Consider the following 72,089-nt stretch of genomic DNA (forward strand, 5'->3'; position numbering starts at 1 on the left):
AGATCAAGACAGCCCAGGTGTGCAATTCTCTGATGGCCTGTCTTAATCCAAAAAGAACATCTGGAGATTCTGGAGGAATCATTTAACAGCACACTCTTCATACGCTGGGCTCCGTGAATTTTAATTTTCACCCAAAAACTTCTAATAAGTACTACCTAACAGTGAAATTGAAAGTGACAAGCATCTGGAACACGGTCAATGTTGTGTAACAATGAAGATTTCCATCTGATTTATCAGTCAGATGACCTGGGGAAGGGTATATTAGCTAAGGTGTAGGTTAAGCTGTTCTAACAAAGAGACCCCAAAATACAGTGAACTAGATAAAACCACACTAACATTTTGGGCAAAAGCACTGGGAACTTCTGGTCCTGTTGCCTGTGTTAACTAGGCCAAGAGGCCCATGGTGGGTAAGGAGGTCCTGTGGACCCACTGAGTGGGGCCTCAGAGAAGGGGCTTAGGGGGTCACTTACCGGGCTTCTGCATTTCCTGTCTATAGTGTAGGAATTAGCTGTCTGCTGTGATGTTTCCTCCTTTTAATACTATGGCTGGGGCTGTTCTTCTATGAGGCATGACCAAAGTGTAGACTCCTCAGCCGGGAGTTCTCCACTGTGAGGGTTCCAGCAGCCCGACCAGATGGAGGGGATGGAGGAAAGGTGGCTTTGAAAATGCAAGTTCCACCTACCCGGGTCCCAGTATTTCCATTTTAGCCACTGAGATTTTATCAGCCAGGGAGATTTTGCTGGGTTTCAAGCTGCCTCAGGAGCCCTCAGGAGCCGGCCTCAGGCGCCATTAATTAAACCCGCTTTAGCCCGGCAGCATGGCTGCAGGGTCAGAGTGTGGAGGACGCCGGGAGGAAGGGGAGGGTCATGAAGGAGGAAGGGGAGGGCCGTGAAGGAGCGCAGAGCGTGGTGGGCGTGGGGAGGGGCGTGGGGAGGGGCGGGGGAGGGGCGTGAGGGGAGGGGCTTGAAGGAGCGCAGAGCGTGATGTGATATGCGTGGCGACTGGCATGATGGAGGAAACGGTGGATACACCGGTGCTTTCCTAAGCGCTATAAGCAGCAGTGACTGTGACTCCTTTCAGCCCTCAGGCCATGGAGCATCCGGTCTGCTGCTGCAATTTGCGCTTGCCCTGAATCTTTGGGGTGGGGCTTTCAGCCTGGGTGAGGCGTGAAGGGGGCGTTCCTGACGCCACAGGCGTCCAAGTCTTATGGCAGGCACCACTGTCACGCTCAGACTTCTCAGGCTTCGTCTCAGGTTCGCCTGCTGTCTCTATGGGGCGGCTGTGGACTCTTCAGGTGGGTCGGACTCACTTTGGGGGGGTCAGAACTGGGGTGGGGTGAGCACAGCTCAGCAGGCAGGGGATGAGGGGCAGGGTGGGGGATGGGGTAGAGGGTTCTGTGGCCATTTGGGGTCTCCTGGAGTGACCATATACAATTGAGAGGCTTCTGTTACCTGTTATCAGATGCATAGGACTAAACTAAATGATAACAGATGCTTGGAGGTCCCAGAGAAAATTGACAATGGAAGCCTCACTGTAGGTGGGGCAGGCTAGGGCCATCCTTCTGTATAAAAGTATCAGGGAACGTTGGGTTGTGTTTCTGGACCATCTGTCCTTCTACCTTGTAGTGAACACAGGGAATGTGTACAGATAAGAGACAGAGGCTGCACCTGCCGATCCGTGTTCTCTAAATCTGTTCCATTCTGCAGAATGGTCAGCATGGCTTCATTCAACTAACATACTTCTTACTTATGTGTATTGAGTGTTTGATGCAAAAGAAGTGCTTTGCAAATTAGCTCGTTGGATCCGTCAACATTTGTAAGAGGTTGTTAAACCATTTCACAAAGGAGAAAGGTAAGGTTCCTATAGGGGAAATGTTTACACATAATCACAGTTATATGTCACAGGCAATTGATATTGCCTGCTATGTGATGAGTCTGTGATTCACTTTAAATTGGTGAGGAGAATCTAGTTATGTGTTCTTAAGTTGACAACCAATAAACTGTAGTAAACGCGCCAGTCTGTAAATGAGATTTACCATATTTTGGGGAAATGTCCAGTTTATTTCACATTGCACATCATGTGATATTCCTTTATAATGAAGCTAGTATGTATTAAGGCTGTGTACAGACTGTATATACGTTTGCGGTTATGCAAGAATAACACATGCCAGATCAACACAGGGAAGCATTTGGCTAGAACCCCAAAGGACTTGAGCTTTCTATACCTACAGCCTCATTTCCCCAACTCTATCATGTCAACTTTCTGCCCCTGGACTCTGGTAGAGATGTCCCTGTCTGAACCAGAATGTCCACAATGTTTTAGGAATCAGCGACCTTCATGGATATGGTTCTGGGTTTCACCCAGGAAGAATAGGCCTTGGTGGGCGCATCCTGGCAAAAGCTACACAGAGATGTGATGCTGGAGAACATCATTCATCTTCTCTCTGTTGTTGAGTCTGTCAATAAGGATTTATTTACTCAACAAGTATCCAGAGAAGTTTCCACATATCATGCTCCCCTCAGCTCTCATTTTTATTCTTTCATAACACAACTACGAGTGGGTAATTCTGTTTATTGATTTAATGACATGTAGTTTGCCCCTTCACTAGAATATAGTCTTCTTGACCACAATTTTATGTCTTTGTTGCTGCTCTATTGCCAGCACCCAGAACAGTGCTGAAAACTCAATGGGGTTTTTTTTAATAACTAAAAAATAAGATTAAACAATTCCTAAGTAATTTTTCTGTTCTAAGCAGTAAGCCCAAAGTTTGAGGCCACAGTAGAAAAAAACACCAGGCAACATAAATTTAGGTTATTCTGGATTAACTAGAAACATTTAATTCCTCGTTTGTTGAAAACACTGGGAATCTTTACTCTGTGAGCTTGCTCGTGCACATCCACGAGTTCCTCAATGCTTTTGGCTTGGTGTCACGGTGTTCCTCCTGCTCTGCTCAAGGACTTCCAAGGTTTTCTTCAATGCTCACTTAGTTGTTCATGCGATCCTGTCCTTGACTTGAGGAATATGTATGGTTCTTAAAACACAGTTCAAAATTCAAGTGGCTTTTTCCCATGAACAGGGTGGCAGCTCTGCAAATAAGACACAATTTCCCATTGGAGCAAGGAGAGGAGTTGTGGAGGGAAGAAAGGGGATTCCCACAAGGCCTGAGGCTGGCTAAGCTCTAGGCATGTGTGTTCACTATGAGGAGAAGCCTAGTCAGTGAGGGATAAGGGCCTTGGTAATGCCGACTACAGATTTCCTTAAGTCCATGGTCTTTTCAGGAAAGTATGGGAATCCAGTGGGGGAAAAATCCTCAATGTTGTCAATATTCCTAGCATTTATCAATGTCTTTTATTCATAGTTTATGTCCTCTTTGGATTGAAAGTTTCATATTGTGAACTTTGCCCTCATCCCTTCCCCTTGATGATTTCTTCTCTCATAACCTTACCAAAATCTGTCTTAGTTTTCTTTTCAATCTTGAAAACATTTTGTAATTGACAGTGCCCTAAAACATGTTTCTAGACATTAGTGCATTGCTCCATTTCACATTCTTGCCCTGTGTAAGGGTCAATATTTGCCTTGCATGCCGTACAACACTTTGGTTCCCTAATGCCTCTTGAGAAATTTATTTTTTAATTGACTTTAGGCAGGAGAAGTAACCTTTAAAACCAAGAAATGGTACCTATACCAAATATCTGCAGGAAGGAGCCATCTAACTGCACAGTGATGGTAAGTTTCTTGGGTTGAACCCTGGTCCCCTACATTAGAGGCCTGGGAATTGGATGATTACTAGTAAAGCACAATAACGGGACTATAATTTGAGATGGGAGTAAGTGCCATCCCAGCGGAAAGTTTTGCATAATTTTAATTTAGGAAGGATATTGACCTGAGCTCAGAGCTATAACCTGAGTTCTTATAAAAGGACAATTGTATAAACATGGCTCAAATATCTAGTCTATGAAACACAATGAAGTTACAAAATTAACCAACTGTACAGTTGAGGTGTTATAAAGAAGAAATCTCTGGGCTGGTCCAGTGGCACAACAGTTAAGTTCACACGTTCCACTTCAGTGGCCCAGGCTTCACGAGTTTGGATCCCCAGTGCAGACATGGGACCACTTGGCAGGCCATTCTATGGCAGACGTCCCACATACAAAATAGAGGAAGATGGACACAGATATTAGCTCAAGGCCAGTCTTCCTTAGCAAAAAGAGGATTGGCAGCAGATGTTAGCTCAGGGCTAATCTTCCTTAAAAAAAAAAAAAAAGAAGAAGAAATCTCAATGCATGCAAGAGAGTAACACACCGTGCATATGTAACTTACATGAGGAAGGTTTTTAACCAGGAACTATGACTGACTGATTAGCCTAGAATTCATACATAGAGAAAAGAACAAATGAACGTCTGTGGGCAGTCTTTTAAGTGCCTCTTAGCTCCTCCAATAAGCAGAAATCTCACATTGGGGAAGAACCCATTGAACAGAACTAGTGTGAGATGTTTTCACTCACAGGTTCACAGTGACTTAACATATGTGAAGTCACGTGGGCCCAGGAGGCCCACCTCTGTAAGCTGTTGGACCAACTGAGGCAGCAAAGCCATGAGGAAGCACTGAAGTTTCACCTGGAAAATACCCAAGATATTCTCCAGAACATGAAATACTGGTAGGCAGGCCAGATTCAAAAAGACAGAAGGGGATGGCCTGAAATCCATAATTAAGATCAGATGAAGCCTGCTTAGGAGCCCAGGGGTGTGCCCAGGAAGTTCAAGATGAAAATCTTGCCTCTAACTTTGGAGAATGTTGTGGACTTTGCTGCTCTGTTCTCAGCCAACTCAGAAGGTTCCAGGGAGGATTTTGATCAGAATAGCTTATGGAGGGAGGTTTCAAGGTCATGTAATTTAAACAAGTGCAGTCAAAGAGATGGCTGTAAGTGAGGAAAGCAGGGCTCCTGGAGTGGTGAGAGTCACTAGGACAGATGGGAGAGATGGGGGGCTGGGGAGGGTGTGGGTGCACCAATGATGCACTCCTCGGGTCCCCAAGATGCCAGATGTCTGGGAAGCAGCTGCCACCATGGCCTTTACCACTGCAGCCACCGCCAGTGCCGTTTCCCCAACCACCATGAACACCACCACAGTAGGCTGGACAGGGAAGTAAGAAGTAGGTTCCAAATTCACCACTGTGGTCTCAAATCTGGACCTGGGAATGTTGTGATTGGGTCTGATAGGAGTCGTTGGGCAAGAGGAATTACCCTGAGGCAGGGGCATGAAGATCCCTGAACTCCTCTCCAAGTGTCATTTGTTGTATTTGAATCTGTTGAGCTGAGGTGGATTCCTGCCCCAGAGGTGACCAGAGTCAGCCCAATCCACATGCCACAGCACAGGGGGCGCCAACCGACCCAATGCATTCCAGGAGGCTGTGGGACACCACCCCCGCTGCTGGTGCCCTTGCACTGGCTGCTGCCACGTTCATCATCCTCCCTCGGGAGCCCGGCCTGGGCTGGGGGGGGGCCCAAATGTGGAAGGGCTGAGACACAGTTTGGGCACACTAGCTTCCTGGAAGCCTCCTGCTCCAACCAGGCTGATGACAACTGCCAGGGTACTTTCAGGTCTCAGGGCCCTTTTCCCCATGCTAGACCCCAGACAGAGACTCATCCCAGGAAGCTGGAATGGCTGGCCTCCTTCAGACAAAGCAGGCTCCTCCAGAGGATACACCTCTCCCTGTGCCCTGCCACAGTGCACCCAGAGAGATGGCCAGGGCAAGGCCTGTCTTGGACCTTAGTCATGGATTTCTCTCAAGAGTAGAGCTCTGGGCAGCAGGAGGGCATGGCTTTAGTGACTCCAGAGTGAAGGGAGGTGCCTGCCCATGGAAGGGCAGGCCTGCCAATTTCCCCACTATTTCCGCAGGGGGCGTGGCATGCCTAGTGTGGCCAAACTCCTTTGGCTAGCATTCCTGAGCCCTGTTGACTTGTCAAACATTTACTGCTCCCTGTGTTGAAAAGCTCCTTCCTGATGGGAGGCCTTGTTCTGTCAAACAATAAAGGAGGCACCGGATGACCAGCATGCAGGAGGGATAGCCTTGCCCTGCCCCCTGGCTCCTGATGGGCAAAGAGGGGCAGAAAGCTATTTTCAAAGGATGGGAGTGGGACCTGAGCAGAAGGGGAGACGGGGATGTGAGACACAGTTGTAGAAGTTGGGAATCCCAGTTCACCAGCAGCTGCACCCGGCCACCACCAGTGGGCTCCCCCACACTTTCAGTGCCACAAGGACCTGTCCCTCAGCAAGCCCAAGGGCCTTTCTGAGGCCAGTCACCTTTGCTGTGCATGCGTAGATAGAAAGAAAGGTTTTCCCTCCATGGAGTGGGGCTTCCAGAGTGCTAACAGTCAATAAGACCCATGGGATTTGTCAGTCAGTTGGGGAGGGGCGGGTGCACCCACCATCCTCTCTTCATTTCCCTGAGATCCTAGATCTGGTGAGAGTCACTTGAGATTTCCATGAAATTAGTGGAGTTCTCACTGTGTTGTAGGCGATCTTGTTGAGGTAATGGCTGGCCTCTGTGATATCAGGTCTCGGTGAGGTCAGAGGGGGGTCTCTATAATGTCACTAGAGGTCTCTTGGAGGTCATGGGAGTTCTTTGTGTGTTCAGGGAGTTCTCTGTGAAATCAGGAGACCTCAGTTTGAGGGAAGAGGGGTTCACTATGAGGTCAGTGGAGGTCTCTGGGTGGTCAGACAAGTCTCTGTGTGGGCATGGGATGTCTCTGTGTGGTCAAGGGGAGTGTCTAAAGTGTCAGGGGATGTCTCTGTTAGGTCAGCTGAGATCTCTGTCTGTCAGTGAGGACAGAAGGGGCCTCTATGACGTCAGAGGTGGTCTCTGTGAGGTCACGGTGTTACCAAAATCAAAGTGGTTTGAATGCTTGCGAGTTAAGTTGGCATGAGCACACTAAAGCTATTTGGGAACATAAACCTTCCCTCATTTGTTTGTCTTCCACCCCTTGACTATTGGGGACCACTGAGAACGCTGTGTAGTAGCTTCCCTCACTTCATCTGTAGTAAGTTCACAGAAGGTGTCAGTTCACACGAGGGCAGTGTGGAAATTAATGGTAACTAGAGAAGCTCTCCTGATGGAGTGGCCATTTTTGCAGCTGCAGCTGCCACGTTATGTCCTTTGAAGGGCTTTACCATGGATCCCAGCTACTTTCTTGGAGACCTGTACCACTTCTAACAGTTTAAGCATCTCTGGCCCATGTTTAACGTCCATGATTCACTCTGGAGACCTCTGTGGCTGGAGGTCACTTCTGGGCAAGCATGGCTTAAAGACCCATTGGAATCAAGGAGAAGGGCAGCAGAGTTTAAGATATGACAGGATATTAAAGAAATCTGAAGGGAATCTGGCATCATATCTTGATAATGAAGTATTCTATTTTGGGATAGCCAGAGGCCTCATCAGTCACTGGTAGACTAGAGAATTGATGTAGGAGTCCAAACCCTCATAGGTAGGTCCATAGCCAATTTTTTTGCTTTCTTGAATAACAAGCAGATGGCAGCTACTGCTCTGAAGCTTGGGGGCTAAACTTTAACCAGTGTGTCCATCTTGCCCCATTCAAAAGCGTCCGTTTATGATCGCGAGTTTATCAGAGAGGCTGATAGCCATGCATCCAATGTAAAGAATCCAAAGAAGAAAGAACAGAGCCATTCCTTTAGACACATCGTATTCCTTCCTGGTCAAGAAGCTGAACATACTTAACTCACGTCTGACTCTATCCTCCTGGGGATAGAATCACACCCCGCAGGATTACCCTTCTCCCCGCCCCCATTTTCCATGCCAATTGCAAGTTCGGGTCGTGACCTGTGCTCCTGACAAAGTGGCCGCGAGACAGCAGGTTCCCACCACCCCCTCCTTGGGTTTGAGGGCTCTGATAGAGCGGCTCACACAACTCGGGAGAACCTCTCCCTTCTGAACAGCCACAGGGAAGAGGGGCATAGAGCAAAACATGTGTGGCAGGGAGGAGGAGCTCCCGGGGCCTCTCTGGGTGTGCCACTCTCCCCGAACCTCCACGTGTTCGCCAACGCAGCAGCTGTCTGAGCACCGTTCTTTCGCAGTCTGACGGAGACTCCATCGCCTGGGCATAGTCGATTGCGGTCATTGGCCGTTGGCTACTCAGCGCAACCTTCAACCCCTCTTGCCCCCCCCCCCGTCCCCAGGGGTGGGGACGGGGACGGGGACGGGCCTGAAACTTCCAAGGCAAGAATCGAATCACACAGTTGGTTTCCCTGGCACCCAGCCCCCACGCTTAGGGCTTCTCCAACACTCACCTCGTTAACACCAGTTCAGGTGGCGTTGAAAGGGGCTTGTTAGGCATAACACCAGACAAACCACTTCGCCTTTCTGGCTCTGGACTCGTTTCAGGAACTGAGCCCTAAAGTAATTCTCCTAACCAAAGATGCGCCATGTGGCTCTCGTATGGGCAATCCCAGGACTTTTAGGCGCTCGCTGCCAGAAACCAAGGGAAGACATTTACTGTTATAGCCCCAGGAGCGCACAGCATTGAGAGCACTAAGGTCTCGAACAAAGCTAGATTCCCCTGTTCTGAAAACTTCCTGATTCCGGGAAAGCTTCCTCTTTCTGGCTTCTGGCTTCAAGGGGCATATGTTTCACCCGGGGCCAGCCACCTACCTGCTTCCGTTTTACCTTTCCTGGCGTGGCACCGGCTGCTCACTCCACCTGTCCTTGGGCCCATAGTTCCGAGTTAGCCCTGCTTGAATCATGTAGGGGAATCTCTCGCTTCTCAGGGGCTGCTGTATCCTGCAAGAGGGCCATCAGCTCACCTCCCCCACTTTTTGGTGCTTGGAGCTTGGTTTTCTCCTGTTCCCAGCCTGTGGAGGCCCCTAACTCACAGAGCTCGTCCCTCCCTAGAAGGGGGTGGGGAACGGGGCATTCTGGTACACACAGTGAGGAATCCTTCAGCAGTTTGGACCCTGTTTCACAGGTCCAGGGCTCCAGAAATCTTCTGGTCTCTCCCTTTCCTGAGACCTCCTTCAGTTCACACTTTCCTTCAGAAAGCTTTCCCTTGTGGGCATTCCACACCAAGAACACGGCTCCACTAGGGAGCAAAGATTCAGCCTGCTCTCCTCCTTCCTGCCGAGGTCACCGGGCCCTCCCGGAGCCAACAGGGGGAGGGGGCTGTCCTTCAGCCCCATCACGTCTCATCTGTGGTCAAGGGAAACTGCCACGGCTCGGTCTTCTTCGATCCCTTCCCTCCCTGGTGACGGTTCGGACAATCCTGCCACCAACGCCCTTCCTCTTGGCAGTCCGCACACCGATTAGCCCCCGACATTGCGGGTGGCCTCCTGGCCCCTCGGTGGGGGCTGGGGTTACTCACCCATGGCATATGTCCCCTCTCCCTCAGGTTACCTTGAGGAGACTGGCGGGCCACAGCGAGCAAGGCGGCCTGCCTTTTCATCTTCTTGTCTTCCTTTGCATCCTCAGCTTCAAGCCGGTTATGGAGCACCCTCCGTGCAGCCACTCGTAGCTGTGCAGGACTGGTAGCAGGATGGATCGCCAACTTTTGGAGTTTCCCACGGGTGTCTGGAGCACTTCTGAGATCTGAAATACGGATTCGGGATCACTGTACTGCCCCGGGCCTCCAGGTCCCAGTTTGTGTATCACCTGAGGCAGTCCTGCGGCCTCTGGAACAAAATGTGTGTGTGTGTGGCGGGGAGGGGAGGCGGGGAGGGGCGGTGTGGCTTTCCCCAGGGCCCCATTGGACCTGTCTGAATTTAGGCCATTTAATGGGTGGCCGGCTTACTCTTTTCATGGCTTTCAGAAGCAGACCCCGAAAATATCCTCCCTTTCCTCCATCCCCAGGATCATTGGGATTCCACCCTGCCTCGCTCTCTGGCACAGCCTGTCCACCATGCCTGTGGATGTCCCATCCTGGGTCATCTGCCTTACCCGCTTGTTCCCTGGCTTTGAACGGAACGGACGACTTTGCCTCAGGCATGCTAACCTTCTCCTCCAGAAGCCCACAATTCGTATGGGGCAAGAATTCATATGGAGTGAGTATAATAATATTGCTAATAAAGTTATTTTTATTATTAATAGCTAACAATTATATAGTGCTTCCTATATTCCAGGCAATCTTCTAAGTGCACTCTAAATATTAACTCTTTGAATCCTTGCAAATCCCCCATGAGGTAGGTATTATTTCTTTCAAATGAGGAAACTGAGGCACCAGAGAGAGGCTAAAACCAATATGTAACTGATAAATGAATTCATCGATAAGGCTGAGTAAAATGCAGGTTCTCTGTCTTCGGAGTCTTGGCTCTTGATACTCTATACCTGTGCTCCTGCAAGTCCTATGAAACTCAGAAGCTTGTACGATGGTGGTGAGGCACAGAGGCTTTAAGCAAACTGCTGAGTTCCACAGCTGACTCCACCCTTGGCTTGGTGCTGAAAACAGTCCTGGATTTGAGAAGCTCAGTATCTACTGCCCTCTCCTCTAGGACCCAGTAGAGGTGGGGGATACAGATGCAAATATGGGGAGGCTTTTAAGTTCTAGGGGCAGGTTGTATCCAAAGAAGCTCAGGGCCTGCAGGTAACTTCTCCTCTCCAGTTTAGCACCTCCCCTACCCCTTCAGCCCCCGTCCATGCAGAAAGGCAGCATGAGCCTGGAATCACACAGGCCTCGATGGAAATCCTGGCTCTGAAATGCACTGGCTTTGGGTAACAACTTAGGCTTCATGATCAAGAAGGTAAAATCAGAGGAAGATGGTGCTGTTGAATGAGCATCCCAGCAGCTGAGTTAAACGGTAACCAAAATGACTGCCTGACTCAGGGGCATAAGGCTTTAATGCACACACACTTCACATGTCCCAGGCACAGGCTAGACATTCTACACGGCTCATCCCTTTTCATACTCCCAATAGCCCCAGGAGTTGTGTTGTTCTATACCCACGTCACAGGTGAATAAACTGAGGTTCAGAGACCTTAAGTAAGTTGTCCCAAAAGTTGGGCTGCTTTGAATCCTTGTTACCATTACGGGCTTAATTGTATCCTCCCAAAATTTATATGTTGAAGCCCTAACACTTAGCACCTCGGAAGGTGATTGTATTTGGAGACAAGGACTTTAATGTGGTGATTAAGTTACATGAGGCCATTAAGGTGGAGCCCTAATCCTGTCTGACTGGGGTTCTTGTAAGAGGAGGAAATTTGGAATCACAGGGAGACATCAGGAATGCGCTCACACAGAGGGAAGAACATGTTAGCACAGTGAGAAAGTGGCCATCCACAGGTCCCCTACTACCAGCACATAATCAGGAAGGGCAAAGAGGTTTTCTGGTGCCATTTTGTCCAGAGGCTTTATCTCATATTTGGTAACTCCTAGCAGCTCTGAAAAATAAATGTTATGAATGTGGAAATATCAATGGATCTGGGAATTTGTTGTTGCATTATTGTCATTTCTTGGAGGATCAGAAGATGTCATAAGCATAAGCCTGTCTCTCCTAAGAAGGCCTGGAAAGAAATTACAGAAAGTGTAGAAGGCAGGAGCTACTTCTACTATAGCTCATTTCCAGATTCGGGCTAATATCAGATCTTCATTGGATTATTAATGTTTCTTGAGAGTGCTGCTTCATCAAATTTCTCTTCCCTGCCTGGGCCTTCAGCAGCTGATACGGTCATCACCTGTCTAGCTTGTGGCCCTGCATATCTATGCCTTACCTATTCATATGTCCAAAGTGACATGAAGCTCAGGAGGCCGTATTTTCTGATTTATGGTATGATTTTTGGAAAAGTTTTATGAGGTATAAACAAAGCAAACTAGTTAAAAATCTAACACTCATTTTTATTTGAAGAGAATAAAATCATATGCCATTAGAACTCCTCTGGAAAACCCAGGGCATATATCTCACAACTTGCTTGACTTTTTTTTTTAAAGATTTTATTTTTTCCTTGTCTCCCCAAAGCCCCCCGGTACATATTCTTAGTTGTGGGTCCTTCCAGTTGTGGCATGTGGGATGCCGCCTCAATGTGGCTGGATGAGCGGCGCCATGTCCACGCCCAGGATCCAAACTGATGAACCACTGGGCCACTTGCAGCGGAGCATGCTAACTTAACCACTCAGCCATGGGGCTGGCCCCCTTGCTTGACTTTTGATAGGCAAGAAGGAGATAGAAATTCTTACCAGTGGCTATCTGGTTGCTAGAAACAGAAACTTCCTTTTGTTAACATAAGCAAAACAAATATCTTTAAAGGCTATGGAATGACATATAAAATTGAGGGAAAATAGAACTTCAGGAAGCACCAGAACCAAAGAATAATGAGAGATACAGAGACGGAGACAGAGAGTGGGGGGGAAGGGAAGAAGGGAGGGAAGGATGGGTGGAGAAAGTGATAGAGTTAATTAAACAAGGTGGCCACAGCATAGGCTAAGGGAGGGGATGGGAGATTGACAGTAGTCCGTGATCCCAGAGAAGAATGTATTTATATACAAATGGAGGAAGGATACTGGACAAGCAAGTATAAGTGATTTTCACTAACAAAGCATTCCTAAAGTACTCATAAGCATTACATGACTCCCTGATTGTCTCATGCACAAGTATTGCTCAGTGAAATTCCTGCTTGGGGACTTCACCAAATGTCATCTATTTACACTCAACACCCATTTCCATCCCCTTGTACATTCTTTCTTGTGTTTCAGTACTTCCCATATTTGAGAGGGCTAAAAAGAACGTTTCCAAAACTCCCTTGATGCCACGGTTCTACAATTGATTTAAGTTCCATCAATGTAATGCAGTTGCATGAGATTTGAAAGGCAGAAGGGGTAGTGAAGGGCAGCAGGGACATTTCGTGTATTTATTTTCCTGCATTAGTAGCAACTCCAGGCCCTGGCAGGCATCAGTTTTTCCCGTGGCCAAAAGGCACTTTGCACTGCCTACTCACCAACCTCATGGTCAGGGGCATGGAGACATCAGCCAGAATTTCCTGCAGTTCCCCCATCCCTGGTCTACATCTGCTGAGGCCTGACCCTGAGCCTGAGTCTAGCAGCAGACACCAAACTCCATTCTACTAGCCCTTGAAATAATTCTGTGGACGTCTAATTTCCTATAGTAAAGCCCTTTCTAGTGGAGATACTTAAAGTAGTTTCTGTTTCCTGCATTCACCCTGAATGATACAAGTATCAAAAAGCTCCTTCAGTATCAATTTAATTTCCAGCTTTATTGCACATTCTTTCAGTGCAATGATATGGTTCACCCATCTTATGGCTCCTTTCCTTGCACAGATGACAGAGTTTTCTTGAGTAATTGAGCAGAGCTTCCTCTGACTTGCCTACAGGTGAGTTCAGTTATTTTGTTCCTTGAGACCACTCCCATTTCCCAGAACTATTGTGGACTATGCTGCTTAGCTTCAGTGGTTTCCTTGTTGTGTTTCATCTCATTACTCCCAGAAATGTACACTAGGAGTGATGATTGCCTTGATGGCTGTTCTTTTAGGCAAGTTGGATCATAAAAGGCATACTTCTCCAAATATTATTATATCATGAAGCATTCTCTGGTGATAGCCCTTTGATAGGTACACTTATAGAAGAAGTTAGAGTTGGTATTATGCATTAGAATTTCAGTCACATAGTCCCTTGGATCTAGGAATCCCAAAGCTAGGGACTTATGTTACTGATATCTCACAAAAAATCCTCTCAGATTTACATATAAGTTTAGTGCAGGAATTGTTTTTGGTAAGTGTTTTTAAAAACGAAAACAGCAAAACGATCCTTCAGGGACCATTTAATTGAATTACAGTATATTCAATTGATAAAAGTATTCAGCTGTAAAATAACATGGTTGGCCCAATACAGGAAGATTTCCAAGATGTAATATTGAGTGAAATGGTAAGGATGAATTGCACAAAATATTTAGCATTTAGCAAGTTTTAAGTATGACAGGTGAGAAAATATGCATTGGTGTCAACTACACATGAACTGTTCACTAATTCCCCTTGGGATCAAAATACAAGGTTCTGAGAGTTTAGAGTGGCGGGGTGGTATATCATTTTGTGTTTCAGTGGAGAAAGAGAAACATTACCAGGTATTTCAAACAGAGGGAATTTACAACAGGGGATTGTTGGTTGGCTTTGCCAGGATTGGACGACTGAGAATGAGGGTATTCATTTCCTAAGGCTGCTGTAGCAAATTACCACAAACTTGGAGACTTAAAATAATAAGCATGAATGAAAAAAGAGAATGAAATATACAAAAAGAAGTGTATATGAGACATATAGGAAATGCTGACAATACCCAGTACACATGTAATCAACGTTTCAGAAGGACAGGAGGAAGAGAATGGAGCTAAAGCAATATCTGAAACAATTATGGCTGAGAAATTTCCAAAAGTCATAGAAGACTTCAAGCCACAGATCCAAGAAATGCTATGAATTCTCATGAAGACAAATACAAAACATTTAGATCCCACCAAACATGGTATGGTCTAAGGTCTAAAGGGGTATTTCACAATAAGGAAGTGTGGGCCCAACTTTGCATCTCTTCATTGTGGGGCCTGTGAGTGAGGGAGAGGAAGAAGCAGCAATCATGGAGCAGGGCTATAGCGTGGCTGCTGATGGGGGATAATTAGGAGGGAATGAAGGTAGCCTCAGAGGCTCATTGATCCCCTCAAACATTGCTTGAAGACCTGTAACTCAAGATTTGGCAGAAAAATGGCTAAGAGTTTGCCTTCCCTTTTATCAAGGAAAAAAATACCTATAGTAAGTCTTACTTACAACTACTTATACAAAAGGACAGAAAACCCAACTCAGTGGGTATAGACAATGAAGATATTTTGTTTTATGTAAGTGCAAAGTCTGGCAGCAGCAAGCCTTACAGGTGTGGGTTTATCTAACCATTCAGGTGTCAAAATCAAGGATCTGCTTTCATTCTGGCTCTCTGTTCTGCTTTACTTGGTGTTGGCATAATCTCTAGGCTCTACGTGGTAGTCCTCCAACTTCTCCAGGTGGGCACTCCTCTGCAATAGCAAAATAGCCATGGCAGCTATGTCATCATATCTGTACAGCTCCCTCTTTTGGTAGGTCCTTCTAGGAAGGAGAGAACCTTACTAGCTAAGAAATTATAGCAGATGTCTCCTCTCACCTCTGAGGCTCAGATTGAGTCTTATGCCCATCTTTGAACCAAGATCGTGATTGAGATACCACGTTAGTCTTCAACTAAGCAGAGACCAGGTTTAGAGTTGGAATTGGGGGTTAATACTACCAAACCACAGCACTGGCATGGGGGAAGAGTGGTCTCCACAAAGAAAAATATAGTTTCTAAGAGTAGAAGTGGGTAATCACCAGAGGAGGAACAAATGCTGGAAGCCAAAACAAACAAACAAACAAACAAAAAATCAACTCAAATCACATGGCATGACACTTGACCCACTTCTCTTCCCTTTCCCTCCTGGGTTAGCTCGGCTCTCTTCTCAGCTGTTGCTTGAATGCACCAAACACCCCGCCCTTGAGGCCTTTGCTCTCCCCAGAGCTTTATCCTGGTATGCTCTTTCCTCAGACATTTGCTTGGCTTTCTCCCTTGTTTTTCTATTCACGGCTCTATTTAAATGTCGCCTCAGAGAGGCCTTTGGTGAATTCCCTATCAAAAATAGCAACTGCATTTCTATCTACCCCCATAATTGGCTTTGGTTGTGTTTATAGCATTTATCACTATTTGACATTATTTTATGTCTCTCTTTGCCCTCACCACTGGAACACACTCTCCCTGAGAATATTCCCTCGTGCTCATTGTTGTATCATGGTGCCTAAAACAGTGCCCAGCATGTAGTAAGCATTAAACAAATGTTTGTTGAATGAATGAATGAGTTAGAATCCAAGACCTAACCCCACTTCTGTAATCTTAAGCAGGGAACTGAAGCCTTTACTGCCTCTGTTACCTTATCTGTCAAATGGAGATGCTTTCTACCACAGAGCATTATTCTTCAAGTAAGAAAATGTGTGGGAAATGTCTGGCATGTACAGATCTTTGATATATATTATTCTCACACACACACACACACACATATATATATATTCTCACAAAGCTTCATTCAGTGGACCCAATGAGGCCAGAATCCTTTATTTAAATCAGTTGTTATCGACCCTGGTGTCACTTTAGGATTACCGAGGGAATTCTTCACAAGTGCTGAGCTTGGTTCTCACCCTGAGTCTCTTATTTAATTGGCCTGGTGTGATGCCCAATCATTGGCAATTTTTAAAGCTCCCCAGCGGGGTCTAATATGCAGCCAGTGCTCAAGACCACTAGTTTCTAGTCATTGGTGGGCTGATGGCAGGGCTGGATGTGTAACCATCAGACTCATGGAAGCATTGTAAAACCTGGCCCTTCCAACACCTGGAAATCTCTAGAAGCCAGCTTGGCTTATTTTCTCCAGTACAAACCTTCAACTGGCAGACTACACAGATGATCCTTCCCACTGTGTTAGAAAGAAAAAACACCAGCTCTGCCTCAGATTTCTCAAATGATTTTTACATGTGCAAACCATGACCCGTTTCCACGCTTGTAGATGTTAGGGGGGAGAAAGGGAAGCTTAAAGGAGACCAGGGAGACTAGTGTGTATTTTCTCCTAAAGAAACTTTTAAAAGTGCAGAGGAACTGGCCTGGGACAGGGTCTAGGATCTAGATCTTATACTAACAGGGATGATGCATGTGAACAGTGCCCAGGACAATTCCTGGCCCATCGTAATTAGTGTTCAATTAAGCAAACTAGACTTGCCTAAGGTGTTATGATAATAACGACACAACGACAAACAATGAATCCTTTTTCTGAGCATCTTCCCTGTGTTAAGTATTTTAGGTAGGTAATTTTTTATCTCTACAACATTACGGTAAATCACTGGTTTTCTCCCCTTTCACAACTGGCAAAATTAGGATCTGAAAGCTTGCAGCTGGGAGAGGGAAGACTCAAGATTAGCATTCAGGGCTGACACCAAAGTTCATCTTCCTGCCTGTATACTCTATACTGTTTCTAGAATCCCCTTAACTCTCAAACTCTATGACTCGGAGCAAGTTGGACCTTTTTCACCTGCAGTAAACAGAAGGCTTTTCCTTCACTTAAAATAACGTAAGTAGTGATAAATGCTAGGAATACAACCGAAGCCAATTGTGGGGGTACTGGGTTAGAGATACTGTTCAAACCTCATCCCATTCAGACCCTCTGACTATTGATAGGAGAGGGAAAGTGGAAGAGAGAGGTTTTTCCTGATCTTTGAGGCATACACCTGTGTGGAGAGAGGGGGCAGAAATGCCTGGTTTTCTGTTAAGAGGTAGGGCCATGGGAGGAAGCTGCTGCCCACTCCTCAAACTGTGCAAGTCCTCCTGATTCAGGGCAGTTCTACAGGCTCTTGTCTCTGCTTATCTGGAACTCTCTGCTCCTTGTGAACACCCACCATCACCTTTGCCTGGAAATTCCTATTCACCCTTTGGATCCACAGTTTAAGCGTCACTTCCTCCAAGAAGCCTCCTCTGGTTCTCCACCACTCCCACCCCTACAGTAAAACAAAATATTTTCACATCTTCTTTTGTTGTGTTTATGGTAGTTTGTAATTACATAATAATTTTGAGTAATTGTTTAGCGCCTACCTCCCCTTTGTCAGCTCCATCAGGGCAGGAACCAGATCTTTCTGATCTACCTCCATATCCCCATCGCCTAACACAGTGCCAAACACATAGAAGGGCCTCAACATTTCATTTGCCTGGCTGTAAGTGTTACAATGAAGAGACCAAACTTAACCCTTCCATTTTTTCTTTCTTTCTCAGGAAACAGAGGAAAGGGAACCTCTGCCACTCCACTTCAGCCTGACACTCCTGAGATGCCTCAAGGCACAACTAAACAAATGGTATGCACCTGGGTATGTGGAGCTTGAGGAAGAGCTTCACTTATCTTTCACCTTCTATTCTCTGATGCTGGGTAGGGTCCTCCTTTCTGGTTTTTTTTTTTCTGGTGTTGTTCATTTATTTTTTTAATGATTGGCCCTGAGCTAATATCTGTTGCCAATTTTTTGTTCTTCTTCTCCCAAAATTCCCCTAGCACATGGTTTTATATTCTAGTTGTAGGTCCTTCTGCTTCTGCTATGTGGATGCTGCTTCAGCATGGCTTGATGACATCCATTCCCAGGATCTGAACTGGTGAAGCCCTGGGCTGCTGAAGCAGAGCATGTGAACTTAACAATTCGGCCACGGGGCTAACCCCCCCTTCTTGGTTTGTGGTTTCCACCCACCACCGTGATGTCAGACTCTCTTTGACTTTGAGAGTCTCCTCTGGCAGAGAAGGGAGGTAGAAACCTCTTCAAGTGTGGGGTGGTTCCTGCCTTAGCTGATATCGCTGCAGAAACCTCTCTCCACAACCTGGTCATGGGCTTGGCACCTGCCGCAAGAAATTGGACCTGTAGCATGTGCAACGGTTCTGAAGCCTGTGACCAATCCTCCCACTGCCATCAAAATAAAGGGTGGTTCTGAGACCTATTTCAACATTTTTTTTTAAAGATTTTATTTTTTTCCTTTTTCTCCCCAAAGCCCCCCGGTACATAGTTGTATATTTTACTCGTGAGTCCTTCTAGATGTGGCATGTGGGATGCTGCCTCAGCAAGGTTTGTTGAGCAGTGCCATGTCTGCACCCAGGATTCAAACCAACGAAACACTGGGCCACCTGCAGCGGAGCGCACGAACTTAACCACTTGGCCACAGGGCCAGCCCCCTATTTCAACATCTTAAATTCAGCTTCCAGAGACTGAGGGCGACCTTTTCCCCAGACACCACATTTTAAAATGTAGTGGGCTCTTTGATTTTGCAAACAAAATCTGGTAAGCAGTTAAATTACATTTTAATATTCCCAGCACTTAGCCAGGAAAAGATGCACACAGAATTGAAAAGCATCCTGAGTTTTTCTGTCGTTTTTATTTAAATGCCCAGATTAGACCATAATTCATCTCAAAATGGCAGGAGGCCTCTTCATGCACTTCACACTTCAAAATGTCTTACAAAATCATGTCAATTTTGGCAAGCCTCTTGCCATGCCAGAAACAACAGCAAATGCTTTTCTCCTTGAGTACCATCTATTGTGAATCAGATTATAAAAAAAATACACCTTGCTCTTTTATTTTGACTCTGTTTTGAGGATTTTATGGCATCTCTGCAGTAATTGATTTGTGTCACATTCCTGCATAAGTAGCATTCATTGTCCCACTTTTTAGAAGGGGGAATTGAAGCAGAGGTGTGGTAAAGCAACTTTCTTATGATCCTGGAGAAACTCACTCATTCATTCACTTGTTCTTTCAGTAACCATGTCTTGAGAACCAGCTATGCCCTGGTCACTAACCAGACCTTGAGGATACATAAGTGACTATCTCACAGGCCAGTCTCCAGATCTCTGGTAGAAGAGAGAGTCATTCTAATAAATGATTACAACATTCCACAATAAGTGCTGAGGTGGGTAAAGGGGCCACAAAGAATCGCCCCTCAGCCAGCTTGTCTGTAAGAGAAGGCTTCCCACAAGAAGTGAAATATGAGTCAAATCTTGAAGGATGAGTAGGACCCCAACCATCCAAGGCCTGAGTGGCAAGAAGGGCTTTTACAGCAGAGGGAGCAGCATGCACAAGGCACAAAACAGCTTCGTGTTTTCTGGTTTTAGGTGGTTGGAGAAAAAGATGTATATGTGGGATTGAAAGAAGATAGACAAGAACGAGAACGAGAACAGTCTTACATGCCAATCACGGGACGTGGACTTCCTCCTGACACAGTGGGACGAAAACAGTATAGAGTGTGTTAGTTAGTACTCACTCACTTACTTAGTTCAGCCTAATTCAGGTTCATACAAATTCCCCCTTTCCCTGTCTTTAGTGGTCAAAGAGAGTGTTGATCTATCTGAAGAAATATAAAATTATTAAAATCACTTTTTCAGATCCAAGGACCTCTTTGAACTGTCTAAAGTCATCCTGCATGCAAATGTGCATTTGCCTGGGTAGATTATCTAAAGCCTTCGTTGGATTTCTCAAGTGATCTAAAGCTCTAAAAAGTATAAGAATCACTACTCTGTTTATTTTATGAAAACTTTCAGCCCTTCCCAAAGTTGATTTTATCCAAGTAGAATTCTTTTATATTAATCTCTTAAAATTTACTGGTTGCTTGTTATCCATGTGGGTACCATATCATGTACCATTCTATTATTTCAAACAAAACAATTCTTCACATTTCCCAGCAGCAGGTTAATCCATGTTTGTTAACCAACTAAAACTGGACTTCTAATCTCAATTACTATTCTTTAGACCTATGGGATTTTCATACTTTCTATGTGAGAAGTTTGAGACAGAGGTACTATATTGGAGAAATACAGGTATTTGAATGTTGGGGGAAGCACAGATGATTTTCAAAAGTTAGAGTCATAATTCTATGGTGAGTTAGTTAAGATTATTTGGATTGAAATTAAGAGAAGAAACTCTACTAAATTTATTGGAAGGAGCGAGAAGCGTATTATGCTACCTAAGGTTAGAAAGGTAACAAGTAACAGTGAAGTAAAATCCGGGAACTTGAGCTTCATCATGACTTCCTGTATCTTTTCCCTTCTCTCTGCTGTTAGCTTCATACTCTCTCTCTCTGTCCGTCTCTATCTTTCTGGACAGATCAGCCTTTTCTCATTTCCAGTACACAGTGTGTAAAACCTGTGAGAGTTCCCACCTCTCACACAGAATGATCTCTGTTTGTATATCCCTCTGTCTTCATCTCTCACAAATCGTTCCAAAATCACTGAACAATGAGTGCATTGGTCCCTTTGCATTAGATACCCAGTCCTGCACTGTACACTTAGATATGGCTGTTCTCTCCCTAACCATATGGCTCGGCAGGAGGGAAAATTCCTGGAAAAGTGAAGTTGTGAAGATCAAACAATGGATGCCACTCTGTACATGGTAGGTGACAGAATGCCTGTCATGGCTGCCGGGACTAGGTTGTCCATTATTCTAAAAACATCTCTATTTTGCAGTAGACATGAGATTAGGATACCAAACTGAGCTAGACATAACCTCTACATCTCCTTATAGTTCTGTGTCTACCATTCACTGCCTGATCTCAGTAAGTCACTTCCACTCTCTGGGCCTCGTCTCCCTTAGTTAAATCAACAGGACAGACAGAACTAGAAGTTCTTTATGGTCCATTACAAGGAGCCCATGAGCCTAAGACAATGTCACTATTCTTCCAGTCATTCTTTGTGAAGAACCTCAGGCTCATTGTCCAGAGTTTTTTCCGTGGAGAAGTTATAAGCAATTCCTGAAGACCCTCCTCCATGAATCCCACTAGTATAGAACATCAAGAAAAGTCTCAACCAGTTAAAAAAAACCTTTTCTTTGTGCAAATCAGAAATGCAAACTGATTAAAGTCATGATTTCACCCTTCTCTTAAAAAAATAGAAAGCGTTCAACACAGTAATTTACATCCTGGAAGGCTTCACAGATGTAGTCCTATAGCACTCAGGACTTGAAACCCATCCTCCAAGCTTTACAAAGCCAGACATTACAGTAAATCTCGCTAGCTGTATGGCCTCATCTTTGGCCAAGAGACTGGAGAAGATCTAGGTGGTGAATGTGTTGCCAGTGAGATAGTTGTGTTGTTTTGGTAGAAAACTCTAGAAGAGGATCTGCAGCCAGAAAACCCTACTGCTGAGACTTCAGCCCCCAAAGATCCCCCAAGCTCTTTGAAAATCAGGCCAGTCTCACAGCCTTTCCTGAACCCAGTGATGAAGAACGAGTCTGAAGAATCGGAGACATGGATCAAAAGGTTCAGGAAGCTAGAAGATGCCCTATACTTCTGTGATCTGAATAATGCAGGTGAAGTGCGAAGCTTAAAGCTAATATACTTCTGTTTGTGTTTTAGTCTGAAAGTGGAGATCTCATTTTCTTTCACTTGTTAACAAATACAATTTGTATATAACCCACGTGCCTGGCACTGTGCTGGGCGCAGTCAGGGAATACAAAGATGGATCAGATGTGTAACCTCCACCAGGTTGCTTAAAGTTTCTCTGTGTCTCTGGAGGAATCTACTTCCCCACCCGGGTCTAACCCACAGTCCAATCTTGCAATTCCCTTGATTGACATTTTCAGCATGCTTGCTAACAGACTGAACTCCAAACTTCTTAGCAAAGCAAAACCTGATCCTTGTCTACCTGACCAGTGTCTTCTCCTTCAGTTGCTATTCTCTCAGCATACCCTATCCTGTCAGAGTCAGCAACGTGCCTTCCTCAAATGTGATTTCTCCTGTGGCCATGCCCTCCATCTGAGCTGTCTGCCTCTCCTTTACCTACCTCACCCCCTCCCAACTCCCCGTCTTGTCCAACTGGCTAATTAATGCCTAAACATATTTTACGTTGGAACTCCACTCCACTCCTCTGAGACTCCACAGACAGATCTAGGCCAACCTTTATCTGACCACTTAGAGTTCATTAACATCCAGTATCATATTTAATATATTGTATTTTGTCAATCGAGGGCTTGTTACTATCTCACCAGTAGACTATATTCCCTTTTTATCCCCAGCATCTTGTGCAATTCTGTTCAACACTTTTTTTGAGGCAATAAGTAAATAAATAAATGTACATAAATAACTAAATCCAAGATGGGAGGTGATAAATGCCATTAGGGTGTGCTACGTGGGCATTCAGAGAAAGGAGGATCCTTCCCATAAGGTGATCAGGAAGTCTCTGGTAATATGGGACTGATCATTAGAGATCAAGTGCAGTTTGTATACAAAGGGATGAAATAGAGCGCCCTCTCTGGCAAAGGTGCAGGTTAGCCAAGCAAAGTGTTATGTATGAAGCTCAAGGCAAGGAGTTTGCTTTGTATAAAATGTAAGGACTATTAAGAAGAATATCAAACGATAGAAGATGGGACCAGATCCAGGAGGATCTTAGATGCCAGACCTGGAGATGAAGATTTCATTCAAAGATAGTGAGTAGTAGTGAGGGTTTCTAAGCAGGGGAGCGGTATGATCAAGTTGTACTCCAGAAAGTTGGTGTTTCTGTGCAGAATGAAGGAGAAATTGAAAGCAGGAAAAGGAGGAAGGAGGCTATCGGAGTGTCCAACTGAGAGAGAATGTAATCCAGAACCAGGTCAGAGGCCTGCAGAAGGGAGGAGCACATACAAAAGCACATGGGCTGAAATTGTTGTACTTAATCACACGCTGTGTTTTGTGAAGACTTAGTGTCCCCTATGTGGCTCTGGAAACACGAAACTTGTAGAAACAGAGATAAGAGTGGTGGTTTTCAGGGGACTGGGAGAGATGTTTAAAGGGTACAAACTTTCAGTTTTCAGATGAATAAGTTCTGAGGATCTAGTGTACAGCATGGTGAGGCTAGTTAATGTAGGGGAGGAAGACACTTCCTCTTCCCAAATGTGGGTTCGTCTGGCCGGAGAACGAATTAAGTTCACCTGAGACAGAATAGCAAGAGAAAATTAAACAAAGATTTATGAGGAGCCATGGCCCGGGGCCTGTCTTCCCGAAGGAAGAAAGGGCACCGAAGAAGTGGGGTGCACAGAGTGGTTATATATCCCCAAACAGGGTGTTTCACGTATGATTGAAATGTCCCTTTTACAACAGTCACGAGCCTGCTCTGTCAGCACAGCGCTTGATGGAGGCAGATATTTCTGCTGTCTCAGTGAATGCCGTGGGGTGGCAGGTGTGTTGTCTCGGGCTGGGGGATCACAGATGAGCGCAGCAATCAGTTCCTTGCCTACAGAGAGGGAGGCACCTTTACAGATAGAGATTTACCTTACAGATGTAAATGTGTCCTAACAAAGGGCAAATTCCATTCCTCAGAGCCTCCTTCCCTGTCCCATTTTATCAAAAGCAATCAGCCTCAAATAATCCTGATGCCAAAGAGACATATCTGGGGGTGGCCAATTTCAGGTCCCTACAGTCTCGCCTTTGAAACTAAAAGTTTCACAATCCAGAAGCTGAGTGGTAGATTGTTTCATCTCACTGAACACATTTCTTAGTCCTGGTAATAGATCAGTCCAGTTAAATTCATTTTAGAAGGTGGCGAGGCAGGTGGGCTCCCAAAGTTAGGCCTTTATTTTGGAAGCAAGCAATCAGGTGTTTAAGAAGTATTTCTATGGAAATAAAAAGAAAAACAAGGTTAATGGTTGGAGCAAATTATAAACTAGTTCCTGAGTCCAGGAGGCAGCCAGTCAAGAAGACTTCTGGATGTCAGAGTGAAGCATCTTTAGCAGCTTGAAATGTCTCTGATGATGTCGTCAGGCATTCAGATATCTTTCTGAGTGGCTTACAGCTTACACAGCAGCAGACAGGAATCTCTCAAGTTTTTATCAAGTCGTTCAGCTTTAGTTTGCAAGGCTTCAGGAAAAAGAGCAGGTTCAAATCTCAATGATTCCAAATGAAAATGAGGAAAAGATTGAAAACATTAGTTTGGAGATTTGTAAGCAGATATTTCAGCAGAAGAATTCAGGATCCAGTCCAGTTCACAGGTGGAAAAAAACCCTCAAAGACAGTTAACAAAACTAGGATCTAACATCCACAAATGTGTCTTATAGCTTTTCACTGAAACATAGTTCTTCTCTCTAAAATCACCCTCATTTTTACCAAAGATAGCCAAATTAAGACTAATTCGTTTGCAAAATAAGTTTAGTTTCAAGAAACTTGGCCCAATTATTTACATAAGTGCAGCACGAATAGCAGTTGATCACATAGGCTCTTAAATCTGCTTTGCTGAAGTTTTTTCTGAGGAATCTCAGATTGAACTTTAAAGACCTCTCGAGGCCAGGAAAGCCACGCCAAGGACTTGCTGTCAGATTTTGCCTGCAGTACCTACAGACTTGGGTGGACTCCTCTCTTCTTGAGGTCCCCCAAAATATTCCAAGTTTCCTTACATCTGCCAGATAAGCAAGCTTCCTTACTTACCGGGTAAGAGTGCCAGAATCTCTGTAAACAAGATACCAGGCCCATATTTCCAAGTGGCTTTATTTCCAGAAAGTCAACCCTCTTCCTCAAAGGCAGTATTGTCATATCCGAGTCTGTATGTTTCTCTCAAATATGACATTCCAGTCAAAGCCTTGGTAATACAACCAATGTCCTGTTATAAGGAGAACAGATTCTTATTGAACTTATGCAAATACCTGTATTGCCATGAAATAACCATACTCACAAAGGGTTTCCCAATTCTGGAGGGATCAGGTAGGGAGAAAAAGATAAATGTTTCAGTTTTGCTCTTAAAGGCATACTATCACTAAATTGCTGTAAGTCATAGTTAGCAAAATAGAAAAGATTTCCTTAAATCTGAGTAAACAAAACAAAACAAAACATCAAAAGAATACACAATATTTCAAATAAAAGTCATAAAAAGTTATAGTCATCCTCATCAGTTCACACAGTCCTGTATAATTGATTACTGAGCTTAAGCTCCTGTTAGGAAGATCTATGAGGTTATCCGTTTCTCCAGTAGATTTCTGTAATTTCTTACCCAGTCCAGTTATGTGATCTGAAAGTTTATCCGAAAACTGTAATCCAGAGTAAGTGTCAGAGTCTTTTCCATGAATGTCTCTGAAGATGAGAAGTATTTGCAAAAGCAAAAAGCATCAGAGTAAAACAACCGACTGTAGACAACAAAAGACTTAAAAATGACAATTGACAGAGAAACTTATTATCTCTGATATACAACACCTTAAAATAATAGAATTATGGCTGATAGCCAGGACAGATCAGAATTTTAGGAATGTCAGCTAATTTTCAAAACACTTATATCAGTAATATTTACCCACAAATACCACTTAGGAAAGATTATCATCGCTTATCTGATAATGCTTCCAATGTAAATTAACCTACCAAGGAATCCTAATTAGTTTAGAATCTTCCACCTTACAGGAAGGAAGAGCAAATGTCTCTCTGAAGTCCCAGGGGCCGTCTGAAAATCCCCAGAGAAATCCTCCCCCTTCTACCAGGTTAAAAGACAGCCTTCATTCGGGACTTGAATATTCTTTAGGGAGAAGCTTGTCAAAAATATCAAAAGATTTGAAAACACTTGTTCAAACAACGGTCACTGTCAGACAATGCTCAGGTATCCATTTAAAGCAACAACAGAAACAATCAAAAGTCTTAAGCATGACCTCAGTCATTATACTAACAAAACGGATTTGTCTTTTAGGTAGACTTACTCAAAGGAACACCTTTTATAACCTCTTTATCAAGAGCAGACCAAAAGTTCAAGACAGTTATCCTTTGAGAGACAACCAAATTTTAACTTCTGTACCACTTTACTTTTTCATATTAAAACCCATTTACTTAATTAGATTCATTTCAATCTTAGCCAACTTCACCAGGCATAAAACTCCTTTCAAAATTTCTCCTTCACAGACTTTGTGCAACTTTCTTTTTGCCTTCAGAATTTGTCCCAAAGTCTTTCGTTTTTTTTTTCCACCTAGTACTTTAGGACCAGTTTATCTTTTCTTAACCCATCAAACAAAAATATTCCATTCTTCATACACTCTTTACTAAAAATTTACACCTTACTTTCCTTAAGTACAGAACTGTTTTTCTTATTAATTTCTAGCAGCTTTAATCACATATATTAGAACTCTTTCACCTTTAACAAACCGTAGGAAACACGAAAATGGTAAGCAATTATGAATTGTCTTTTATATCAGCATTCTAAACACTTTTCATAATTTCTTGAAACACCCCACACTTTACAGTAAAAGACCCAAAGACTTTTAGCCTCTCTGCAATAAGAAGGCAAAAGTAGATAAACTTAGATACGTTTAGCAATAATGTTTCAGTGTTCTATCCAATCCGAAAATGACCCAGATACTCAGATTTTTTATCATTTAACTTAACTTGGCAAAACTCAAGATTGTTACCAAAAAGAATTTCAAAGCTGTTTTTTTTCCCAAGTATACAGACCATAAAACAGTTATTGTATCCACTTTTATCTATTTAAATCATTTGTTTCCAACAATTATGTTCAGATTACCTATGGAAACCCCATGAGACATCAGACAAAACTGATCATTTATATCTATTATTTTCCTGACGAATTTCTAACAGACAACATGCGCTTATTTGACTAGTAAACACAGGCTTGCATGCCTGCATCATATGCAAATACCTACAACTCTTGAGGGCATGCCTTTTCAATCAAACCAACAACTTAAACTTTCATTAAGCAAGGATTAATCTATGTCATGTTAACTTGAAAGACATTTGGGTTAAAACTTCTTAGAGAAACTTTTTTGTAAGCCCTTACTTTAAGTCAATGGAATAGAGCTCTTTAGAAATTGTACCATCTGGAGGTAAAGTATCACACATTTGTAACATATATAGATACAGACAGACAGACATATAGAACAAAGATTTTCCTTAGATTTGATTTTGGTGTTGTCATAGCAGACCATGGTGAAAAAACTTGTTTTCCCAGGTTTTTTTTCCTTTCTCTCTTTCTTTCTTTCTTTTCGCCTTAGCAATCTGGCTTGGGATACCCCCTTTGTTAAGCAATTGCAATCACAGCACGAAGCCAACGGGAGTCTGGAGGAAAGGCTGCAAATTCGGGAACTGATTCAGGCCGTTTCAGAAGCTTGATTTCCCACGTCTCTTTTGATTTTCTTTTGTTATTGTGGGGACCTGGAATTGGCCACCCCAAGATATGTCTCTTTGGCATCAGGATTATTTGAGGCTGATTGCTTTTGATAAAGTGGGACAGGGAAGGAGGCTCTGAGGAGTGGAACTTGCCCTTTGTTAGGACACATTTACATCTGTAAGGTAAATCTCTATCTGTAAAGGTGCCTCCCTTTCTGTACCAGGAAGAAGAAAGGAGATGACCTTCTCTCTAAAAACTCTTAATCAATACCACAGACAAAGACTTAAAATCTTCATTTTATTGTGCTAGTCTGGTAACCTCCTGTAACTAACTTCCCTCCCCCTTCCAACGCTGGCATTTCTTAATGATTAAGCATCTTTCCTTAGGCTAGGAACTGATTGCTGAGCTCACCTGTGACCGCCCAGCTCCAGACAACCGACTTGCCTCCAGCTACGCCCTCTGAGACAGCAGACCACTACCTGCTGTGTCCATCAAGCACTGTGCGGACAGGACAATCTTGTGACTATTGTGGGAGGGACATTTCAATCACATGTGAAACACCCCGTTTGGGGGTATATAACCACTCTGGCACCCCACTACTTGGGTGCCCTTTCTTCCTTCGGGAATAAAGGCCCCAGGCCATGGTTCCTCATAAAGCTTTGTTTAATTTTCTCTTGCTATTCTGTCTCATGTGAATTTAATTCGTTCTCCAGCCAGACGAACCCCCATTTGTGGAGAGGTGATGTCCTCCTCCCCTACAGTTTTGGCATAGTCAGCAGGCTGAAATTTCCCTGGCTGGACACTGCTTGCTCCTGGACTGCTGCAGCTGAGAGATCCCGGACCCCTGATGAGAGCCGGCAAGAGGTAAGAGTTCTTACCACATCAGTCTCCCAGATCTCTGCCTGCAGAGTCCAAAGGAAGCAAGAGTGGTGAGGTTTTTGCTCTTCTAAATTTAGATTAACAGGAGAAAATGTTGGTGGGGCTAGCTTCTCGGATTCAGCGACTCTAGGATTTGAGCACTCACTGGTTGTAGATCCTTTTCCTCCCAGAGATAGACTTTTCCTTGTCTCTGTCTTTTTGTTTGTCATACAACACAGGCATCTCTATAAGACTGTTGTCTGGGTTTTTTGTCTTGTTCTATGTCTTGAGAGCTTGGCTTTGTGACCTTTCTGGTCTCTGCCATTGGAGGATGCATGTACCGGCACGCATCTTGGCAGCCAGTCACATAGACTGGGGCTCTGGGAAAGTTTATCTTGAGAGCTTGGCTCTCTTTGTCTGGCTGTGTAAGCTCTCAGGGAAGTTTGTCATAAGAGGTCCCAACTGCTTTCATAAGGGGCCTTTGTCGTCTCAACATTTGTTGTTTGCCTTTACTTTCTTAGGCTATTTTTGGGAGTGAACTTTCTGGATCTCTTTTGGGGGCGCCTCTTTGTCCTTGGTTAAGCTTTGGTTGAGTCGCTGTTAAGATCCTACTCGTCAAATCAGCCAGACGATGGATCATTTAAATTCGGAAAACTTCTAAATTGGGGAAAAAAATTGTGAGAGCTCTCATCATAATTCTTAATTGGTATCTGTAAAAAAAAAAAGCCAAATTGAAAAGGAAACACAAGAAAATGGCAACTAGGTTTAAACCCTGACTCAGGTTATAATTGAACTGGTGAAATATAAAGGTCTATGTGTTAAGATTATAAAGGTTGGAATGCTTGAGCTGATTATCTTTTTATGGAGAGGTTATACCAACTTTGCTTGAGTATGTTTTAAAACGTCTTTCTGGGAATGCTTCCTTATGCAATATTATAAGACTAAGACCTGTTAAGTCCTGGCCATGGGTCCTGCTGCCATGCTGCAGCTCTTCACTGCCCATAGGCCCTGTCCCCACGCTATTTGAATAGAGGAGTGCTACTTCCAGGCCTTGAGCCTAGGAAGTCTTTCTTTTGACTCCTTGGCTGCTGAGCCAGCTTGCTTCACCAGCTTGGGAGCTGAAGTTCTAGTTTTCCTTGTGCCTTTCTCTTTTTCAAGGATGGATCTAAATTCACTGCTCCATCGGGAACTTTCTGGGATAGCTGTATGAATCCATGTTTGCTTGCCCATGGCTACTCTATGGGGCAAATTGTGGCATTCAGCCTGAAGAGAATCAGTACCTTAAGCCTGAGGGTGATGGACAATGAATTAATCCATTCCTTCCTGACTCTATCTGTAATAGACAAATTTTACATGGGCACGGGTCGGCCACTTAAGTCATTAGGACGGCCGCCAATCTCCAAGACTCCCGTGGAAGGTTTCTTTTCCTAAGGCTGGATTGGGATCCCTTCCTCTGGCACCTGATCTCTCTCTGAACTGCAAGTCCCAATCGGGACTCCGGTTCAAGGCAAGTACCAAACTCTAACCTTTGGTTGAGTATGGGAACCCCTTCTTGGGAGAACGGCTCCAGGACGCAATTGGGTAGAATGTCCCCCAGACTGGAGGAAAAATTCTTCACTGTTTTTCTCTGTTCTTTGATCCTGGGGACAACTCACCTGGCACTTAATGACTGCCAGGCATAATAGGGAAGGTGTACAAGGGATGCAATGCAGAGGGATGCGCCCCATCGTCCCTTGCTATAGGAACCCCACAGGCAGAACAAGTAGGATGCTGCCCTAGGTTCGGGAGATTTTCAAGGTAATGGACCCATTTCTTTCCTCTCTCTTAAAGTGACAGTGACCATTTTTGGGCTCCTTTTGAGCTTTGCAATTGAGAAACAAAGAAATCTTTAAAGTGTGAAAGGCTCCACCTCTGGGAGCCCCCACTCTGGTTTCTGGGCCTGATCACCCCGGCAACCACGTGGGGTGCCCTCTCTTGGCGATTGACTTGTTAAGCATTTTAGGTGCCTACTGAATTGGTTATGACAATAGGAGACCTGTGGTTTATTCTGTCAACTGTCCTGATGGTGCTGTGTGCCCCAGCATGGGAACTGCTGTGTGACCTCTATCTCGATAACCCTTGGGGAAGAGGCCATGAGGGTGAGGCCTGATCTCTTTTCCATTGTTCTCCAGGCCTTTGCCTCCTGCTTCCCTGCCTGGCTCACCTGTGCTGGCTCAGGGACTAAGTGCCCTGGGCTAAGTGGGATTTGACTAGATCTTATAACTATGTTGATGCCTGCAGTCAGGCGCCTTTGCACCCTTTCTCTGGCCTTGTCAATTGGACACCAGCTTTACCACCATGAGGAATGCCTCAAACATCCTAAGAGACTTACCCCCTGGGTGCATTTTAAAGTTGGAAACGCTTTCAGTTGGATGGCTTATGCCCCAGAAACTCCAGCTTGGAGAAAACTTGAGGAGTTTCTCTGTCCCTTTGTGACTGCCTGTAGTTGGACAGGCAGGTCAATCTAGAATGTCATTAAGTTAAGCCCAGTAACTTCCAACTGTCCTTGGAAAATCCTTGCAAGACTGGACATACAGCTCTAGAGGCAGTTCAGATTCCACCCAGTTCCTTTATCTCAAAAGGATTATCATCTCCCCTCTCCAGGAACTACTATCTAGACCATCACTAATCCTAAGAATGAAGGAAAAAATAAAAAGAGGGGAAAGGTCATAAGTGTGCCCTTGCTGAGGAAAACAATCTAGCGTCTTGAGTGTCTTCTCCAGAAATATTAGTAAAAAGGCTCAGAACAAAATTCGGATTCATAACTAGGGAGTTTTGTATTGTACCAGATTCATGGAGTGATTTTTAAAACAATGGCTGTGGAAGCACTGTGTCTGTGTGTGTCTATGTGTGTATGATATTTTTACCCCGGGTGATATGGCCTAAACTAAGAGCTCTGTTTAATTGGATTAAAGTCAGCGCTTACATAAATTCTAAATACAATGGAAATTAACCCAATGTCTTTTAAATTAAGATGATATGGATTAATCTTTGGTTAATGAAAGTTTAAGTTTGTTGGTTTGATTGAAAAGGCGTGTCCTAAAGAGCTGTCAGTATTTGGATGTGATGCAAACATGCAGCCTGGGTTCACTAGTCAAAAAATTCATGTTTTCTGTTAGAAATTTGTCAGCATAATAACTTTAAATGATAGCCGTTTGTCTAATGTCTCAAAGTTTTTGTGGGTAATCTAAACATAATTGTTGGGAACAAATGGTTTAGATATAAATGAAATAAGAGTTTATAGATAACTTTTTTTTAGCAATAATTTTAGTTTATGGTATGTGTATTTAAAATAACTTCCAAAATCTTTGGTAACGAAATTTTGACGTTTTGCTAGGTTAATTTAAATGATAAAATTCGTTGAGTAACTAGATCATTTCCAAATAAGATATTAGACATTAATTATTAAATGTAAGTTTATCTACTTTTGGCTTCTTATTGCAAAGAGGCTAAAAACATTTGGGTCTATTAGAAAGTATGCCTTGTGTTTTATTGTGAAGTGGCATGTTTCTAGAAATTATGAAGTGTTTAGAGTGCTGGTATAAAAGACAATTCTTAATTGCTTAGTTTTTAGCTTTTTACTATGGTCTGTAAGGGTTAAAAGTCTAATTAACACATGTAATTAAAGCTACTGGAAATTAATAAGGAAAATGCTCTGTATTCAAGGAAAGTAAAATGTGTGTTTTTAGTAAAGACGGTATAAAGAATGGAAATATTTTGTTGGATTAAGAAAGATAAATTTGTCCTAAAGTACTAGAAAGTAAGAAAGAAAGCATGGGACAAATTCTGAATATAAAACAAAGTTATAGAAATTCTGAAAAGGGTTTTGTACCTGGTCAAGTTGGTTAAGATTGAAATGAATCTAATTAGGTAAATGGGTTTTAATATGAAAAAGTAAACTTGTACAAGAATTAGAATTTGACTTTCTCTCTAAAAAGTATAATTTTCTTAAACTCTTAGTCTGCTCTTGATAAAGGAATTATAAAAGGTTTTTCCTTCTGAGTAAGTTTCCAGAAGAAGATCTATGTTTGGTTAAGATAATCTCCTATGCAAAAAGACAGAGGTCTCTCTATTAAGGTTTATTTATTTATTTATTTTTTTTTGCTGTTGATACCTGAGCATTGTTTCACAAATGTTTTAAAACCTTTGATATGTTTGACAAGCTTCTTCCTCAAAAATATTCAAGTCCTGAATAAAGGCTTTCTTTTGACCTGGATGAAGGAAGAGGATTTCTCTGGGAATTTTCAGAGGGCTACGGGGACTTCACAGAGAAATTTGCTCTCTCTTCCTGTAAGGTGGAAGATTCTAAACTAATTAGGCTTATTGGTCTGTTAAATTACATTGGAAGCATTGTCATATAAGTGATGACAATCTTTCTTAGCTAGTATTATGTGGGTAAATGTTATTGACATAAGTGTTTTGAAAATTACATAACATTCCTAAATTCTGATCTGTCCTGGCTATCAGCCATAATTCTAAATATTATTTTAAGGTGTATATCACAGAAATAACCAAGTTTCTCTGTCAATTGTCATTTTTAAGTCTTTTGTTATTTACAGTCAGTTGTTTTACTCTGATGCCTTTTGCTTTTACAAATATGTCTCATCTTCAGAGGGATTCATAAAAAGGACTCTGACACATACTCTGGAATACAGGTTTCTGACAAACTTTCAGATCATAGAACTGAACTGGGTAAGAAAGTACAGAAATCTAGTGGAGAAACTGAAGACCCCATAAAACTGCTAACAGAAGATTAAGATCAAGAAATGATGTATAGGACTGAATGAACTGAGGATGATTATAATTTTTTTACGACTTTTGTTTGGAATATTGCTTTTGATGTGTTGCTTTGTTTTCTCAGATTCAAGGAGATCTTTCTCTCTTTTTCTCTTATGCTAACTATGACTTACCAATTTGGTGAAATTATACCTTTGTGAGCAAAACTGAAACATTTATCTTTTTCTCCCTACCTGATCCCTCCAGAATTGGGAAACCCTTTGTGAGTATGGTTATTTCATGGCAATACAGGTATTTGCATAAGTTCAATAAGAATCTGTTCTCCTTATAACAGGACATTGGTTGTATTACCAAGGCTTTGACTGGAATGTCATATTTGAGAGAAACATACAGACTCGGATATGACAATACTGCCTTTGAGGAAGAGGGTTGACTTTCTGGAAATAAAGCCACTTGGAAATATGGGCCTGGTATCTTGTTTACAGAGATTCTGGCACTCTTACCCGGTAAGTAAGGAAGCTTGCTTATCTGGCAGATGTAAGGAAACTTGGAATATTTTGGGGGACCTCAAGAAGAGAGGAGTCCACCCAAATCTGTAGGTACTGCAGGCAAAATCTGACAGCAAGTCCTTGGCGTGGCTTTCCTGGCCTCGAGAGGTCTTTAAAGTTCAATCTGAGATTCCTCAGAAAAAACTTCAGCAAAGCAGATTTAAGAGCCTATGTGATCAACTGCTATTCGTGCTGCACTTATGTAAATAATTGGGCCAAGTTTCTTGAAACTAAACTTATTTTGCAAACGAATTAGTCTTAATTTGGCTATCTTTGGTAAAAATGAGGGTGATTTTAGAGAGAAGAACTATGTTTCAGTGAAAAGCTATAAGACACATTTGTGGATGTTAGATCCTAGTTTTGTTAACTGTCTTTGAGGGTTTTTTTCCACCTGTGAACTGGACTGGATCCTGAATTCTTCTGCTGAAATATCTGCTTACAAATCTCCAAACTAATGTTTTCAATCTTTTCCTCATTTTCATTTGGAATCATTGAGATTTGAACCTGCTCTTTTTCCTGAAGCCTTGCAAACTAAAGCTGAACGACTTGATAAAAACTTGAGAGATTCCTGTCTGCTGCTGTGTAAGCTGTAAGCCACTCAGAAAGATATCTGAATGCCTGACGACATCATCAGAGACATTTCAAGCTGCTAAAGATGCTTCACTCTGACATCCAGAAGTCTTCTTGACTGGCTGCCTCCTGGACTCAGGAACTAGTTTATAATTTGCTCCAACCATTAACCTTGTTTTTCTTTTTATTTCCATAGAAATACTTCTTAAACACCTGATTGCTTGCTTCCAAAATAAAGGCCTAACTTTGGGAGCCCACCTGCCTCGCCACCTTCTAAAATGAATTTAACTGGACTGATCTATTACCAGGACTAAGAAATGTGTTCAGTGAGATGAAACAATCTACCACTCAGCTTCTGGATTGTGAAACTTTTAGTTTCAAAGGCGAGACTGTAGGGACCTGAAATTGGCCACCCCCAGATATGTCTCTTTGGCATCAGGATTATTTGAGGCTGATTGCTTTTGATAAAATGGGACAGGGAAGGAGGCTCTGAGGAATGGAATTTGCCCTTTGTTAGGACACATTTACATCTGTAAGGTAAATCTCTATCTGTAAAGGTGCCTCCCTCTCTGTAGGCAAGGAACTGATTGCTGCGCTCATCTGTGATCCCCCAGCCCGAGACAACACACCTGCCACCCCACGGCATTCACTGAGACAGCAGAAATATCTGCCTCCATCAAGCGCTGTGCTGACAGAGCAGGCTCGTGACTGTTGTAAAAGGGACATTTCAATCATACGTGAAACACCCTGTTTGGGGATATATAACCACTCTGTGCACCCCACTTCTTCGGTGCCCTTTCTTCCTTCGGGAAGACAGGCCCCGGGCCATGGCTCCTCATAAATCTTTGTTTAATTTTCTCTTGCTATTCTGTCTCAGGTGAACTTAATTCGTTCTCCGGCCAGACGAACCCACATTTGGGAAGAGGAAGTGTCTTCCTCCCCTACATTAACTAGCCTCACCATGCTGTACACTAGATCCTCAGAACTTATTCATCTGAAAACTGAAAGTTTGTACCCTTTAAACATCTCTCCCAGTCCCCTGAAAACCACCACTCTTATCTCTGTTTCTACAAGTTTCGTGTTTCCAGAGCCACATAGGGGACACTAAGTCTTCACAAAACACAGCGTGTGATTAAGTACAACAATTTCAGCCCATGTGCTTTTGTATGTGCTCCTCCCTTCTGCAGGCCTCTGACCTGGTTCTGGATTACATTCTCTCTCAGTTGGACACTCCGATAGCCTCCTTCCTCCTTTTCCTGCTTTCAATTTCTCCTTCATTCTGCACAGAAACACCAACTTTCTGGAGTACAACTTGATCATACCGCTCCCCTGCTTAGAAACCCTCACTACTACTCACTATCTTTGAATGAAATCTTCATCTCCAGGTCTGGCATCTAAGATCCTCCTGGATCTGGTCCCATCTTCTATCGTTTGATATTCTTCTTAATAGTCCTTACATTTTATACAAAGCAAACTCCTTGCCTTGAGCTTCATACATAACACTTTGCTTGGCTAACCTGCACCTTTGCCAGAGAGGGCGCTCTATTTCATCCCTTTGTATACAAACTGCACTTGATCTCTAATGATCAGTCCCATATTACCAGAGACTTCCTGATCACCTTATGGGAAGGATCCTCCTTTCTCTGAATGCCCACGTAGCACACCCTAATGGCATTTATCACCTCCCATCTTGGATTTAGTTATTTATGTACATTTATTTATTTACTTATTGCCTCAAAAAAAGTGTTGAACAGAATTGCACAAGATGCTGGGGATAAAAAGGGAATATAGTCTACTGGTGAGATAGTAACAAGCCCTCGATTGACAAAATACAATATATTAAATATGATACTGGATGTTAATGAACTCTAAGTGGTCAGATAAAGGTTGGCCTAGATCTGTCTGTGGAGTCTCAGAGGAGTGGAGTGGAGTTCCAACGTAAAATATGTTTAGGCATTAATTAGCCAGTTGGACAAGACGGGGAGTTGGGAGGGGGTGAGGTAGGTAAAGGAGAGGCAGACAGCTCAGATGGAGGGCATGGCCACAGGAGAAATCACATTTGAGGAAGGCACGTTGCTGACTCTGACAGGATAGGGTATGCTGAGAGAATAGCAACTGAAGGAGAAGACACTGGTCAGGTAGACAAGGATCAGGTTTTGCTTTGCTAAGAAGTTTGGAGTTCAGTCTGTTAGCAAGCATGCTGAAAATGTCAATCAAGGGAATTGCAAGATTGGACTGTGGGTTAGACCCGGGTGGGGAAGTAGATTCCTCCAGAGACACAGAGAAACTTTAAGCAACCTGGTGGAGGTTACACATCTGATCCATCTTTGTATTCCCTGACTGCGCCCAGCACAGTGCCAGGCACGTGGGTTATATACAAATTGTATTTGTTAACAAGTGAAAGAAAATGAGATCTCCACTTTCAGACTAAAACACAAACAGAAGTATATTAGCTTTAAGCTTCGCACTTCACCTGCATTATTCAGATCACAGAAGTATAGGGCATCTTCTAGCTTCCTGAACCTTTTGATCCATGTCTCCGATTCTTCAGACTCGTTCTTCATCACTGGGTTCAGGAAAGGCTGTGAGACTGGCCTGATTTTCAAAGAGCTTGGGGGATCTTTGGGGGCTGAAGTCTCAGCAGTAGGGTTTTCTGGCTGCAGATCCTCTTCTAGAGTTTTCTACCAAAACAACACAACTATCTCACTGGCAACACATTCACCACCTAGATCTTCTCCAGTCTCTTGGCCAAAGATGAGGCCATACAGCTAGCGAGATTTACTGTAATGTCTGGCTTTGTAAAGCTTGGAGGATGGGTTTCAAGTCCTGAGTGCTATAGGACTACATCTGTGAAGCCTTCCAGGATGTAAATTACTGTGTTGAACGCTTTCTATTTTTTTAAGAGAAGGGTGAAATCATGACTTTAATCAGTTTGCATTTCTGATTTGCACAAAGAAAAGGTTTTTTTTAACTGGTTGAGACTTTTCTTGATGTTCTATACTAGTGGGATTCATGGAGGAGGGTCTTCAGGAATTGCTTATAACTTCTCCACGGAAAAAACTCTGGACAATGAGCCTGAGGTTCTTCACAAAGAATGACTGGAAGAATAGTGACATTGTCTTAGGCTCATGGGCTCCTTGTAATGGACCATAAAGAACTTCTAGTTCTGTCTGTCCTGTTGATTTAACTAAGGGAGACGAGGCCCAGAGAGTGGAAGTGACTTACTGAGATCAGGCAGTGAATGGTAGACACAGAACTATAAGGAGATGTAGAGGTTATGTCTAGCTCAGTTTGGTATCCTAATCTCATGTCTACTGCAAAATAGAGATGTTTTTAGAATAATGGACAACCTAGTCCCGGCAGCCATGACAGGCATTCTGTCACCTACCATGTACAGAGTGGCATCCATTGTTTGATCTTCACAACTTCACTTTTCCAGGAATTTTCCCTCCTGCCGAGCCATATGGTTAGGGAGAGAACAGCCATATCTAAGTGTACAGTGCAGGACTGGGTATCTAATGCAAAGGGACCAATGCACTCATTGTTCAGTGATTTTGGAACGATTTGTGAGAGATGAAGACAGAGGGATATACAAACAGAGATCATTCTGTGTGAGAGGTGGGAACTCTCACAGGTTTTACACACTGTGTACTGGAAATGAGAAAAGGCTGATCTGTCCAGAAAGATAGAGACGGACAGAGAGAGAGAGTATGAAGCTAACAGCAGAGAGAAGGGAAAAGATACAGGAAGTCATGATGAAGCTCAAGTTCCCGGATTTTACTTCACTGTTACTTGTTACCTTTCTAACCTTAGGTAGCATAATACGCTTCTCGCTCCTTCCAATAAATTTAGTAGAGTTTCTTCTCTTAATTTCAATCCAAATAATCTTAACTAACTCACCATAGAATTATGACTCTAACTTTTGAAAATCATCTGTGCTTCCCCCAACATTCAAATACCTGTATTTCTCCAATATAGTACCTCTGTCTCAAACTTCTCACATAGAAAGTATGAAAATCCCATAGGTCTAAAGAATAGTAATTGAGATTAGAAGTCCAGTTTTAGTTGGTTAACAAACATGGATTAACCTGCTGCTGGGAAATGTGAAGAATTGTTTTGTTTGAAATAATAGAATGGTACATGATATGGTACCCACATGGATAACAAGCAACCAGTAAATTTTAAGAGATTAATATAAAAGAATTCTACTTGGATAAAATCAACTTTGGGAAGGGCTGAAAGTTTTCATAAAATAAACAGAGTAGTGATTCTTATACTTTTTAGAGCTTTAGATCACTTGAGAAATCCAACGAAGGCTTTAGATAATCTACCCAGGCAAATGCACATTTGCATGCAGGATGACTTTAGACAGTTCAAAGAGGTCCTTGGATCTGAAAAAGTGATTTTAATAATTTTATATTTCTTCAGATAGATCAACACTCTCTTTGACCACTAAAGACAGGGAAAGGGGGAATTTGTATGAACCTGAATTAGGCTGAACTAAGTAAGTGAGTGAGTACTAACTAACACACTCTATACTGTTTTCGTCCCACTGTGTCAGGAGGAAGTCCACGTCCCGTGATTGGCATGTAAGACTGTTCTCGTTCTCGTTCTTGTCTATCTTCTTTCAATCCCACATATACATCTTTTTCTCCAACCACCTAAAACCAGAAAACACGAAGCTGTTTTGTGCCTTGTGCATGCTGCTCCCTCTGCTGTAAAAGCCCTTCTTGCCACTCAGGCCTTGGATGGTTGGGGTCCTACTCATCCTTCAAGATTTGACTCATATTTCACTTCTTGTGGGAAGCCTTCTCTTACAGACAAGCTGGCTGAGGGGCGATTCTTTGTGGCCCCTTTACCCACCTCAGCACTTATTGTGGAATGTTGTAATCATTTATTAGAATGACTCTCTCTTCTACCAGAGATCTGGAGACTGGCCTGTGAGATAGTCACTTATGTATCCTCAAGGTCTGGTTAGTGACCAGGGCATAGCTGGTTCTCAAGACATGGTTACTGAAAGAACAAGTGAATGAATGAGTGAGTTTCTCCAGGATCATAAGAAAGTTGCTTTCTTATGATCCTGCTACCCTGTTGTTTCTGAAATCGTTTCACACTCCCACTTCTTTCTCTGAGTGCATGTGTCACAGTCACTCTACCGTCTATTTCTTCATGTGTTACACTACCAGTGGCATCTCTGACTTTGTCACACTCCACATGGTGTGTCTGACTTTGTGTGTAACCCTCCACATGGGTTTTCTTACTTTGTAACACACCACATGTCTGTTTTCGTTTGTTACACTCCTCCTCGTGTCTATGATTTCATGTGTAACACCCCAATATTCCTTTCTGATTTCGTGTGTGATACTGCACCTGTTGTCTCTGGTTTCATGTTTCACACTTCCCAAAGTGTCTATGACTTCTTCCGTCACTCACACCCTGGTGTCTCTGACTTCCTGTGTAACTCTGCCCCTGGCATTTCTGACTTTGTGTGTCACACTCACCCTGGCACATCAGACTTCATGTATAACAATTCCTGTGGTGTTTCTGGGTTAGTGTGTAACACTCCTCCTGGCACCTCTGAATTCATCTGTAACAGTCAATTTGGCATCTCTGACATCGTGTGTCACAATGCCTCTGGCATCTGTGACTTTGTGTGTTACACTCCCTGTGGCATCTCTGATATCCTGCTTTACTCTACCCATGGTCTTTCTGAATTCATGCGTAACACTCCTCCTGGCATCTCCAACTTTGTGTGTAACACACAACTGTGGCATCTCAGAGTTTGTGCATAAAACTCCCCCAGGCATCACTGACTTTGTATGTTACACTCCCCTGGCATCTCTGAATTCCTGTGTCATAGTACCCCTGACTTCTCTGATTTCATGTGTAACACTCCCCATAGTGTTTGTGACATCATTTGTCACACTCTCCCTGGCATCACACAGACTTCATTTGTAACAATCTACATGGTGTCTCTGAGTTCTCATGTAACACTCCCCTGACATCTATGACTTCATATGTAATACTTCACCTGGCTTCACTGACTTCATGTGTCACAATCTTTCTGGCTTCTCTGACTTGATGTGTCACAACTCCTCTGGCGTCTCTGATTTTGGGTGTGACACTCCCCATATTATCTATGACTTTGCGGGTAATACTGTATGTGGTGTCTCACATTTTGTGTAACACACCCCCGTGGCATCTCTGAATTTGTGAGTAATACTCCCAATGGTGTGTGAATTCATGTGTAACAACTCCCCTGGCATCAGTGAATTTGTAACACTCCCTACTGCATCACTGTCTTAGAGCATTACAATCCCTGGTGTCTTTGACATTTCACATAACATTCTCCTGTGGTGTGTCTGAATGCATGGATCACACACCCCATGTCTTATCGGCCTTTGTGTGTCATAATCCCAGTGACATCTTTGACTTCGTCTGTCAAACACACACTGGTGTCTCTTGACTTCATTTGTAACAGTCCATGTGGTGTCTCTGACATCCTGTTTAACTCTCCCCCTGGTGTCTCTGACTTTGTGTGTAACACTCCAAGTGACATCTCTGACTTAGATTACAACACTCCCCCTGGTGTCTCTGATGTCGTGTGTAACACTCCATGTGGCATTTCTGACCTCCTGTGTAACACACATCCTGATCCTGCTTTCCATTACTTCATGCATAGTACTCCTACTGATGTCTCTAAATTCATGTATCACACTCTCACTTGCGTCTCAGAATTCTTGTGTAACACTACCCTTGGCATCTCAGAGTTTGTGTGTCACATTCCACCTTGCATCTCAGACTTCATTTGTAACACTCCATGTGCTGTCTCTGACTTCATGGGTAACACTCCCCCTGGAATCTCTGGAATCTCATGACTTCATGTATAAAACTTCCCCTGCTGTCTCTAAGTGTCTAACACTACAAGTTACGTCTCTGACTTAGTGTATCATGCTCCCCCTGGTGTCCCTGACTTGTGTGACACTTCATGAGGCGTATCTGACTTCCTGTGTAACACTCACACTGGTGTCTTTGATTTTGAGTTTAACACTTCACGTGGCATCTCTGAATTCATGTGTAACACACTCCCCCTTCTATCTCTGACTTGGTGCATCATGGTGCCCATGTGGTCTAAAACTTCATTGTGTAACAGTCCCACTGGCATCTCTGACTTTGTGTCTATTTCTCCACCTGGCATCATTGAATTTGTGTGTAACATTCCCCATGGCTTCTCTGAATTTGAGGGCCACACTCGACCCGTTGTCTCTTACTTCGTGTGTCATACTCTCCATGGTGTTTCTGATTTCATGTGCAACACTCTCGGTGGCATCTCTGACCTCGTGTACCACACTCCCAATTGCGTCTCTGATTTCATGTGTCACTCTCCCCCTGGTGTCTTTGACTTAATGTGTAACACCCACCATTGCACCTCTGATTTCACATGCCACAATGCACCTGGGATCTCTAACTTTGTCTGTCACATTCCTACTTGCATCTCTGTGTTTGTGTGTACCTCTCCCTGTGTTGCTGCTGACTTCTTGTGTCGTGCTTCCCCTAGTGTCTCTGACTTTGTGTGTCACACTTTCCCTGGCGTGTCTGACTTGATGTGTCACACTCCCCTTGGTATCTCTGACTTCCTGCATAACACTCCAACTGGTGTCTCTGAGTTTGTGCATAACACTCCCACTGGCTTCTCTTACTACAGGTGTAACACTCTCTCATGTTGTCTCTGATTTCATGTGTAACACTGCCCCCGGCATCTCTGATTCATGTGTAGCACTCCCACTGACATCTCTGAATTCATGTGTCACATTCCCCTTTGCATCTTGGACTTCGTGTGCAACACTATGTTGTCTCTCTGCCTTTGTGTGTCAGATGCTACATGCATCTCAGACTGTGTGTGTGACACTCACCATGGCATCTCTGATTTTGTTCATAACACTCCCCCTGTTGCCTATGACTTCCTGTGAAACACCACACGTGACCTGACTACCTGCATAACACTCCCCATGGCATCTCTGACATCATGTGTTACAACCACATGACGTCTCTGCCTTCGTGTGTAACACTCCCCTTTGCATTCCTGACTTCATGTGAAATGCTCCCTGTGGCATCTCTGACTTCGTGTGTCAAACCACATATGTCGTCTCTGACTTCTGGTGTCACCAGTGTTCACTGTGTCATCTTGCGATACAATACCCCCGTTGTCTCTGACACCATGTGTAACACACACCCTGTTATCTCCAACATAACGTGTGATGCTCCAACTGTCATCCTGATTTCATTTATAACACTACCCCTGGCATCTCTGATTTCATGTGTTACACTCCCCCTGGAGTCTCAGACTCCGTGTGTAACATTCCATGTGCTGTCTCTCACTTTGTGTGTAACCCTCCTTCAAGTGTCTCTGACATAGTGTGTAACCCTCCCCATCACTTCTCTGACATTGTGTGTCTCACTCCGCTTCTTCTCTCTGACTTAGTGTATCACAACCAACCAGTTGCTTCTGACTTCTTGTGTAACACAGCCCTGTGGTGTCTCTGATTTCATGTGTCACACTCCCCTTTCATCACTAACTTCGTGTGTCACACACCCCTTGGCATCATGACTTTGTGTATAGCAATCCCCATGCAGTGTCTGACATCGTGTGTCACACTCCTCCGGGCTTCACTGACTTCATGTATCACACTCCCTCGGGTGTCTGTGACTTCATGTGTTACACACTCTGGCATCTCTGCCTTCGTGTATCACACTCCCCCAGGCGTCACTGATTTCATGTCTCACACTGCCCCTCACGTCTCTGACATCATGCATCTCATTCTCCCTGGTGTCTTTAACTTCGTTTGTAACTCTCAGACTGTCACCTCTGATTCCATGTGTAACATTCCAGGTGGCCTCTCTGGCATCGTGTGTAACACTCCGTCTGGCATCTCTGATGTTGTGTGAAACATTCCCTGTGGTGTCTGACTTCAAGGGTCACACTTGACATGTCATTATTGACTCTGTGTGTCACACACTGCTGTTGTCTCCAACTTAGCATGTAACATTCACTGTTGCATCTCTGATTTTGTGTGTCACAGCCCCCTGGGGTTTCTGACTTCATGCGTTACACTTCACCTGTTGTCTCTGACTTCCTGTGTCACACTCCATGTGGCATTTCTTCCTTTGTGTATTACACTGCCCTGTGTCATCTTGGACTTTGTGTGTAACGCTCCACCTGATATCTCTGACTTCGTGTGTTACACTTCATGGGGCACCTCAGACTTTGGTACACACCCCCGGGTGTCTCTGATTCATGTGTAACACTCCACAAGACCTTTCTACCTTTGAGTGTAACACTCATCCTTGGAGTTTTGGACAACTTATGTAACACTCACACTGTCATCTCTGATATCGTGTGTCAAACTTCCGCAGATGTTTCTCACGTTGAGTGTAAGACTCCATGATGTGTCTGACTTTGTGTGTCACAATCCACCTGGCATCTCTAGCTTCCTGTTTCACCCTACCCCTAACGTCTCTGACTTTGCATGTAGCACTCACTGTGGCACATCTCATTTTGTGTGTCACAATCTGCCTGGCATCTTTAACTTCAGGTGTCACACTTCCTTTGTCAACTCTGACTTTGGTACACTTCCTGTGGCAGCTCTACTTCGTTTGTCACATTTCCTCTGGTGTCTCTGACTTTGTGTGCCACACTCCTGGAGGCATCTCTGATGCTGTATGTAACACACTACCCCTTGTGTCTCTGAATTCATGCATCACACTGCCCCAGCCATCTATACCTTTGTGTCCAACACTCCCAGTGGAGTCTCTGACTTTGTGTATAACACTCTACCAGGGGTGTCTGGATTTGTGTGTAACATTCCCCATGGTGTCTCTAACTTCAAGGTTCACACTTGACCTATCATCTCTGACTTCGTGTGTCACACTACACTTGGTGTCTCTGAATTCATGCGCAACACACTTGTTGGTGTATCTGTCTTCATGTGGCACATTCCCGATGGCGTCTCTAACTTCCTGTGTTACACTCCACATTGTGTTTCTGCCGTCATGTGTAAAACTCCCCCAGGCCCCATGTAACACTCCCCCATGTTGTCCGGGACTCTGTATGTAACGCTCCATGTGGCATCTCTGACTTTGTCACACACCCCATTTGGTCTCTGACTTCGTGTGTCACCCTCTCCCTGGTGTCTTTGAGTTTGTGTGCAACACTTGCCCTGGTTTCTCTGACTTCATGCGTTACACTCCACCTGGTGAATTTGACTTCATGCGTAACACTCCCCATGGCATCCCTGAAATCATAAAACTCCCCCTGTATCTCTGACTTCGTGTGTAACACTCCCACTGGCATGTCTGACTTCTTGTGTCACATTCCCCCTGGCCTCTTGGACTTCGTGTGTAACACTCTACAATGTGTCTCTGCCTTCATGTGTCATACACTTCCTGGCATTTTGAACTGCATGTGTAACACCATGGCATCTCTGATTTTCTTTATAACACTCCCCCTGGTGTCTGACTTCCTGTAACACCACACACGGCGTCTCTGACTTGGTGGGTAACACTTGCCCTGGCATCTCTGACTTCGTGTTTAACACTCCACCTGTAGTCTCTGAATTCCAGTGTAATTCTCCCTATGGTGTGTCAGACTGCATGTGTCACACTTCCCCTCCCATCTATAACTTCTTGTGTTACACTCCTACATGTGTTTTCACTTCAGGTGTAACATTCCAGGTGGCATCTGTGACGTCCCATGTCATACTCGATCTTTCAACTGTCACTTCCAGTGTCACACTCACTGTGGGGTCTCTGAATGCCTGATTAACAGTCCCCCTGTGTGTTTGACTTCGTGCCTAACACTGCCCTGTGGCATCTCTGACTTTGTCTGTAATAGTGCCCCTGGCATCACAGAATTTTTGTGTAGCACACTACATGGCTTTTCTGACTTCAGGTATAAGATTCCCTCAGGTGTCTCTGACTTCGTGTGTAAAACTACACGTGCTATTTCTTCCTTTGTGTGTAAAACTTTCCCGTGGCACCTGTGACTTCATGTATAAAACTCCCCAGGCATCTCTGACTAGTTTTGTAATACTCCCACTGACGTCTCTGGATTCATGTCTCACAGTCCCGCTGCCATCTCTTACTTCATGTGTAACACTCCCTGTGGCATCTCTGACTTTGCGTGTAACGATTGCCCTGGTGACTCTGTTTTCACGTGTAACACTTCCCATGCCATCTTGATTTCATGTCTAACATGTCCCCTGGCCTCTCTGACTTTGTGTGAAATACTCCCCCTGGTGTCTTTGACTTCATTTGTAAAAACACCCTTGGTGTCTCTGACTTTGTGTCACACTCCTCCAGTGTTCTCTGCTCTTGTGTGTCACAATACACCTGATGTCTCTGATTTCGTGTGTAACACTCCCCATGCTGTGTCTTCTTTCGTGTGTAACACTCCCTGTGGCATTTCTGACTTTGTCTGTAACAGTCACCCTGGTGTCTCTGACTTCATGTGTAACACTTCCTGTGATGTCTCTGACTTCTTGTCTAACTCTTCCCTTTGCCTCTCTGACTTCTTGTATAACATTCCAGGCGGCATCTCTGACTTCTTGTGTCACACACCCCTGGCATCTCAGACTTTGTGTCCCAATACCCACCATGTCGAGGACTTCATATGTGACATTCCATGTAGCATCTCTGACTTGTGTAACACTACCCCTGGTTTCTGCGACATTGTGTGTAACAGCCCATGTGGCGTCTTTAAATTTGTGAGTAATACTCAGAGGAGTGTCTGTGTATTCACGCATAACGTTTCCTCTGGCATCAGTGACTTCATATGTAACACTCCCCATGGCGTCTCCTACTTCGTGTTTCACAATTCCCCTGGCATCTCTGAAATCAAGTGTAACACTCATCATATACTCTTGTACTTCATGTGTAACTCTACCCATGGCGTCTCTGAGTTCATGTGTAATACAACATATTGTTTCTCTGACTTCCTGTGTAACACTCCACATTCCATCTGTGACTTCTTCTGTGACACTCCCCATGGTGTCTGTGCCTTTGTGTTTCCCAGTCACCCTGGTGTCTCTGACTTCGTGTGTAACAATCACCTTGGTCTTTCTGACTTTGTGTGTAACACTCTTTCTGGTGTGTTTCACCTTGTGCATAATACTCCAATGTGGTGTCTTTCCTCCTGTGACTAACACTCTACCTGGTGTCAGTGAGTTAGTGTATCACACTCCCCCTGTGGACTTTGTTTTTTACTCTACCACTCATTTCTTTGACTTCATTTGTAATGATCCCCCTGGCATCTCTTAGTTCGTGTGTCACACTGCCCCTGGTGTCTCTGAGTCTGTGGGTAATATTCCCCATGACGTCTCTGACTTCATGTGTCACACACCAACTGTCACCTCTGAGTTCGTGTGCAACACTCCCCTTGGTGTCTCTGACTTCCTGTGCCCCACACACCCTGGCTTCTCTTTCTTCTAGTCTAACACTCCATTTGGTCTTTCTGACTTCCTGCATAACACTACCCCTAGCATCTCGGACTCTGTGTGTATCACTCCACCTGGTATCTCTGAATTCATGTGTAACACACCCCCACTCAGTTCTGACTTTGTGTGTAACACTCCCCCTGGAGTCTTTGACTTCATGAGTAACACTTCCTGTGTCACCTCTGATTTTGTGTCCCAGTCCCAGTGGCATCTCTGACTTGTTGTGTAACACTTCCCTTAGTGTCTCTGACTTTGTAACACTCCATGTTACATTTGTGACTTCCTGTGGGATACTCCCACTGGTGTCTCTCACTTAATGTGTAACACTCCACATGGCGTTTCTGCTTTCATCTGTAACACTCTGCCATGGAATCCTAGACATCACGTGTCACACATCACCTTGTACCTCTGACTTGGTGAGTCACTTTCCAGCTGGTGTCCCTGACTTTGTGTGTCACACTACCACTGGCTTCTCTAACTTCGTGTATAAAGCAACAGGTGGCATCTTTGACATCATGCGTCTCTCCACGAGGCATCTCAAACTTCATGTTTAACATTCCACATGGCATCTCTGACCTCATGTGTCACAATCCACGTGGCATCTCTAATTTCATGATTCACAGTACCCCTCACATCTCTGACTTTATGTGTAACACTCACCATTGCATCTCTGACTACATGTGTCACTCTCCCCATGGTGTTTCTGACTTCATGTATCACACTTCGCATGGCATGTCTTACTTCCTGTGTAAAACACTCCCTTGTGTCTCTGACTTCCAGTGTAACACTACCCCTGTCATCTCTGTATTGTGTGTCACACCTCACCTAGCATCTCTGACTTTGTATATCACACTCTCCCTGGTGTTTATGACTTACTGTGCAACACACCTGGTGGCTTCTCTGACTTCATGTGTCACACTTCCCCTTGTGTTTCTGAGTTTGTGTGATACGCTACCCCTCTCATCTATAACTTCGTGTGTAACACTCCCCCTGACATCTCTGAATTTGTGTGTAACATTCCCTACGGTGTCTGTGACTTTGAGGGTCACATTCAACCTGTTGTCTCTGACTTCCTGTGTCACACTATCCCTGATGTTTCTGACTTTGTATGCAACGCTCCCAATTGTACCTCTGACTTCCTCTGCCACACTACCAATGGCGTCTCTGACTTAGTGTGTAATAATATCTGTGGGATCTCTGATTTCATGTGTCACAATACACCTGGCTTTTCTAACTTTGTGTGTCCCACTCCCCATGGCATCTCTGACCTCTTGTGTAACACTGCCCCTGGTGTCTGTGACATCGTGTGTAACTCTCCATGTGGCATCTCTTACTTTGTGTATGACACAACCCATAGCCTCTCTGACTTCACGTTAAAAACTCCACGTGGTGTTTCTACCTTTGTGTGTAAACATTCCCTGTGGCTTCTCAGACATCCTGTGTCACACTCCATGTGGCATCTCTCACTTCATTTCTCACACTCCCCATGACATCTTGGACTTCACGTGCAACAACCCTTGTGGCATCTCTGACTTCATGTGTAACACTCTCCTGGCATCTCAGAATTCATTTCTCACACTCCCTCTGTTGTTACTGACTTGGTGTTTAACAGTCCCTGGCTTCTCTGACTTCATGTGTCACACCCCCTGTGGCATCTCTGGCTTCCTGCATAACACTCCCCCTGGCTTCTCAGAATTCATGCATAACAACCCAGTGACATCTCTGAATTCGTGTGTCATACTCCCCGAGACCTCTCTGATTTCATGTGTAGCACTCATACTGGCATCTCTGATGTCTTGTGTCACAATACCTCTGGCCTCTCTTACTTCGTGTGTAGCACTCTATGCTGTGTCTCTGCCTTCATGTGTCACATGCTGCCTGGCATCTCAAACTGTGTGTGTAACACACACCATCACATCTCTGATTTCATTTGTAACACTCCCCTTTGTGTCTATGACTTCCTGTGTAGTGCCACACGTGGCATCTATGACTGGGTGTGTAACACTTCCCCTGGCATCTCTGACTTCCTTTTTAAAAGTCCACCTGTAGTCTCTGACTTCGTGTGTCACACTCCCAATTTCTTCTATGAGTTCGAGAGTAAAACGTCACGTGGAGTCTCTGACATCGTGTGTAACACACCCAAGTGGCCTGTCTGGATTCCTGAGTAATATACACAAAGGTGTCTCTGAATACGTGTGTAGCTCTATCCCCTTGCATCAGTGATTTGTGTGTAACCCTCCCCGTGGCATGTCTGTCTTGTTTCACAGTCCCCCTGGCCTCTCTGACTTCATGTTTAATGCTCACCATGGCGTCTCTGACCTGTGTAATATTCCACATGGTGTCTTACTTTGATAGGTCACACTCGGCCTGTCATTTCTTACTTCTTTTGTCACACACAGCCTGGTATCTCCAACGTAGAGAGCAACATTCACCACGGTGTCTCTGACTTCATATAGAAAAATCCCCCTGGCATCTCTGACTTCATCTGTCACAATCCACCTGGCACTTCTGACTTTGTGTGTAACACACTTTTTGGCAATTCTGACACCATGAGTCACACTTTTCTCATGTCTCTGACTTCATGTGTCACATATCCCTTGGCATTTCTGAATTCATGTGTAATAACACTCATTCGTATCTCTGACTGCCTGTGTAACACTAGCCCTGGGTATTCGGTTTTGTGTGACACTCCTCCTGGCATCTCAGGCTTCCTGTTTAATATTCCCTGTGGTGTCACCAACTTCGTGTGTAACCCTAGCCCTGTTTCCTCTGACTTCGTGTGTAACACACCCAGTGATGTCTCTGATTTATATGTCACACTCCCCCTTGTTTCTCTGAGTTCATGCATCACACTCCCCCTTTCATCTCTGACTTCATGTGTAACACTGCAACTTGAGTCTCTGATTTTGTGTTTCAAATTCGGCGGGTATCTCTGATTTCATGTGTCACACTCCCCCTTGTGTCACAGACTTTGTAACAGACCACATTGCGTGTCTGACTCCATTTGTAAAACTAACCCTGGTGTCTCTGACTTAGTGTGTAAAACTCCAAGTGGCATCTCTGACTTCGTGTGTATCACTGTCGCTAGTGTCTCTGACTTCACGTTTCACACTCCACTTGGTGTCTCTGATTTCATGTGTCACACTCTCCTGAGACATTTCAGACTTGATGTATAACACTCCAGGGCCATTTCTGACTTCATGTGTAACACTCCCCCTGGTGTCTCTGACTTTTTGCATCACACTGCCCTGGCTTCACAAACATCGTGTGTAATACTCCCACTGGCATTTGTGACTTTGTGTGTCACAGTCCCCCTGAAGACTGACATCATGTGTAACCCTCCCTTTGCTCCTCTGACTTTGTTTGCCAGTCTCCACCTGGCACCACGAACTTTGTGTGTAACCCTCCATGTGGTGTCTTTGACTTCATGTGTAACACTCACCATGGCATCTCAGACATCATGTCAGAATCTGCTTCCTGTCTCTAATTTCCTGTTTCTCACTACCCCTAGCATCTCTGACATTGTATGTAACACACGGTGATGCCTCTGATTTCGGGTGTCATACTTCCCATGACGTTGTTGACTTCCTGTGTCACACTCCCCGTGGCGTCTCTGACCTTGTGTGTAACACTCCCCCTGTCATCTCTGACATCATCTGTACAATCACTTTGGTGTCTCTGACTTCATATTTAACAACCAATATGGTGTCTCTGACTTTGTTTGTAACTCTCCTACATGGCATTTCTGAATTCGTGTATCACATTCCCCATGTCGTCTTTGACTTTTTGTGTAATACTCTCCCTGTCATCTCTGACATCATCTGTATAATCCCTTTGGCATCTCTGACTTCGTGTGTAATGATCCCAGTGGGATCTCTGCGTTCGAGTGTCATGCTCGACCAATCATTTCTGACTTCGTGTATCACACTGACCCTGGCATCGTAGATTTCATGTGTAACACACCATGTGGCATTTCTGACTCCATGTGTAACACTCCCCCTGCTGTCTCTTACTTTGTGTGTAACACTGCATGTAGCATTTCTTCCACCATGTGTAACACTCCCTTGTGGTGTCTTGGACTTCTTTTGGAACACTCCATGTGGCATTTTTGACTTAATGTCCAACACTCCCCCTAGCGTGTCTTACTTCGTAACACTCAACATCACCTTTCTGCCTTTGTAAAATTCCCCCATTTAGTCTCGGACTTCTTGTGTAAACTCACACTGGTGTCTCTGATTTCTTATGTCACAATACCTCTGGCGACCCTGACTTTGAGTGTAAAACTCACTGTTGCATCTCTGATATCGTGTGTCATAGTCCACCTGGCATTTCTAACTTCATGTGTCACACTCCCTCTGGCATCTCCTACTTTGTGTGTAACACTCCCCATTGTGCCTCTGATTTCATGTGTCACACTCCCTGTGACATCTCATGTTGTGTGTAATACTCCACCTGTTGTCTGAGACTTCTGGTGTAACACTCCCTCTGGCATCTCTGACTTTGCGTGTCAGACTCCTCATGTCATCTGTCTTCCTGAGTAACACTGCATTAGGCATCTCAGACTTCGTGTGTAACACATCCCCATGGCTTCACTGATTTTGTAATACTCCCACTGGTGTCTGTGTATTTGTGCACATCAGTTCCCTTGGCATCAGTGACTTCGTGTGTAACACTCCAAAAGCAGTTCTTACTTTGTGTTTCACAGTGCCCCTGACATTTTTTACTTCCTGTGTCACACTCCTCATGGCCTCTCTGACTTCGTGTGTAATGCTCTCCATGGCATCTCTGGCACCATGTGTAACACACCCCCTGGTGTCACTGATGTCATGTGTAACAATCAACATGCCATCTCTGACTTTGTGTGTCACATTTCCTATGGCATCTCTACCGTCGTGTTTCACAGTCACCCTGGCATCTCTACTTCATGTATTACATTCCCCCTGGGCCCTCTGACTTGGTGTGTAACACTCCCCATGTTATGTCTCACCTCGTGTATAATACTCCACGGTGGCATCTCTCACTTCATGAGTAACACTCCTCCTGGCATAGCTGCCTTCATGAGTCAAACCCCACTTGTCATCTCTGACTTGGTGTGTCATATTAAGCCTGGAGTCACTGACTTCATGTATCACTTTCCCCCTGGTGTTTCTGACTTCGTGTGTAATACACCCCGTGGCATCTCTGACTTCTTGTGTAATACTCTCCTTTGTGACTCTGAGTTCATGCATCACACTCCCTCTGTCGTCTATAACTCCTTGTGTAACACTCCCACTGTTGTCTCTGACTCCATGTATAACACTACCACTCGTGTCTCTGATGTTGTGTGTAAGATTCCCCATGATGTCTGACTCAATGGTCATACTCAACCTGTCATCTCAGACTTGTTGTGTAACACTGCACATGGAGTCTCTGACTTCATGTGTAACACACCCCTGATGTCTCTGACTTTGAGTGTAACACTCCACATGGCCTCTCAGTCTTGGTGTGGCACATATCTCCTGGTGTCTGTGACTTCATTTGTAACAGTCATCGTGGCCTTTCTGCCTTCGAGTGTAACAGTCCCCGTGGAGTCTCAGACTTCTTGCCTAACAGTCACACTGACATCTCAGATTTCCTGTGTAACATTCCCCCTGACATCTCATATATCCTGTGTAAGACTCCCCGGGTGATCTCTGACTTTGGGTGTAACATACCAGGTGGTTTTTCTGAGTTTGTGTGTCACACAACACTTTGTGTCTCTGAGATCGTGTGTCACATTTCCCATGTGATTTTTGACTTTGTGGCACACTGCACCTTGGGTCTATCACTTCGTGTGTCAGACTTCATTTGGCATCTCTGACTTTGTGTGTGACACTACCCCTGGTGTCACGGACTTTTTATGTAAAATACCAATGACATTTCTGACTCTGTGTATAGCACTCCCCCTGGTGTCTCTGATCTTTATGTGTAACACTCCATGTGATGTCTCTACTTTGGGGGTAACACATGCCCTGGTGTCTCTGTCTTCGAGTATAACTCTCCAAGTGGCATTTCTTCCTTCATGTGTATTAATCCCTTGTGGTGCCTCAGACTTCATGTGAAACACTCCACATGCCATCTATGACTTCATGTGTAACACTCTCCTTGGTGTCTCTGACTTAGTGTGTAACAATCTACATAGCATCTTGGACTTCATGTGGTACGCACTCTCTCATGTCTCAGACTTCATGTGTAACATGCAACATGGTCTTTCTGCCTTCCAATGTAACACTCCCTCATGGAGTCTGGGACTTCTTGTGTAACACTCACACTGGCGTCTCTAATTTCCTGTTTCACTATCTGCCTGGCATCTCTGACTTTGTGTGTCACACTCCACTTGGCATTTCTTACTTTGTGTGTAAAGCTCCACATGGTCTCTCTCACTTCGTGTGTAAATTTCCCCTGTTCACTCTGACTTTGTGCATAAGAATCCCTCTGGTGTATCTGACTTCATGTGTAGTGCTCCCTGTGGCGTCTCTGACTTTGAGTGTCTCACTCTACCAGTCATCTCTGACTTCGTGTGTCACACGCTCCTTGGCGTCTCTGACATCCTGCATAACACTGTCCCTGGTATCTCTGACTTTGTGCATAACAATCCCCTGTGGTGTCTCTGACTTTGGGTGCAAGACTCCCCCAGGGATCACTGACATCATATTTAACACTCCCCCAGGCCTCTCTGACATAGTGTCTCACAGTCCCACTGGTGTCTTTGACTTCGTGTGTTGCACTCTCCCTGTCGCCTATGACTTTGTGTGTACCACTCCCCCTGGTATCTGATGTCTCAGGTAACGCTCCACCTTGTGTCCCTGACTCCTTGTGTAATACTCCAGGCTGCATCTTTGACTTCATTTGTAACACTCACCGTGCTGACTCTAATTTCTCCTGTCACATGCCACATGGTGATTCTGACTTCATGTCTAACACTACACCTTGTCTCTTAACTTCGTGCCTAACACTCCCACTAGTGTCTTTCTGTTCATTTCTCACACTTCCTATGGTGTCTCTGACTCTGTGTGTGACACTCACCCTCCTTCTCTCTGTTTGTGTGTAACACTCCCCCTAGTGTTTATGTCTTCGTGTGTGTAACAAATCCTCATGGTGTCTCTAACTTCGTGTTGGAGAGTCCTTTTGTTGTCTCTGACTTTATGGGTAACACTTTCTGTGGCACCTCTAACTTCATGTGTCACACTTCCCCTGATGTCTTTGACTCTGTATATTACAATGCCCTTGGCATCTCTGACTTCATTTGACACACTCTTCCTTGTTTATCTGAGTATGTGTGTCACATTGCCCCTTCTATCTCTAACTTCGAGTGTCACACTACCAACATCATCTCGGACTTTGTGTATAACACTGTCAATCGTGCCTCTGATTTTGTGTGTCACACTTCACTTTGTGTATCTGACTTCTTGTGTCACACTGCAGGTGGCATCTCTGACTTCATCAGTGACATACACACTGGTGTCTCTACCCGTGGCATTTCTGACTTCTTGTGTCACATGCTTCTGAGCATCTTAGACTTCGTGTGTAACACTCCCCCTTCCATCTCTGACTTCATGTGTAACCCCCAAAGTGGCGTCTCTGAATTAGTGTGTAATTCTGCTATGGGGCATCTCTGAATTCATGTTTCATGACATGGTGTGTTACACTCCACATGGCATCTCTGATTTTGTGTGTAACCCTCCCCCAGCATCTGATTTTGTCTGTCACACTCCATGTCATCTATAATTTCATGATTAAAATTGCATGTGGTGTCTCTGACTTGGTGTGTAGCACACCCATGTGATATCTCTGAATTCGTGAGTAATATTCCTCCTGGTGTCTGTGAATTTGTGCATAACACTTCACCTGGCATCATTAACTTCCTGTGCAACACACCCACGGCACTATACTTCATGTTTCAGAGTCCTCCTGTCATCTCTGCCTTCATGTGTAACACAGCCCCTAAAGACTCTGACTTCATGTGTAGCAATCGCACATGGTATCTCTGACTTCAGGCACAAGTCTCCCCAGCCATCACTGACTTAATGTGTAGCACTCCCCCTGGTGTCTCTGACTTCTTGTGTCACAGTCCCACCGGTGACTCTGAATGCATGTGCCACACTCGCCCTGTCGTCTCTGACTTCCAATGTAACACTTCCCTGTCATCAGTGACTTTGTGTGTCACACTCTCCTTGGCATCTCTGACTTCGTGTGTCACACACTCCCTGGTATCTCTGACATCTTGTGCAACATTACCCCTTGTGTTTCTGACTTCTCTTGTCACCCTTGCTCTGGTGTCTAAGACTTCGTGTGTAACACTCCCGCTGGTGTCTTTTACTTCATTTGTAACACTCCATCTGGAGAATTTGTGTCTGACACCCACTGTGGTATCTTTGTCTTCTTTTGTCACACTCCACCTGGCATCTCTAAATTCATGTATCACACCCCCCTGATATGTTTGGCTTCATGTCTAACACACCTGGTGGAGTCTCTGACTTCCTGTGTTACACACCCCATAGTGTACCTGAGTTTGTGCGTCACACTCCCTTTGCCGTCTATAACTTCAGGTGTCAAACTGCCCCGGCTTCTGGCTTCTCTGACTTCATCTGTCACACTACACGTGGTGTCTCTGACTTCCTGTGTAACACTCCCCTGGCATCTCTGACTTTTCGTGTAGCACTCTGCCTGCCATCTGTGATGTCCTGTATCACCCTCCCTGTGGCATCTTTGAATTCATGTGTAACACTCACCTTGTCATCTCTGACCTTGTGAGTAACACTTACAATTGTGTCTCTGACTTTATGTGTAAAACACCCTGTGGCATCTCTGACTTCATTTGTAACACTCCCCCTGGCATCTCTGACTTCGTTTTGCACACTCCCCCCTGACTTCTCTGGCTTAGTGTGTATCAGTCTCCCTGTTGTTCTGACTTTGTGTGATACTCTCCCCCTAGTGTCTCTGACTTTGTGCATCAAACTCTCCCTGGTGTCCCTAAATTCATTTTTAACACTCACACTGGCATCTCTGAGTTCCTGTGAAACTCTCCACATGGCCTCTCTGACTTCGTGTGTCACATGTCCCCTGTCATCATTGACTCATGTCTCACTGTCCCCCTGATATCTTTGATTTCATGTGTCACACTTCCCCTGGTGTCTATGACTTCATTTCTAACACTCGCCCTGGTGACTCAGAAATCATGTCTAACAGTTACTGTGGTGTATCTGACTTCATGTGTCACATTCAGCCTGGCATCACTAACTGCATGTATTACCTTCCCTCTGGTGTTTATGACCTCGGGTGTAACAAACCCGATGGTGTCTCTGACTTCTTTTGTAACACTCCCCCTTTTGACTCTGAGTTCATGCATTTCACTCCCTCTGCCACTATACCTTCATGTGTAACACTCCCACTGGCTTCTCTGATTTCATGTATAACACTCCCCCTGGCATCTATGACCTTGTGTGTAACATTCCCTGTGTGTCTGAATTCAAGGTTCACACTCAATGTGTCATCTTGCACTTTGTGAGTAACACTACCCCTGGTGTCTCTGACTTCATGTGTAACACTCCACATGGCCCTTCAGACTTCGTGTGGTACACACCCTCATTCTCCCTGACTTCATTTGTAACAATCTTCTAGGCCTTTTTGCCTTTGAGTGTAACAGTACCCCATGGAGTCTCGGACATCTTGTGTAACACACTGACATCTCAGATTTCATGAGTAACACTCGCTGGGCCAGCTCTGACATCATGGATAACACACTCAGTGGCATCACTTGCTTCATGTGTCATGGAACTCCTTGTGTCTCTGTGATCTTGCATCACATTCCCCATGTAGTCTCTGGCATCATTTGGCACACTGCACCTTGCATCTCTGACTACGTGTGTCAAATCTCCCCTGGCATCATGGACATTGTGTGTAACACATCATGTGGCATTTTTGACTCCTTGTGTCACACTCCCTCTGTTGTCTCTGATTTCGTGTGTAAAACTCAACATGGCATTTCTTCCTTGGTAATTATCACTCCCCCATGGCATCTTGCACTTCGTGTGAAACACTCCATGTGCCTTCTATTACTTCTTGTGTAACATTCTCTTTGGTGTCTCTGACTCTGTGTGTACCAATCCATGTGGTGTGTCAGAATTCATGTGGTACACACCCCTTGGTGTCTCGGATTTCACGTGTAATACAGAACGTGGCCTTTCTGCCTTCAAATGTAACACTGCTATGTGGAGTGTGGGTCTACTTTTGTAACACTCACACTGGCATCTCTGATTTCATGTTTCAGTATCTTCCTGTCATCTCTAACTTTGTGTGTCCACACTGCCTCTGACGTCTCAGACTTTGTGTGTAACACTCCCTGTGGCACTTGTGACTTCGTCTGTCATACTTACCCTGTCATCTCTGACTTTGTATGTCACACTGCTTGTGGTGTCTCTGATTTCATCTGGCACAAAAACACTATCTGAGACTTAGTGTTTAACACTACCCCTGGTGAATCTGACTTCGTGTGTCAAACTCCTCGGGGTGTCTCTGATTCTGTCTGGCACAAAAACCCTTGTGTCTCACACTTACTGTTTAATACTCCCCCCGGCGAATCTGACTTTGTGTGTCACACTCTTCCTGGCATTTCAGACTTCATGTGTAACAATCCACTTGGTGTCTCTGAGTTTGTGTGTAACACTTCCCCTGGCATCTCTGACTTTGTAATACTCTGAGTTGCATCCCTGATTTCATGTGTAGCACTCCACATAGTGTCTCTGACTTCGTGTATCACATTCTTCCTGCTCTCCATGACTTCAATTTATCACAATCCCCATTACCTCTCGGAATTCTTGTGTAACTCCCCCTGTCCCCTCGGACTTCTTGCATAACAATCTCCCTGTTGTATCTGACTTCATGTGTAACACTCCCTATGGCGTATCTGACTTTGTGTGTCACACTCAACCAGTTGTCTCTGACTTTGTATGTAACAACCTCATTGGCATCTCTGACATCATGCATAACACACTCCCTGGCATCTCTGACTTCGTGCCTAACAATCCACCATGGTGTCTCTGAATTTGGGCACAAGACTCCCCCAGGCTTTACTGACTTCATGTGTGACATTCCCTCTGGTGACTCTGACGTTGTTTGTCACAGTGCCACTGGCGTCTCTGATGTCATGTGTCACACTTCAGACCCCTGTGGTCTATGTCTTCACGTTAATGCTTTCACTGGCGTCAGTGACTAAGGATGTAACACGCCCCCTTGTGCCTCTTCATGTTTCACACTGCCTGTGTTGTGTCTTGAGATGGTGTGTAATATTCCCCATGGCGTCTCTCACTTCCTGTTTCACAGTCCTGGTTTCATCTCTGACTTTGTGTGTCACCTCCTGTGGCATCACTGACTTTACCCATAAACCTCTGCCTAGTGCCTTTGACTTCTTACAAAACGCTCCTCTATGGCTTCTCTGATTTCGTGTTCACACACCCCATATCATCTCTGACTTTGGGTGTCACTCTCTCCCTGGTGTCTTTGACTTCGTGTGTAACACTCCACCTGCTGTCTTTAACTTCATGTGTAACACTCCCCCTGGTGTCTTTAACTTCGTTCATAACACTCTGCCTGGTATGTTTGACTTTGTAACACTCCCCCTTGTGTCTCTAACTTCATGTTTTAACACTCCACCTGTAGTCTCTGATGTCATCTGTGACCCTCCCCCGATGTCTCTGAATTCACGTGTAACAATCCACATGGTGTCTCTGACTTCCCTTGCATCTCTGTCTTGGTCTATACCTCTACCCCTGGTGTCTCTGACTTCGAGTGTAGCACTCTGCATGGTGTCTGTGTCGTCCTGTATCACACTCCCCTTGGTGTTGAGTTCGTGTGTAACACTCCCCTGGCAACTCTGACTTCTTCTGTAACACTCCACGTGGAATCTCTGACTTCATGTGTCACAATCCCTCTGGCATATCTGACTTCATTTGTCACAGTAACCCTGGTGTCTGTGACTTCATGTGTCACACTCTCCCTGTCATCATGACTTCATGTGTAATAATCCTCATGCTGTCTGTCTTCTCATGTCACACGCTGCCTCTCATCCCTGACTTCATATATCACACTGCTTCTGGCATCTCTGACTTTGTAACACTGAACATGGCATCTTTGACTTTGTGTGTCACATTTCCTCTAGTGTCTCTGAGTTTATGGGTGACAATTCCACTGCTGTCTATAACTTCATAAGTAGCACTCCCACTGGCATCTGTGACAGTGTATAACTTTCACCTTGGCCTCTCTGACTTCATGTATAACATTCCTGGTGGCATCTATGACGTCTTGTGTCACGCTCCCTGTGGCATCTCAGATGTCATGCAAATCACTCCCCTTGGCATCCCTGACTTCATGTGTAACACATCCTCGTGATGTCTCTGACTTCATTGTTACACTACCCCAAGCATCACTGACTTCGTGTGTAACACTCACACTGGCATCTCTGGCTTCGTGTTTCATAGTCTCATGGCATCTCTCACATCATGTGGTAAACTACATGTGCCCTCTCTAACTTCATTTGTAGCACACGTCCTGGAGTCTCTGGTTCCACGTGTTACCCTTCCCCAGGTGTCTCTGACTTTGTGTGTAACATTCCACTGCCATCTCTGAGTTCATGTGTAACACCCAACTTGGTGTCTCTGAATTCGTGTGTAACTCTCTTAGGTGGCATCTATAAATTCCTCTATCACAATCCTCCTTTTGTCTCTGATTTCATGTGTAACTCTCCAACTGGCATCTCTGTGTTCATGTATCACACTCCCAATGGCATCTCTGATTTTGCTTTTCACAGTCTCCCTAGTGTCTCTAACATTACGTGTACCACTCCATGTGGCTTCCCCGACTTCATGTGTAACACTTCCCCTGTTGTCTCTGTCTTCATTCGTAACACACTACTTGGCATCTCTGATTTTGTGTGTAAGCAACCGCTGCTGTCTTTGACTTCATGTGTAACACAAAACATGATGTCTCTGACCTCGTGTGTAACTCTCCTATATGGTGTTTCTGAATTGTATCACGCTTCCTATGTCATCTCTCAATTTGTGTAACACTCCCCTTGTCTTCTCTGAGTTTGTGCATCACACACCCACTGGTGTCTGACTTCATGTGTCAAAATCCCTATGGCATCAAGGACATCTGGTGTAACAGTTCCACTTGTGTCTCTGACTTTGAGTGTAACACTCTACCTGGCATTTCTGCTTTCATGTGTCACACTCCCCCATGTCATCTTAGATTTCATGTGTATCACACCCTCGTGGTGTCTCTGACTTCATTTGTCACATACCCCATGTTATCTCTAAATTCCTGTGTCCCTCTTTCCCTGGTGTCTTTGAATTCTTGTGTAAAATGACCCCTGCTGTCTCTTCATCTTGTTTCACACTAACCTTTGCCTCTTTCTTCATGTGTCACACTCCCCATGACATTTATGACTTTTTCACACACACTATGGTGTCTCTGACTTCCTGTGCAACACTACCCCTTGTTTCTGACTTCCTGTGTCACACTTTCACTGGTGTCTCAGACATTGTGCATGTGCATAGCACACCCCTTTGCATCTCTGACAAACTGTGACACACTCCACATTGCATCTCTGACTTTGTGTGTCACACCCAACCTGGTGTATCTGCCTTCGTGTGCAACATTCTACATGGTGTCTTGGTATTTGTGTGTCACATTCCCCCTAGCATCCCTGACTTCCTGTATCACACTCCCCCTGGCATGTATGACTTCAAGTGTAACTCACCCCATGGAGTCTAAGACTTCGTGCATCAACCTCCCATTGGTATCTCTGAGTATGTGCATCACACTCCTCCTGCCATCTATAACTTCATGTGTAACAGTCACAATGCCGTCTCTGGCTTCCTGTATAACACTCCTACTGGCATCTGTGACCTCGTGTTTCACACTTTCCCTGTCGTCTCTGTCTTGGTGACTAGTACTCCCCCTGGTATCATTGTTTTCATGCATAAAACACCCCCGTGGCCTCTGTAGCTTTGTGTATATCACAATCCCCATATCTTCTCTAAATTTGTGTGTCACTAAAACCCTCAACACTCCCCCTCTCGTCTCTTACTTCATAATTCACAATGCCCCTGCCGCCTCTGATTTTGTGTGTCATACTATACCTGGTGTCTCTGACTCTCCGTGTAACACACCGCCTGACGTCTCTGATGTCTTTCGTAATACTTCTCCTAAGGTCCGTGACATCATGTGTAACATTCCATGTGGCGTCTCAGTCTTTGTGTGATACACTCACTGTGTTGTCTTTGACTTCATGTGTTACACTCCACGTGGAATTTTTGCCTTCGAGTCTAACACTCTTGTGTGTCCTCTCGGACTTCTTGTATGACAATCACCTTGACAGTTCTGATTTCATCTGTCAAATTCCCCCTGGCATCTCTGACTTTGAGTGTAACACTCCACATTTCATCTCTTGCTTTGCGTTTCATGCTCCCACTTACATCATGAATTTCTTATATCACACTAGCCCTGTGTTCTGAAATCCTGTGAAACCGTCTACATGGTGTATCTGACTTCGTGATTAACACTTACCCTGTTATCTCTGACTTCTTGTGTCGCATGTCACCCTCATCTCTGACTTCGTGTCACAAAATTCTGTCATCTCTGACTTCATGTGTCACTCTACCCCTAGTTTCTTTGACTTCATTTGTGACACTTCACCTGGCAACTCTGACTTCGTGTGTAACTCTCACCTTTGACCTCTCTAAATTGATGTCACACTCCCCCTGCCATCTCTGACTCCATGTGTAACAAACCCCCTGGTGTAACTCACATCATGTGTAACAGTTCATGTGCCATTTCTGACTTTTTGTGTCACACGTCCCATGGCGTCTCTGTCTTCGTGTTTCGCAGACACCCTGGAGTCTCTGGCTTTGTGCATAACACTCCCTCTTGTCTCTCTGACTTCATGTGTAACAGTCCCCCTGGCGTGTTTCACTTTGTGTGTAATACTCCACCATTGCATCTCTCAATTTGTGAATAACAATCCCCCTTGTGTTGGTAACTTCGTCACTCTACCTGTGGCCTCTGACTTCATAAGTCACACACCACCTCTTGTCTCTGACTTCATTTGCCACTTTACCTGTGATTTCTTTGACTTTGTAACACTGCCCCTGGCATCTCTGACTTCATTTGTCACACTGCCCCGTGGCTTCTCTGGCTTAGTGTGTAAAAGTCTCCCTGTTTTCTCTGATTTCTTGTGACACCCTCCCCATGGTATCTCTGACATCATGCACCAAACACCTCCTTGTGTCTCTGAATTCGTTTGTAATGTTCCTTCTGGCATAACTCAGTTAGTGTGAAAACCTCCAAGTAGCCTCTCTGACTTCGTGTGTATAACTCCCCATGGCATCTCTGGCTTCCTCCGTAACACTCCCTTGGTTTCTCTGACTTCTTGAGTAATAATCCCACTGACTTCTGTGACTTCCTGTGTTTCACTCCCCTGTGGCATCTCTGATGTCACGTGTAACCCTCCCCCAGGTATTACTGGCTTCATGTGTAACACATGCCCTGGCATCTCTGACATCATGTGCCACAGTTCCCCTGGAGTCCTGACATCATGTTTAACACTCCATGTGGCCTCTCTGACTTCATATATCACACTCTCCCTGCCATCTTTACTTTCATGTGTAACATTCACCCTATCGTATATGATTACGTGTGTAACACTCCTCCTGGCATCTCTGACATTTTGTGTAACACTCCAAGTGGCATTTCTCTCTTCGTGTGTAATACCCCCATCTGGTGTCTCTGTCTTCATGTGTAATACTCCCCTTGGCGTCTCTAGCTTCATGAGTAACACTGCTGCTGCCATCTCTGTGTTCATGTGTAACACTCAACGTGTCGTCTCTGATTTAGTGTGTGACTCACACCCATGGCATCCTTGACTTTGTGAATCACAATCCCTGTGGCATCTCTGACATTGTGCATCACACTCCCCTTTTGTATCTGAATTCATGTATAACTCTCTCGCTTGTGTCTCTAACTTTGTGTGTAATACTCTCCCTATCATCTCTAACTACTTGTGTAACATTCCCTCAGTCGTCTCAGACTTTGTGCATGACACTCCCCCCAGTGTCTGTAAATTGATTTGTAAATAACCGCATGGGGTCACTGAGTTCATATGTAAAACTCCTCCTGGCATCTTTGACTTCGTGCAGAACACTCCACTCTGTTGTCTCTCACTGTGTGTGTAACACACCCTGTGGCACATCTGACTTCGTGTAAAACACTCCCTCTGGTGTCTGTGACTTCATGTGTAACACTTCCCCTGTCATCTCTGACTCTGTGTCACAGTCTCCCTGGTGTCTCTGACTTCGTGTGCAATACTCCATGTGGCCTTTCTGACTTCATATAACATTCCCACTGGGTCTCTGAGTGCTTGTGTAACACTCCCTCTCATGTCTCTTACTTCATGTCATACTGTCATGGTGTCAGAGATTTCATGTGCCTCACTCTCCCTTTTGTTCTCAATTAGTGTGTGACATTCTACATGGCATCTCTGACTTTGTGAGTAACACTTCCCCTCATGTCTCTGACTTCTTTTGTCCCAATCAACTTGTCATCTCTGACTTCATGTGTCACACTCTACCTGGTGTTTCTGACTCTGTGTGTAACAGTACTGATGGCACCTTTGACTTTGAGTGTGACACTCACCCTCATCTCTCTGATTCCCTGGGTAACACTTCCCCATGGTGTCTCTGAAATAGTGTGTCAAACTCTGCTTGAGGTCTCTGACTTCATGTATCACACACCCTCTGGCATATCTGATGTCTTCTTATAACACACCTGGTAGCATATCTGAATTCGTGTGTAGCACTCCCCCTAGTGTTTCTGAGGTCATTTGTCAAACCCTCTGCTGTCTATAACTTCATGTGTAGCTCTCCCACTGGCATTTCTGACTTCATGTATAACACATCTCTGACATTGTGTTAACATTCCCCATGGCATCTGACTTCGTGGGTCACACTTGACCTGGCATTGCTGAATTTGTGTATCATACACCCCCTGGCATCTCCGACTTTGTGTTTCACAATCCTCCTTTTGCGTCTGACTTTGTGTGTTAACATTCCCCCTTTGCACCTGGGTCTTCTTCTGTAACACCCCACATGGCATCTCTGACTTCGTGTATAACACCCCTGGTATCTCTGACTTCATGTGTAACACTTCATGTGGCCTCTCTAATTTCATCTGTACCATACACCCTGGTGTCTCTGACTTCACGTGTAATACTCCATGTGGCATTCCTATCATTGTGTGGAAAACTACAAAGTGGAGTCTGAGATTTCCTGTGTAACAATCTCACTGGTGTCTCTGCCTTCATGTGTAACATTCCACATGGCATCCCTGACTTCATGTGTAACACTCTCCCTGTTGTCTCTGACTTTGTGTGTAACACTCCATGTAGCTTCAGTGATGTCGAGTGTAACCCTCCCCCTGCCTTCTCTGCCTTCATGTGTAACACACCTCTATGTCATTTTGGACATCTTGCATCACACTCCACGTGGCTTCTCTAACTCAGTCTGGTACACTTCCCCTGGCATCTCTGAATTCATGTGTAACAGAGCATGGTGGTTGTGCCTTTGATTCTAACACTCCCTTGTGGCACATCAGACTTCTTGTGTAACACTCACCACGATGGTTCTGATTTCATGTGTCATACTCCCTCTGGCATCTCTGACTTCAAGTGTAACACTCACCATTGTGTTTCTGACTTCATGTGTCACAATATGGCTGGCCTGTATAACTTCATGTGTGACAGTCCCTCTGGCATCTCTGATTTTGGGTATAACACTCCACCTGGCACATCTGACTTTGTGTCTCAGACTTCTCCCGGCATCTCTGACTTCGTCACACTCCCTGTGGCATCTGAGTTCTTAGGTCATAAACACACTGGTGTCTCTGACTTCCTGTATACCAGTACCCCTGGCATATCTGACTTCATTTGTCACACACGCTGGTGTCTCAGACATCGTCTGTCACAATCCACCTGAAGTCTCAGTTCACGTGTAACACTCCACTTGGAATCTGACTTTTTCTCTAACACTTCCCCCTGGCATCTCTGACTTCATGTGTCACACTCCACCTGGCGTCCCTCACTTCATGTATCACACTCCCCATTGCATCTCTGACTTCTTGGGTAACACTCTCCCTGTTGTCTCTGACTCCATGTGGAACACTGCCACTTGCATAACAGACCTCATGTCTAACACATCCCCAGATGTCTCTGAGTTCCTGCATAATATAACCACTGTGGTCTCAGACTTTGTGTTTAACACTCCCACTGGTCTCTCTGACGTCCTGTGGGACACTCCCCCTGGTTTTGCTTACTTCATACTTGATGCTAACACGTGGCATATCTGACTTCATGTGTAAAAGTCCCCATGTCGTCTATGACTTTGTGTGTAACACACCACATGGTGTCTCTTACTTTGTGCGTAAGTGCCCATTATCTCTCTGACTTCATGCATAACAATCCCTCTGGCACCTCTGATGTCATTTGTAACTCTCCCTGTCGCATCTCTGACTTTGTGTGCCACATTTGACACATCATCTCTGAGTGCATGTGTCACTCACTCTTTGGTGTCTCTGTGTGACACTCACCCTGGCATCTCTGACTTTGCATGTAATAACCTCCATGGTGTCTCTGATGTTGGGTGAAAGATCCTCCAGGGTCTCACTGACTTCTTGTGTAACACTGCCCCTGGCCTCTCTGACTCTTTGTGTCACAGTGCCACTGGCATCTCTGAATTAGTGTGCTCTGACTCATCTTTGTGCTCTGACTTGGTCTGTAACATTCCCTCTGGCATCAGTGACTCCATGTGTCACACTCCCTCTCATGTCTCTGACTTCATGCATAACACACCACCTGTCATCTATGACTTCGTGTGTAACACTTCCCCATGGCATCTGTGAATTCCTGTGTCACACTCCCTGTGGTGTCTCTGATGTTGTGTGTTACATTCCCTCTCTCATCTCTGACTTTTTGTGTAACTCTCCCACTCACGTCTCTGACATCTTGTGTCACACATCCCATTTCATCTATGACTTCGTGGGTAACACTGCACGTGGTGTCTCTGAATTTGTGAGTAATACTCCTCTTGGTATCTGTGAATTCGTGCATAACATTTCCCTTGGTGTCAGTGACACCAAGTATATAGCACTGCCTCTGACATCTATTATTTCATATTTTACACAATGCCTGATGTGGCAAGACCTTGTGTAATATTGCCTGTGGCATCTCTGACATTGTGTGTCACAGTCCAGTTGCATCTCAGACTTAATGTGTCACACTCCCTGTGGTGTCACTGTCTTTGTGTGTAACACTTCTCCAGTATTTTGACTTCTTATGTAACACTCACCCATGGCATCTCTGACTTTCTGTGTTATAACACCCCATACCATCTCTGAATTTGTGTGTCACTCTTTCCCTGTTGTCTTTGTCTACATGTGTAAAACTTCCCCTGGCGTCCCTGACTTCATGTCACAGTCCCCTTCTTGTCTCTGACTTTGTGTGTGTCACTCAAAATGGTGTCTGTGACTTCGTGTTTCACATTTCCCCTGTATTCTCTGACTTTTTGTGTCACACCCTGCCATGTCATCTCTGAATTCGTGTATCAATCTCACCCCAGTCTCTTTTAATTCTTATGTAACACCCCACCTGATATCTTTAACTTCATGTGTAACACTTCCCCTCGTGTCTTTGGCTTTGTCAGATTCCCCCTGGCATCTCTGACTTTGTGTTTAACACTCCACCTGTAGGTTCAGACTTCATGTGTCACACTCCTTACCCTGTCTCTGACTTCATGCATCACACTCACCCTATCTTCTATAACTTCGTGTGCAACAATCCCCCAAACATCTCTGACATTGCCTAACATTCCCCAGTGAATTTCTGACTTCCTGTGTCACACCTGACCTTTAGTCTTTGACTTCGTATGTAACATTCCACAATGCATCTCTGGCTTCCTATGTAACAATCCCTCTAGTGTTTATGACTTCATTTGTAACACTTCTCCAGGCATCTCTTACTTCATGTGTACCACTGAAATTTGTTTCTCTGACTTTGCGTATAACAATACACAAAGAATCTCTGATGTCAAGTGTCATACTCACCCTAGTATCTCTGACATCAGCCATATCAATCCCCTGGATGTCTCTGACATTGTGTGTAACAGTCTCCCTGGCATCTCTGACTTTGTGTCTAACACTCCATGTGGCATGACTGACTTCATGTATCACACTCTCCCTGGTGTCTATGGCATTATATATAACACTACACCTGGCTTCTCTGACTTTGTGGGTAACACTCACTATGGATCCTCAGACATCATGTGTCACACTCCCTCTGCAATCTATAACTTTTTGTGTAATAAACATGAAGTCAGTGATGCCACAGGATGTTTGACACACGGATTTAGAGGCACATGGGGAGTGTTACACACAAAGTCAGAGACACCAAGGGAAGTGTGACATACAAATTTAGAGATGCTAGACAGATTGTGATATACAAAGTCAGAGATGCCACAGTGAATGTTACAAAGTGGGAGACATCAGGTTGAGTGTTACATATGATGTCAGAGAGGCCATCGGGAGTGAGAGACTCCATGTCAGAGAAACACAGGGAAGTGTTATTCATGAAGTCAGACACTCCAGGGGGAATGTGACACTTGAAGTCAGAGATGCCATGTGGAGTGTTATACACGAAGCCCAAGATGCCAATATGAGCGTTACATATGAAGTTATAGACAGCAGGGTGAGTGTGTTGTTTGACATCAGAAACACAAGTGGTAGTGTGACACATGATGTCAGAACCTACAGGTGGGGTGTTAAACATGAAGTCAGAGATAACTGTAGGAGTGTTTCACACAAAGTCAGAGATGACATGTGGACTGTGATACACGAATTCAGAGACATCATCTAGGAGAGTTATGCACGAAGTCAGAGACACCATGTTGGGTGTAATACATGAAATCAGAGATGGCAGAGGAGTGTTGCACATGAAGTCAGAGAAACCAAGGGATGTGTGGCAAACAAATTCAGAGATGAAATGGTGAGTGTTACATACAAAGTCAGAGAAGACATTGTGAGTGTCATACACGAAGTCCAAAATGCCAGGGGGAGTGTGACACATGAAAGCAGAGATGCCATGGGAACTGCTATATACAAAGTCTGAGATGCCAGGGGGAGTGTCAAATACAAAATCAGAGATGACGGGGGATTGTTCCACAAAACTTCAGAGACACCAGTGGGAGAATGACACGCAAAGTCACAGACGACAGGGGGAGTGTGACACACTAATTTACAGATGCCAAGGAGGAGTGTTATCCACGAAGTCAAAGACACCAGGAGTAGTGTTACACAGTATGTCAATGATGACAGGGGTATTTTATCACACGATGAGACAGACAATATTGGGAGTTAGATGCACAAAGTTAGAGACATTTGGGGCATGACAGATGAAGTCTGAGGTGCCATGGGGAGTCTTACACATGAAGCCAGAAACACAAGTTGGAGTGTTACACACAATGTCAGATACTAAATGTGGAGTGTTATTCATGAAGTCACAGACTACATGGGGTATGTTACCCATGGATCAGAGACACCAGGGTGAGTGCTACACACAGTCAGAGACTCCGTGAGGAATGTTACACTCTAAGTAAGGATGTCACAGGGGAGTGTTACACTCATATTCAGAAATATCACATTGCTTCTTAGACAGGAAGTCAAAGATGCCATGGTGAGTGTTATACCCACAGTCCCAGATGCGAGGCAGCGTGTGGCAGACAAAGGCAGACACAACGTAGAATGTGAAACATGAAGTCAGAATTGCCAGGGGGATTGTGATACACGATGTCAGGGAGCCCTTGTGGATGGTGAAACAGGAAGTCAGAGACATAATGGGGAGTGTCACAACGAAGTCAGAGATGCCAGAGGGAGTGTGACACACAAAGTCAGAGATGCTCTGGGGATTGTGACACATGATGTCAAAGGGGCTAGGGGAAGGTGACATATGAAGTCAGAGATGCCATGTGTAGTGTTACACATGAAGTCAAAGATGACAGGGAGAGTGTTACGAAGTCACAGACAGAAGTGGGAGAGTGACACACGATGTCAGTGATGACAGGTATTGTATTGCACAATGACACAAAAAACATTGGGAGTGTGACACACGAGGTCAGAGACAACATCTGGGACATGACACATGAAGTGAGAGATGCCACGGGGAGTCTCACAGTCAAAATCAGAGATTCCATGAGGGCGTGTTACACATGAAGGCAGAAAGGTGACTTGGTTTGTTACACATGAAGTCAGAGATGTGACATTTACAAATGTCACACATGACAGGTGGAGTGTTACAGATGAAGTCACAGACGACAGAGGGAGTGTTACAAATGAATCAGAGACACCTGGGCAAGTTTTACACTCAGTGTCAAAGAAGACACTGAGGGGTGTTACACACAAATGCAGAAAGGTTACTTGGTTTGTTACACACAAAGTCAGAGGCGCCAGGGGGGTTGTTACACACCGAGTCACAGACACCAGATGTGGTACTACACAGAAAGTCATAGACACTGGGGGAGTGTTACAAATTAAATCAGAAATGCCTCAGTGATTACTACACACACAGTTGGAGATGCCAGGCAACATATAACACATGAAGGCAGAGATACAAGTGGAGTGTTACACACGAAGTCCAAGACACCAGGCACAGTGAGACACATAAAGTCAGAGACACCAGGGTGAGTCTGATGCAGGAAGTCAGAGACACCAGGGTGGTGTTACACAGGGTGTCAGCGACACCACAGGGAGTGTTGCACAGGAAATCAGAGATGACAGGTGCAGTGTTACACACAATGTTAGAGACACCACAGGGAGCATGACACATGAAGTTAGGGACACCATGTGGAAGTGTTACACACACAATCAGAGCTGACAGCAGGAGTGTTACACACACAATCAGAGACACCAGGTACATTGTGGCACACAAAATCAGAGATGACAGGGGGTTTCTGATGCACCAAGTCATAGATGTGAGTGAGTATGTTACACATGAAATTGAAGAGACCAGTGGGGTTAGTGATACATGAATTCAGAGATGACGGGGAGTGTGACACACAAAGTTATAGAGGCACCAGATGTGTGTCATGCGTGAAAACAACAATATCATGGGGAGTGTTACAGACCAAGTCAGAGACAACATGGAGAATATGAAACACAAAAGTCACAGATACCAGGGGGTGTGTGATACACAAAATCACAGATGCCAGTGGGAGTGTTATGTATGGAGGCAGAGATACCATTGGGAGTGTTACACGTGAAGTTCTAGACAGCAGGGGAGTGTGATGCACATACTCAGAGACACAAACGGGGGTATGACCCACATAATCGTAGACACCACTGGTTGAGTTAACACACAAAGTTATTGATGACAGCGGTATCATGATACAGGAGGTCAGGGATGACAGACAGAGTGTGGCATTATTTCAGAGATGCCAAGGGGAGGGTTGCACACGATGTCAGATACACCAGGTTGAGTGACACAAGATGTCACTGATTCCATCTGGAGTGTGACACATGAAGTCAGAGATGCCAGGGGTAGTGTGATATATAAGTCAGAGCCGACAGGTGGACTTTTACACATGACATCAGAGATGCCAGGGGGAGGGTTACAAACAAACTCAGAGACACAAAGTAGATTGTTACAAACGAAGCCTGAGATGCCAGGGGGTGTGTGACACAGGAAGTCTGAAACAACTGAGGTAATGTTACAAGGAACTCAGAAACACTGGGGATAGTTACACACAGGAAGTCAGAGACAAAAAGGTATGTGTGACAGATTAAGTCAGAGATGTCATGGTCAGTGTCACACACGAAGTCGGAGACACCAGTGCCAGGGTCCAGCCTCGGCAGAGTCCAGGTTCCCACAGGAGAGACGGCATCAGCGAAAGTGTAAGTGCTAGATGTGAGACTCGAAGCAGTTGTAAGCAAGTCAATTTATTTCGGGGACAGGGTACACTTATATAGAAAAAATAACACGAGGTGGTCTAACTATTGTCATCATGGGAACAATAGGTGAGGGGCAGTGCGTGACTAAAGGTAATAATCAAAGGTGGTTATCTACTTACCAGATGTGCAGCATACATATCGATTGTTTAGGAAGAGGTTACATAGTTTCAGGGTCTTCAAAAAGTTAGGAGGGCAGCGAGCATATAATTAACGGACTATAGACCCCCACCTCCTTGGGGGCTGCTGTTTGTTCTTTGAGATATGTTTATTGTTAGTTCTGCCTGTTTTTACAAGGCTTCCAGGACAGAGGGAAGACGTTAATCAGTAATAGGCTTTAGAAAGGAGGACAAAGGACTCTGCTTAAAGAATTATGTTCCCTGGAGAAGTGCCTTGCACGATTCTCCTTCCATTGCCAGACCTTGTCACAATGCAATGGCAGCTAGATTGGGGGAATGCTTCCCACACACCAGAAGTGTGACACAGGAAGTCAGAGGTGCCCTGGTGAGTGATACTCGAAAAGTCAGAGATTCAAGGGGAAGTGTGACACATAATGTCAGAGACCCCACAGTGAGTGTTACATTCAAAGTCAGAGATGCCATGTAGAAGTATTACACATGAAGCCAGAGATGGCAGAGGAAGTGTTATGCACAAAGTCAAAGATGACAGGGAGAGCATGGCACAAAAGTCAGAGACCCAGTGTGTAGTGTGCTACACGAAGTCAGAGACAACAGGAGGAGTGTGATGTGTAAACTAAGAGTCAAACTGGGGAGTGTGACACACGAAGTTGGCACTGGGTGTGTTGCACACTATGTCAGAAACAACAGGATTCATGTGATACAGGAAGCCAGAGATGCCAGATGGAGTGTTATGCAGGAAGTCAGAGACGCCACATGGAATGTTACAGATGATGTCAGAGACACACGAGGGAGTGTTACACATGAAGTCAGGGATGCCTGTGGGAGAGTTACATATGAAGTTATATACGGCCAGGTGAATGTGATGCACGAAATCAAAGACATGAAGGGGAGTATAACACAGGAAGTCAGAGACTAGAGGTAGAGAGTTAAACACAAGCTCAGAGTCACCAAGGGGAGAGTTACAAATGAAGTCAAAGACACCAGGGGAAGTGTGACACACAAATTCACAAACACCAGAGAAAGAATGACACATGAATTCAG

General features: G+C 44.5%; 1 long non-coding RNA gene across 2 annotated transcripts; it reads left to right on the top strand.

The window, feature by feature from the left end:
- Nucleotides 1-990: 990 nt before the first annotated feature.
- On the top strand, nt 991-19,928 carry LOC139045014 (uncharacterized). Of its 2 annotated transcripts, XR_011502501.1 has the most exons (6): nt 998-1,294; nt 3,644-3,726; nt 9,478-9,689; nt 9,856-10,046; nt 17,798-17,877; nt 19,668-19,928. It is a non-coding gene; the product is annotated as an uncharacterized lncRNA (long non-coding RNA). The 2 variants fall into 2 exon arrangements; XR_011502502.1 differs by lacking the exon at nt 3,644-3,726 and having other exon boundaries at nt 991-1,294.
- Nucleotides 19,929-72,089: the final 52,161 nt, after the last annotated feature.

Source organism: Equus asinus, chromosome 4 (assembly GCF_041296235.1).
Source record: "Equus asinus isolate D_3611 breed Donkey chromosome 4, EquAss-T2T_v2, whole genome shotgun sequence".
Taxonomy (NCBI): domain Eukaryota; kingdom Metazoa; phylum Chordata; class Mammalia; order Perissodactyla; family Equidae; genus Equus; species Equus asinus.